Below are 72,089 nucleotides of genomic sequence, written 5' to 3'. Positions count from 1 at the left end.
CACAGAGGATTGGTAAAACCGGCACTTCTCGGGAGAAAGCTTGAGTCCCTCTTCGCTGAGTCTTCTCAACACCTTCTCCAAGCTGGCCTCATGTTCTTCCAAAGTCTTCCCGAAGACAATGACATCGTCCAAGTACACAAGGACTTCTACAAGGTTCATGTCTCCAATGGTCTTCTCCATGAGGCGTTGAAAGGTAGCAGGGGCTCCAGACAGGCCCTGAGGCATTCTGTTGAATTCAAAGAATCCCACTGGGGTTATGAAAGCTGTCTTCTCTCGGTCTTCCTGGTGCATGGGGATTTGGTAGTACCCACTCTTGAGGTCCATTACACTGAACCACTTGGCACCAGACAAACTCTGTAGGGCATCCTCTATTCTCGGTGTGGTATACTGGTCAGGGATGGTCCTCCTGTTGAGAGTCCTGTAGTCGATACAAAGCCTCAACGACCCATTCTTTTTCCTGACCACCACTATGGGGGAGGCATAGGGACTTCTAGATTCCCGAATCACACCAGTCTTCTTCAACTCCGCAAGCTGCTCCCTCAGATCCTCCAGATCAGCTAGAGGGACCCGCCTAACCCTTTCCCTGAAGGGTTTGTCTTCTTGAAGGGGGATTCGGTGGGTGGCACTCCTGGCACATCCCACATCAAACTTATCCTTTGAGAAAATCCTCTCCCATCTAGTCAGCTGGGCCTTGGCTCTCTCCTTCCAGGCTCCAGGTAGGTCCGGGTTCTCCATGGAAAGCTTTTCCCAAACATCTCCTCCTTCACCCGTTCCTTTTACTTCTGACCAGCTGACTGGGGCCGCAGGACTCACCTGCCCCAACAGCATCCTGGCAGGGATCTCTATGAGTCTCTCCGTAGGGTTTCTCACACTCACTGGGACTCTTCCTCGAGCCTTCTTCAGGGCCTTGATTGGAATCACTTCCGGTATCACTTCCAGGCCTGAGTGGTCCTCCCTTGGATCGGATTCCAGCATGACAAAGGGGCCAGGCTGCTCCCAGGTAAGCTTCACCGTGGCCCTGAGGCAGGCTACCTCTCCGGGCTGCAGCACCACTCCTTCTCTCCCAAGTCTCCACACCTTCCCTATCCCCTCTCCTGGGGTCTTCTGCTCTAGGACCAACCGTTGGTAGGCTGTCTTCAGCATGGGATGGATATTGGGATCTTGATGGTTTCTCGTCTTCACTAGAGGGGTCAGAAGTCTTCGCACCAGATCCGTATTGGTCCCTATGATGAGGGACATCTTGCTGGCCCTGGGCGGTCTAGGACACACAACTGCCAGGGTGTCAAACACCTCTGTTTTCCCCGCCACAGATGGATCGAAGGTCAGCTTTATGGGCAGGTAACCATCGTAGGGGAAACTCTGAGCTCCCAGGCCCCATATCTCCAGCTCTTCTATCTTCTGTATAGGCAAATGGCTCAAGTGGCTATCATAGAAGTCTCTGTACAACAAAGTCACTTGAGCTTCAGTGTCCAGGAGGGCCTTCGTGTAGACTCCTTCCACCTGGATGGAGACAGTGGGGGATGGGCCGACCAATTCTTCTGGGTAGGGCCGGGTTGAGGCCACCCTCTTCTGGGGACCCATCTTCATCCAGTTGGTTTTTGACTTTATTCTTTTTCGAGCCTGGTAAGCATTGACCCTCCCCACAGTAATGGGAGTACAAACCCGCTGAGGGATGTTATTGTTTCTTATTTGTAGACATTCCTTCTGAGGGGTCTGGTTTTCTCTCTTTCTCTTCCTTCTATTCAGTTTGGAGTTCACTGAAAGGCATGGGCACCCAGTTGACTCCCTCACCAGGGCCCTCTGGAGTTTCCCGCCGGCTGGCGGTTATCTATCTTCTTCTTCTTGGGACTGGAACATCTACTGGCGAAGTGGCCACTGCCCCCGCAGTTGTAGCATAGCATCTCTTCTCGGTCTCGAGTGGGGCTTGGTGTTGGTGTATCTGGAAACAACTCCTTCCTAGGACTTGGTTTCTCGGCTCCCCCTTGACCTTTCTCCATCATAGCAGTCAACATCTCCATCACCTGGGACATCTGTAACTTCAAAGTGTCCACCTCCTTATCTCTAGCGGGAGTCATGGCCGGTGTAACTATTGCTACCGGTTGTTTGACGGGCTCAGTGAGATGTTCTTCCCTTTTCTCTTCCAGTAGGGCCTCTTCCTCTCTGATCATTCGGATGAGGTCAGTGTACTCCAGATTCTTCCCATCCTGTCGGGCACGCAGTGTCCATGCAATAGGATCCATGGGTTGAGCTCCCCTCAGTACCTGTTGAGCACGGGCCTCATCTACTTTCCCTGGGCTGATCCCCTTCCTTAGGATCATCCTATGCAGGATTTTATCTAAACGTCCCATGTAGTCTGATAGTTTTTCACCTTTCTTCTGGTAGCAATGCTCTTACTGATAAGCAAGCTCAGAGATTTTCTCTGTCCCACCAAACACATTCTGTAATACATCTAGGTACTCCTGCGCATTACAGTCTGTCTTGCTCATCTTCAGGTTGCGTATGGCCTCTAGAGCAGGCCCCTTTAGACTTTCCACAATCCTCTGCTTCTTTCTGTGCTCTGGAACTTCCCATTCCTCTAGTGCCTGAGTTGCGCTATCTAACCACTCTTCAAATCCCTCCTCTTCCGAAGGTACAGGTTTCCTCCCTGAAAACATCCGGAGTTTTCTGTACCCCGACATCGGGTAATCTGTGGGATCCTTCTTGCACTGGGCCACAATCTCCCCCAGGACAGCACACAGTTCTGCGCTAAGGGTGGCCGGTGCTGATCTGAGACTCTCGGGTGAGGTACGGGCCGCAGCCTGCGGTGATCCCGTTGGCGATGGCTCCTCCTTTGTTGCGTGCGCCAACCTATAGGATCTGTTGTCTTGTGTCCGTACACAGTTGCGCTTGCAAGCCTCCGGCATCCCATCCCAGTATTCCACTAGCGCGTACTGATATGAGATGTCTGGGTCTGATTTTATCTCCATCACCCATGGTTCATGGTCTGGGGACACTGACTTCATTAACTCCTCTACGGTCTCAGTCGACCATTTCTCCCCTGGGAGGCTAATGACCACTGACTGACTTGGGTCGGCCTTAGCCGCTTCACACCACGCTCTGACTACCTGTGGGTCCATGCCGGTACCTCTGGCGTGTTCACCGCTGTCTCAGAAATCCCGGATTTACGAGCCCCCACGTATAGCGATACCCTCACTTAAGAGGGCCGCAAGTTTGGTTTGGGCCCTGAGCACAGCTCCGCCAACCCCCCCCGGCAATCTGCTCTACCCACTCTGGCACAGTTAGTATCTAGCAATACACATTAAATCGCTTATACTCTAAATATGTGTGTGTGCGTGGGTGGATAACTCAAGCTCATAGACAATCTTTGAAAGTATATAACTGACTTTACTTGTTGTTTTTATAAAAGGAATAACATGAATCGAACATTTGGTTTGCAACACATAAGCAGGTCCCTGCAGTAACCAGTAATAAAGATAAACAGAGTAATCAGCATAATAAAGTATTGCTATGCAACTCTAGCGCTGCCCTTTTTCAGCTACTTCCCCGCATGGGTAAACTAACACCCAGCACTATCTACCTATGCAGTCAGGCCTGACTGATCTAGATAGAAGTCCAGTGAAACAATATTCGCTAGCAATCTTTCGGTGGTGCACTTGAAGAACAACTTTGTAATCCAAACGAATAATAAAGATAAAGTATCCGTCTTTAAACAGCTCTCACCACCCGGACAAGTCCAAGTCCGTTTCCTCCGCCGATTCGTCTAGGAACAGGAATCCACCGACCTCCGAGTCTTCAATCCTTCTGGTGTACTGCAGCAAGGATGAGAAAATGTCTCTCAGGTGCAGCTAGGCTGGCAGAGGGCTCTTTGGAAAAGAGCACAAGGCCCAGGCTTCAGGCCTTGTGCCTCCAGCAGTTCAGCACAGACCTCCTCTTGCTAGAAGAGGGGGGGGTGTCCAAAGAGAGCGAACTAGGCCTCTCCCCCTCCTTATATGTCCTCCCCCATGAGTCTCTGGGGCATAACTCCAAACATCCTGGGAACCAGCGGGGTTCTGGGAACAGTAGTTTTATAGTCCTTAAAGAGACCCCGCTACACTTGGTTCACAGCGCGACTCACAGACGCGACCTGCACACGACTTCAGCGGCGACTTGCAAAACGACTTCTGTATAGAAGTCAATGCAAGTCGCCTGAAGTCGCCCCAAAAATAGTACAGGAACCTATTTTCTAAGTCGGAGCGACTTGAGTCGGTCCTATTAGAACGGTTCCATAGTACAGAACGGAGCGCGACTTGTCAGGCGGCTAAGTCGCCTGACAAGTCGCTCCTGTGTGAACCGGCACTTAGGGATATGATTCCCCCTAACATAGTGGAACAACCTCTCAAAATAAGAATATTACGGAATTTAAGGGATTTCTTCCCATGTAAAAAATTTAATGCTTGCAGGATCCCCCAAACTGTACATACTACATCCTTTATGTCTAGTGTTAAATCTAAGCAGTATACTATACAGGAATGTACAGTATGTGGCAGGATGACAATTCATGTAAACTACTGAGAGACAGAATGTTGGTACATTATGATTCCAGGTGCTTGAATTTGAACCTTCATGGCAGGATCATTAGCTGTTACTTTAATGAAAGCTGAACATTTAAAAGTATTGAAAATGACTTTTGAAATGACAAAACAAGCTTTTAGGAAGTTTTAGTGATTGGGTTTTGGTCTACTAATTCTGTAACACAGTCAAGGGTTTATTTAATTTATTATAAATGATCTGCTCATAATATAATAAGACATTAGAAAAATATTACAAGCCAAGAACCTCTACATAAGAATATTTCATTAAACAAGCAAAGGATATTCTCTACTTCTGTATCCTGACCAGAATAAGTTAGTGGGAAAAACACTTTTATTATCATGGACGGAGTGCCATCTAGTGTTAATACTAATAACTTCTATTCCAAGGAATGTGCAATATTTTACTTGGGGGAACATTTACTAAAATTACAGTTTCTGACAATTGTATCAGTTTAAACTTACACTTAAACTGCAAAGATATTATTATTATTATTTGTACTTAAGTACAGTAATCGCTTATACCATGTTGTTTATTCAGTGCAAATGTTTAAACACTTCGGCCCTGGAAGATTTGCCCCCTTAATGACCATGCCATTTTTAGCAATTCAGTACTGCGTAGGTTTAACTGACAATTGTGCAGGCATGCGATTTTGTACAAAAACAAAATTGATGTTCTTTTTTTCCTCAAAAATAGAGCTTTCTTTTGGTGGTAATTGATCACCTCTGCGATTTTTATTTTTTGCGCTATAAACAAAAACAGAGCAACAATTTTGAAAAAAATATATTTTTAGTACTTTTTGCTATAATTAATATCCCCCAAAAAATGTTAAAAAAAACAATTTCTGACTCAGTTTAGGCCAAGATGTATACTTCTACATATTTTTGGTAAAATAAGGGTATATTGATTGGTTATAGCGTCTACAAGATAGGGGCTATATTTATGGTATTTTTATTATATATATATATATTTTTTTTTTACTAGTAATGGCGGTGATCTGCGATTTTTATTGGGACTGCGACATTGTGGGGGACAGATCGGACACTTTTGACACTTTTTTGGGACCATTGACATTCATACAGTGATCAGTGCTATAAAAATGCACTGACTACTGTATAAATTACACTGGCAGGGAAGGGGTTAACAGTAGGGGGTGATCAAGGGGTTAACTGTGTGTCCTAGGGAGTGATTCTAATTGTGGGGGGATGCGACTGCCTGGGTGAGGAGACCGATCGTTGTTCATACAGATCAGTCTCCTCTCCCCTGACAGCACAGAGATCTGTCTGTTTACATTGACAGATCTCGGTTCTGTCCCTGTGTGGAGCGATCGCGGGTGCCCGGCAGTTGGCACGCGCATCGGCTCTGGTGACGATTGCACGCCATCTAGTGGTCTGAAAGAAAGCCGACATATAGCTATGATGGTTCGCCCAGGTGAGCCAACCTCCTGCAGTACAACTGCAGCAGCAAAATTACTATACAGGATTTATGATGTTACTATATAGGAGTTATATTTGTACAGGGCTTAACAATTAAATACAATTTCTTACTTGTGAGAGCTTACAATCTAAAAGGGAGGATCAGGTGATACAAAGGTAGTAACTGCAGGGCAATGTTGAAAGCCGAATGGTAGAAAGGTGGAGCTGGAGAGAGCTAGGTTTTGACCTACAGTGAACAGAAGGAACTTGTGGAAGACTTCTACAAGGGGCACATGCAAAAATGCATCTTTGGGTCTATGGAAACAACTAAGTCACCTGGCTGGACCCCCTTATGAATCAAGGACAATGTCTCTATCTTGAACTTCTCTTTTTTTGATGAAAATTGTTTTAGGTGCGTGAGGTCTCTGGAAGCCGTTCTTCTTCATGACCATAAAGAGGGGTAAGGAAATGCCCTGAAATCTTCCGCATTCTGGGACTGGCACAGCAGCACTTTGTGACACCAGAGACTTTACATAATAAAATAGTATATGCTTCTGAGATGAGCAGGACATCTGAAGGAGCATGTGTGTCCGGAAGCGACCACTTTGATGTTCCAATAGTCTGATGCCCAAAATCAGCTTCTCGGATAGCCGAGGTCAAGTTTTTTAGCAGATGTTTGAGGGGAAATCAGGCCTCTTCACCAGCTCTTCTTAAAATCCTGACTGGGTCTGTAAAGCCACGTGACCCTCGCATGCTCTTAACTTTGTCTTCTAGACTGTGTCGTCTTCTGGCCTAGCCAGTGTCGGTTATCAGGCAAAACCTCGACATGTCAAATGTGGCCAGGGTTATGGTGCTATTCAGCTTATTGCCAAAAGATGGCGCTCCCTCAAGGGGATTTTACACCACACCTGCTAGAGGCAGGATCAGCAAGCCAAGGTCATAGCCATAGCGCTCACTAAGCCGTAAATAACGAGAGCATAACTACTATTCAGATGATGTCAATTAAAGCCTCACCATGGAGACTGCCGCCAGCTCTGGCTCCTGAACTACTGAGTTTCTGGCTGCTTCATCTGAAAATGCTCTTGAAAACTGCGTCCACATTCTCCTTCCACATTTCATCTCTTTAAACGTGGATGGCCACAAGAGCCCAGGCTGACTTTTAGGTCATTTACTGCATCTTCCAAGGAAGAGCAACATGCTTACTTGCCTCATCAAGGCCTCAGCAATTAGAAAGGCAACCTTTAGATGCTTCACATCTCTATCTCTGAATGGATAGAGCTTGGCCATCTTGCTCAGAAGGGAGGTATATGTCCCACTCATCCAAAATGATGTCCCTCAGCTCCGTTAGGAATGGAAAATTAGAAGGCTCCCTCTAGAGGTGCTTATAGTGGAACTTCATTCATTTTTTTAACTATACATCTATTAAATCTTCTGCCCTTGTTGTTTTAACTTTGGATAGTAAAACATTTTTTTCTGCCAGTAAATACATTATACAGCCCACTTCCTGTTTCTTGTCTGGTAAAAAGCCTAGGCTTATGACATAATTCGCAGCTCTCTCTCTCACTCTCCTGAGGAGGGTGAGTCATAAGAGGGCCAATGAGAGCTGCAGAGCTGGAGGTGTGCCTCTGTGTGTCTGTGTAAATCCAGGAAGTGAACAAGCAGCAGCTTCAGCTGCCCACAGTTAAAATAGTTACAACCAGACTTAGTGGAGGGAGATTTCTGCAGCATATTTGGCAAGTACAGAATCAGTGCAGATAAAATAATAGTGGTTGGAGGGAAGCTTCAGAATGGCAAAGATGTTTTTATTACAAATTATGTGAGCAGACTGCAGTTCCTCTATAAGGAACTTTGTTTTGCTTTGCAAGAGACTCTACAGGTTCTACCCATGTAAATGCCCCCTTCATTGCCTTGACCAAAGGCATCACAAGGGCAAAGTGACTCTCATCTCCCTGTGCCTCACTGTCTTCATAGATGGATGGCTTGGTTGGGACAGTACCAGTTCTTCCTGGCTGTTCTAGTGGAAGAACATGCTGTAACATGGCTGTTGGACTTTGGGTGTAGCTTGTACCTCACTCTTTAAGGGATTCTTGTACCACGCGCCTCACCAGAGATTACATTTGCTGGAAATCACCATCCCCTTTTCCAACTGCCTGGGTTTAGCATGGCTCACACAGAGACGTGCTTGAGTCCTGCATCCCCAGCAGGCTCCTTCCTTCACATAGCGATGGGTGCAGTACCTAGAGGAGGATTAAGAGCTTCTGCTATGAAGGCTGGACCTTGACGGTGACCTATGAAGACTAAATTTGGAGGAAGAATATTGATGCTGTGATCTAATGTGGTCTTTATCATCTTGTGCCGTGTATTGTCAATCTAACCTAGAAGGACTCACAGAAAACAAAATAGGGTAGAAAGGAAATCCAAAAACAGTGCCCAGGCAAGCAAGGAAAGGAAAGGGTTAAACACACCCTCTCATACCTGCTACACAGGGGGGGGGGGGGGGGGGGGGCAGTGAAACATCAATATTGTGGAATTGTACAGACAACCAACCTGGTGATAGAACCATAGCCGGATCACACGCACACAGAGCATATACCTGTGGTGACTGCACATAGCATTTATGGAAACTGTTGCAAGCTTCCCACAGAGAAATCCCAAATTCAACAGTACTGACTGCTGATTACATTTTTCCACTGTAATGACGCCCACAGCACACATGTGGTGAGTCCCTGGGCAGGAGTAACCCAGGGGCACCTGGGCCAGAAGAGAGGACGGTGGCTTGGAATGCAAATGCGCTCCAGCCGCCATAGGCTAGAAGTGACTAGAGCCAGGGAAGGAAACAGACAAAAATGGCTTCCATGGAATATGCAATATAAAAGTATACATCACCATGCACGGCATCCCCCACGACCACGCCGGCATCCAGAAGACAATGCTGCACGGTTTACATGTATCAAGTTGGTGCAGCGCTTACTGTGACCCAGTAAAAATAAATAAAAATATTAAATAGAGAAAAGGTAAAAAAACTGCTAGCTCATTAAAGTGCCATCATATAGGTGCTATAATATAAACTTCCATATGCAAACCTCATACATGTGTAGTGGATGACATTTGGGATCAAATGTCACATGCCTGTAAATTTTGTTTTTGGCCTCAGAACAGTAACGGTTCTGAGGGTTAATTGTGTAGGTAGGCCTTAACACCAGGCTGGCCAGGCTGTGCTTGGAAGTTCTGCCTGGTCATGTGGACATTGAGGTGCACATGACAGGCTAGAACCACGTCTGGTTGGATGTTTGGGTATCGGCTTTCTCTGAGCAAATCAGTGGGAGTGCCGTGGCCCGCTGAGGAGTCTGGGAAGGGGTATTTAAATGGGTGTGGGTCATGTGTTCGGGGTTCCGGAGTTGTTCGAGAGACCTGTGTGGTCTGGTTCCAGGACGGGGGTAGCCCCGTGAGGGGTCCCGGTCACGGGGTGTTCGACACCCCGCAACATGTTCCTGTCAGTGGCCCCTGATAGACCTGCCTGGTCTGGGGTAGGGATCCATCCGTTCCAGAGTCTCGGAACCTGCTGGTCCCAGGCGCAGGGAGGATTCAAAGTGTCCGGGTGTGCTCTCGGCTTGAAGGGACACCATAGCTCATGGAAGTGACCGGGGAGGACTCTTCGGAGGAGGGCCGCCAAGTGGCATCCTGAGAAGTGCCTGGTTACTGAGTTGAGAAGGACATTGAAGAATTCACACTTTTCCAGTACAACCCTGGGAACCCCTAGAAGTGGAAGAGCAAGCCAAGAGAAGGTAACCGGTTAGCCCATTAAGTCAAGGCCGCCCTGCAACGGGTTATGGCCTCTACACATGAATACAATATATCTAATCCTCTGTGTAAACAAATAAATAAATCAAATGAGAATATAACTGTAGCCTACGGGCTCATTACAAAACATAAAGTGCAATCATATCGTGCCATCACACATAGATCAAAATATATTATTGTTATGTTATTATACATGATTTATATAGCTCCAGCAGTTTTCGGAGCTCTTTACAGCGTGAGGGCAGACAGTACAGCTACAATAAAAAAATCAATATAGGAGAAATCAGAGGGCCCTGCTCATTAGAGTGTAGAGCCCCCCCCCCCACCCCCTCCCGGGTCTACTGGGAGCGGGGAGGTACCTCCAGAGGCAGGGGGCAAGGTTACATTCACCCCAGGGGTGAGTCCATGGCTATAATGGGAAGTTAGAACAGAATTTATGCGCCAGTCACTTTAAGTATTTTTCAATGCTTTAATGAGAACTTGAGAAAAGTAGTAGGAGAGGGGTTTAGGGGAGGTTTCAGATACCCTTTTTGCAGATCACTTAAAGACTCCTTGAATCCAAGGGCAAAACCACTTTCTTTTGTAAGATCTTGGATACTTGGGATAAATCTCCCTCACAGACTTAGCAGCCAGGAGCTAGTTATCTTAATTAGATTGTAGAACAGCTTGACAGTACCAGAACCTCTAAGCCGACCCGGCGATACTGTAAGGGTAGTTTAGATATAGGTCACCAGGCCCTCCTGAGAGACCAGCCTTCATCCTAGCTCTCTCCAGCAAGGGCCCTCCCCTGGATCTCCTCAGGTTGGCTCGGCTTCTGTCATACAGGCAAGACAGCCTAAGGACAGTCTCAGAATTAGCAGGCCCCAGACAGGCTTCTGGGCCTACTTGCAGCAGCACATCCTTGGGCCAGGAGGACCCTGAGGTAACGAATGACTAAAAGCATATGGCCCCTGTCCAATAAATACCCCTTCCCAGAATGCACAGCGGCCAGGAACCTCCTACTGGCCTGTTTCCAGAAAAATAATATTCAATACAGCTCAACCTAGTTATAATTCTCCTTCTGTCCTGTGGTACTAGTGACACCTTCTGGCAACAGTGAGAAATGCACAACTCAGTCAAGTTTAGAACAGGACCAAATATACAATCAAATCTGAGCTGTTTACAGCTCAGCCAAAAACAAAATTTACACTATAGTCCCATTTTTAGGAACAGGGGGCTACAAGTACTTACAATCTAAAAGTATATACTGTAAACATCATTCGTAAAAGCTATATATTGAGTGAAAATACATGCAAAAGTCCTGATGTGAAAGTCACCATATACAATGTAGAAATCCACTTGTGCAAAATAAAGTGACTGGTGCTCAAACTTAAATTTCTTCAGTGTTCAATGTGTGCAACACACTCTGTGCTACCTACTTTTTCAGCACACTCACCAGCAAGGCTGGACTGGGACAAAAATCTGGCCCTGGACTTCATCCAGACCGGCCCACTTTAATTTTGAGTGTCTCCATCAGCACCCCCCTTACATCAGAGTGTCCCCATCAGCAGTCCCCTTACATCAGTGTTCCCATCAGCAGTCCCCTTACATCAGAGTGTCCCCATCAGCAGTCCCTTACATCAGAGTGTCCCCATCAGCAGTCCCCTTACATCAGAGTATCTCCATCAGCAGTCCCCTTACATCAGTGTCCCCATCAGCAGTCCCCTTACATCAGTGTCCCCATCAGCAGTCCCCTCTCATCAGATTGTCCCCATCAGCAGTCCCCTTACATCAGAGTGTCCCCATCAGCAGTCCTTTTACATCAGTGTCTTCATCAGCAGTCCCCTTAGATCAGTGTCTTTATCAGAAGTCCCCTTACATCAGTGTCCCCATCAGCAGTCCCCTTACATCAGTGTCCCCATCAGCAGTCCCCTTACATCAGTATCCCCATCAGCAGTCCCCTTACATCAGTGTCCCCATCAGCAGTCCCCTTACATCAGTGTCCCCATCAGCAGTCCCCTTACATCAGTGTTCCCATCAGCAGTCCCCTTACATCAGAGTGTCCCCATCAACAGTCCCTTACATCAGAGTGTCCCCATCAGCAGTCCCCTTACATCAGAGTGTCTCCATCAGCAGTCCCCTTACATCAGTGTCCCCATCAGCAGTCCCCTTACATCAGTGTCCCCATCAGCAGTCCCCTTACATCAGTATCCCCATCAGCAGTCCCCTTACATCAGTGTCCCCATCAGCAGTCCCCTTACATCAGTGTCCCCATCAGCAGTCCCCTTACATCAGTGTTCCCATCAGCAGTCCCCTTACATCAGAGTGTCCCCATCAACAGTCCCTTACATCAGAGTGTCCCCATCAGCAGTCCCCTTACATCAGAGTGTCTCCATCAGCAGTCCCCTTACATCAGTGTCCCCATCAGCAGTCCCCTTACATCAGATTGTCCCCCTCAGCAGTCCTCTTACATCAGTGTCTTCATCAGCAGTCCCCTTACATCAGTGTCTTCATCAGCAGTCCCCTTACATCAGTGTCTTCATCAGCAGTCCCCTTACATCCGTGTCTTCATCAGAAGTCCTCTTACATCAGTGTCTTCATCAGAAGTCCTCTTACATCAGTGTCCCCATCAGCAGTCCCCTTACATCAGTGTCTCCATCAGCAGTCCCCTTACATCAGTGTCTCCATCAGCAGTCCCCTTACATCAGTATCCCCATCAGCAGTCCCCTTACATCAGTGTTCCCATCAGCAGTCCCCTTACATCAGTGTCCCCATCAGCAGTCCCCTTACATCAGTGTCACCATCAGCAGTCCCCTTACATCAGTGTCCCCATCAGCAGTCCCCTTACATCAGTGTTCCCATCAGCAGTCCCCTTACATCAGAGTGTCCCCATCAGCAGTCCCTTACATCAGAGTGTCCCCATCAGCAGTCCCCTTACATCAGAGTGTCTCCATCAGCAGTCCCCTTACATCAGTGTCCCCATCAGCAGTCCCCTTACATCAGATTGTCCCCCTCAGCAGTCCCCTTACATGAGAGTGTCCCCATCAGCAGTCCTCTTACATCAGTGTCTTCATCAGCAGTCCCCTTACATCAGTGTCTTCATCAGCAGTCCCCTTACATCAGTGTCTTCATCAGCAGTCCCCTTACATCAGTGTCTTCATCAGCAGTCCCCTTACATCAGTGTCTTCATCAGAAGTCCTCTAACATCAGTGTCCCCATCAGCAGTCCCCTTACATCAGTGTCCCCATCAGCAGTCCCCTTACATTAGTATCCCCATCAGCAGTCCCCTTACATCAGTGTCCCCATCAGCAGTCCCCTTACATCAGTGTCCCCATCAGCAGTCCCCTTACATCAGAGTGTCTCCATCAGCAATCCCGTTACATCAGTGTCTCCATTAGCAGTCCGCTTACATCAGTGTCCCCATCAGCAGTCCCCTCCCACGTGTACTCACAGTTCTGAAGGTAGCTTCTCGTTCCTCTCTCTAGTCATGTGATAAGTGACAAGTGATAAGGGGAGAGAGGAAGGAAAGTCTGCCGGCTGTCTATCTCCCCCTGCAGTCTGGAGGGAGCAGAAAGCCTAATCCTCGCTCCAGCAGGTGTCTGCAGCTGCTCCTTCGTGACAGGAGTGAAATCGCGATCACTCACTGTCAGAGAGGAGCGGCTCCAGGACTGTACTTGACCGGCCCACTGAACCATCGGCCGACCGGGAAACTGATGGCCAGTACATGCCTGCTCACCAGAATATGGTGACCCCTTGTGGACCATAAGTGGGTCTCAAGCACTTTGGAATTAAGTATTGTCTCCTCCACATCCCAGTGTCCTCACTCTCTAATGCCGCGTACACACGATCAAACAATCGGGTGGAAAAGTCCGGCAAACTCAAGTCCGCCGGACAATCCCCCCGTGTGTAGCCTCCGGCAGACTTTTTTGACCCGAAAGTACAGCGGACTTAGAAAGTAGTTTTGCACTCCAATCTTCCCGCCGGACTTGCATTTCAGCGGACAATCCGGCCGTGCGTATGCCAGTCCGCCGTAGGACGAGCGAGCGCCCCCCCCCCTCCTGAGCCGCACCAGGCCGCGTGCCCTCAACATGGGGGGTGCCTTGGGGAAGGGGGGCCCGCGCAGTCCCCCCCACCCCAAAGCACCTTGTCCCCATGTTGATGAGGACAAGGGCCTCTTCCCGACAACCCTGGCCGTTGGTTGTCAGGGTCTGCGGGCGGGGGGCTTATCGGAATCCGGGGGCCCCCTTATTAACCGGCCCCCCACCCTATGTGAATGAGTATGGGGTACAATGTACCCCTACCCATTCACCTGTGAAAAAAAGTACAAAAAAAACACAACACAGGGTAAAAATCATTTATTGCACAGCTCCGGGGGTCTTCCGTCTTCGGGGGTCTTCTCGCCGGACTCCTCCGCTATCTTCTGCTAGCTCTTTTGCTAGCGGAGGAGCCCGGCTTTCTTCCTCGCCGCCGGCCTCTTCTTCCGACTTCGGGGGTCTTGTCCCCCTCTTCGGGAGTCTTGTCCCCCTCTTCGGTTCTTCTGCCGGGCCTTCTTATAGCTCTTTTACAGGCGGGGTGGCCCGGTCTTCTGTCGCCGTCGCCGCCTTCTGTTCTTTTCTTCTCTTCTTCTCTTCAGATGTTGACTCGTCGCTCCCTCCGCTCACAATGACGGGGACAGGACGCGCAGCGACTTATATAGGGACATCACCAGATGATGTCCCCGCCCATTATGGTGTCACAGTCCCAGAGGATGCTGGGACAAGACCCCCAAAGAGGGAGACAAGACCTCCGAAGTCGGAAGAAGAGGCCGGCGGCGAGGAAGAAACCCGGGCTCCTCCGCTAGCAAAAGAGCTAGCAAAAGATAGCGGAGGAGTCCGGCGAGAAGACCCCCGAAGACGGAAGACCCCCGGAGCTGTGCAATAAACGATTTTTACCCTGTGTTGTGTTTTTTTTGTACTTTTTTCACAGGTGAATGGGTAGGGGTACATTGTACCCCATACTCATTCACATAGGGTGGGGGGCCGGTATCCGGGGGCCCCCTTATTAAAGGGGGCTCCCGGATTCCGATAAGCCCCCCGCCCACAGACCCCGACAACCAACGGCCAGGGTTGTCGGGAAGAGGCCTTTGTCCTCATCAACATGGGGACAAGGTGCTTTGGGGTGGGGGGCCGCGCGGCCTCCCCTTCCCCAAGGCACCCCCCATGTTGAGGACACACGGGCAGATATGGCTCAGGAGGGGGGGGGGGCGCTCGCTCGTCCCCCCTTTCCTGGCCGGCTGGGTAGCATGCTCGGACAAGGGTCTGATGTGGACCTGGGGAGAACCCCCACGCCGATTTTTTCGGCGTTGGGGTTCCCCTTTAAGTCCATACCAGGTGGCGGGGCCAGCGACGTCTCCTTCGCCTACCTACCTGGAGACCCGCTCGAAATGAGCGGACTTTTCTCCGGGCGGGAAAAGTCAGTTCATTTCAAAAGTATGGACTGGCATACGCACGGCCTGATTGTCCGCCGAAATACGAGTCCGGCGGGAAGATTGGAGTGCAAAACTACTTTCTAAGTCCGCCGTACTTTCGGGTCAAAAAAGTCTTGCCGGAGGCTACACACGGGGGGAATGTCCGGTGGACTTGAGTTTGCCGGACTTTTCCACCCGATTGTTTGATCATGTGTACGCGGCATAAGTGGATTTTAATTGTTTTTTATGGTGAAAATAAAACTGAATTACACTAATGGAGGCTGCCTTGGCTCTTTTTATCTCCCCATACATGCACACTTACAATGCGCCGCAACTTGTTATGTATATTGATATTATCTCCTCATTGTAATTATTGTGCAGGCAGCTACATATACAGTATATCATTTTGCTATACCATAGAGTGGAGTCTACATTTCTATTTCTATTAGGGATTGGCTTTATGTTCAGGTCAAACATGTATTCGACTCGAACATTGGCTGTTTGCCCGTTCGCCGAATATCGAACAATTTGGGGTGTTCGAGGCAAATTCGAAAGTCGCCGAACCCTTTAAAAGTCAACGGGAGAAATCAAAAGTGCTAATTTTAAAGGCTTATATGCAAGTTATTGTCATAAAAAGTGTTTGGGGACCCAGGTCCTGCCACAGGGGACATGTATCAATGCAAAAAAAGTTTTAAAAACTAAAGTTTTTTCAGGAGCAGTGATTTTAATAATGCTTAAAGTGAAAAAATAAAGTGTAATATTCCTTTAAATTTCCTACCTGGGGGGTGTCTATAGTATGCCTGTAAAGGGGCGTATGTTTCCCGTGTTTAGAACAGTCCAAGTGCAAAATGACATTTCTAAAGGTAAAAAGTAATTTAAAAGTACTATCTCTAGGTCTGGCTATAATGAATTGTCGGTCACACAGGGCTTCATCCCCACAACCCTTGCCTGGTGGTTGTGGGGGTCTGCAGGCGGGGGGCTTATCGGAATCTGGAAGCCCCCTTTAATAAGGGGATCCCCAGATCCTGCCCCCCCCCCCGTGGGAATTGGTAATGGAGTACAAATGTACCCCTACCATTTCACAAAAGAAAAGTGTCAAAAGGGTTAAAAAAGACAAGAGACATTTTTTGACAAGTCCTTTATTGATTTCTTCTTCTTTCCCCGCTTCTTCCATCTTCTTCTGGTCTTCCTTCGGTGTTCTTCTTCTTATGCCATCTTCTTCTTCCCCCGCTTCTTACTCTGCTTCTTCCTTTGGTCTTTTCGTCCGGCATCTTCTGTTGAGGTGACAGTTCTTATATAATTGTTGATTCTGACCTTGTTGTCAGAGGGTGCGGGGTCACCCTGTTTACGTAAACGGGTGACCCCGCCCCCCTCTGACAACACAGGGAAAGCCATAGAGAAGTTCCCGTGTGTCAGAGTGGCCCTGCACTCCGTTATATAAGAACTGTCACCTCAACAGAAGCGTCACACAGCGGAAGACTCCCACTGAGGCGGATAATGTAGAGGACGAAGCGGAGAAGAAGTTGGAGGAAGATGCCGGACTAGAAGACCAAAGGAAGAAGCAGAGGAATTCATTATAGACGGCGCTAGCGAAAGTACTTTTAAATTATTAATTTTTTCCTTTAAAAGCGTCACTTTGCACTCGGACTGTTCTTACACGGGAAATATGCGCCATTTTATAGGCATACTATACCATGCATAAAAGTCTTTAAAATTAGCACTTTTGATTTTTCATGTTCGTGTCCCATAGACTTTAACGGAGTTCGCGTTCGAACATCGTTTTTGCCTGTTCGCATGTGCTTGGAGTTATGCTTGGCTTTGTATGGTATTTTTTGTATTTTGAATTTTATGTGTTGGAGAGTCGAAGCCAATAAATGGATTGGAAGAGAGCAATATCAGACAATGAGCAGTTAATATAAGGAGGATGAGTTCAGCCTTCATGATAGACTGAAGGGAGGATAGCCAACAAGGATAAGCTAACTATGAAACAAATTAGTATTTTTGTTGTGGTTAAGAAGGGATGTTTTTTGGAGATGCTACGGAGATTAATGCTGCAGCGTTTGAAAGTGAAAAAACAAAGTGCATGAGCAATGTGCACTTAAACTATTTCACGTTATATTTAGGGTTGCCACCTTTTCTTCAAGTCAAACCCGAACACTTTAGTGGCGCACAGCAATGTTTTTTATACTATAAACTATACATATATTTTGCTATTAAATAACATTTTTAATCATACGAAGTTAATAACAAGAGTCCCCCTTTACATCAGAGTCCACAGAGTTCCCCTTTTACATCTGAACTCGCAGAGTTCCCTTTCACTGCAAGGGGGGAATCTGCAGACTCTGATTTAAGGAGGAACTCTGGGGACTCTGACATAAGAAATGTTCTGGGAATCCTGATTTAAGGGGGAACACTGAGAACTCTGATGTACGGAGCAGACTGATGTAAGGGGGAACACTGTAGGCTTCTGTTGTAAAGGGGAACTCTGATGTAAGGGGTGCTCTGAGAACCCTGATTTACCTTACCTCACTCAGAGGCAGGAGAGAGACTTCAGTCACAGACAGGGATGGATGGTGAACTCACTCGCCCCTTGGCAGTCAGCACCTCTCAGCCAGATGTATCTGAGGCTGCTGGACTTCAAATTTCCAGCCCCAACTTTCCTTTTCTGAGGCACGGTGCCAGGGATTAGAGTGTGGGCAGACAGAGAGGGGTAGGGGTGGGGGGGAAGAGGTGCAGATTGAGCCCTTTCTCCTCTCCTGTCTGTGTGTTTGGGGGGGGGGGATTTCTTAGTGCTGGCTTTGGGCAGTGTGAAAGAGTGTAACAGACACTCTAAGTTTAGATAACTGCAGCCAGCAACCCTGCTTGGAAGCCATAGTCTAGTCTAAATAATGTGTCCGGGTTTCAGGTAGTCTGAAACCTGGACACATGATTCCAAACCCGAACTGTCCGGGTGAATCCTGGACAGGTGGCAACCCTAGTTATATTACTCATATGCTCCTGAAATTTTACCTGTCCAGGAATCTAGCATTGTCCACATCTAGGCCTGTTCTTTGCTGGTCTTTGAGTCCCTGGCAATTTTTAATGTGTGAAGCGACTGTGACTTCCTGCAGTTTCAATGCTGGATCCCCACTGCACATGCATGAGATGCTACAATTTGTGAATGGACCCGCAGCCTCTTGGGACATGTGATGTGTTCAAAGAGGTTGTGGGCAGGGAAGTGAAGGGGCAAACTTCCACTCAGCTCACTTAGGCTGAAGTGGGAGCATGTGCCTGCGAGAAAGGTGGGGGGGGGGGGGGGTGTAACTTCTAATTTCAGGCTAGTTAGGCCTAATATCGATGATTAAAACTGCCTTGCTGCTGGCAAATTTTACACTGCTGTATCATCTACAGTAAGGTGACCAGATTTTTAAAATTAAATCCGGGGACATACTTTTTTTTACTAGTAATGGCAGCAATCTGCGACTCATAGTGGGACTCCGATATTGTGGTGGACAAATTGGACACTAATGCCACGTACACACGACCGATTTTCCCGTCGGAATAAACTCCGAAGGTTTTTCCGACAGAGTTCTGATGGAGTTCCACTGAAACTGCCTTGCCTACACACGATCACACCAAAGTCCGACCATCTGGAACGTGGTGACGTACAACACATACGACGGGACTAGAAAAAGGAAGTTCAATAGCCAGTAGCCAATAGCTTCCGTCTCGTACTTGCTTCAGAGCATGCGTCGTTTTTGGTCCGTTGGAACAGCATACAGATGACTGGTTTTCCCAATAGGAATTGGTTCAGTCGGAAATATTTAGAAAATTTTGTATTTCTAGGTCCGTCAGAATTTTCGGAAAAAAAAAAAAAAGTCAGATGAGGCACACACATAATCAGAATATCCGATGAAAATATTCTGTCAGACTTTTTCTGTCTGACATTCAGCTTGTGTGTACGCGGCATTAGTGACACTTTATGGGAACCAGTGACACTAATACAGTGATCAGTGCTAAAAATATGTACTGTCACTGTACTAATGACACTGGCTGGGAAGAGGATAACATCTAGGGCAATCAATGGGTTAAATGTGTGCCTAACAAGTGTTTTCTCACTGTGGGGGAGGTGCTTTTACTAAGGGAAGACATGGATCCCTGTACCTGCTTTGCAGGAACACAGGATCAATGTCTTCCACACTGGCAGAATGGCGAACTGCCTTGTTTACATAGGCAGACCACTAGGCGAGTCTGCCGGATACCCAGAAATACAGGATCACGTATATATGTGATCCTGTGCAGCGCGATCCCCCTGTAGCAGTAAATCTGCTATCAGGTGATTGGCAACTGGTTAAGATCATCAGCATAATAACTCACAGGCAGCGGGCACTCTATCATGGCTCTGGCTGGCTCTGCCACAGTGTGTCATATGACATGGCTGCTGTGTGCTGATTTTGTTAACTTCTGACCAATAAGTGCCTGCTGCCTGTGAGTTCTGATACCATCGATTATGCCAGAGAGACAGACACCGTGAAATGTATTCACAGACACCCCCAAAGCACACCTGTGATGAAGCCTTGAAGGCACTGGCAGCCCCACAATTGGAGCCGCTTCCCCTCTATTCCTGCTGCTGGACATCGTCAGCTGAGCTCATCTGCCTCTCTCTGCCCCGTGCTGCTCTGCCTGCCTCACAGTCTCTCAGGTCTCACTCTCCGGGCCCCGGCTACTACTGGGTGGAGAGCGGAGGAAAATGACTCTGCCGGGGAAAGCAATGAGATAATCAGGCAGGCGGTTGGCCGGGATTTGAGCCAAGGCAGAAGAACATGTGAGCGGAGCTGTATGGGCATGTGCCGGAAACTGAAGAAATAGTCCATCCGCTCCGACCAGCACATCATCATCAGAAAGGGACACAGATAATGGAATAAAATACACCCCCCTAAGCTAGTAGGAGCGGTGGGGGGGGGGTGTAATTCAGATTTTTTTTTTTTATTCTGCACTGACTGTCTTTGAAAATTGCTGAGGACAGAATTGGTCCGGGGACAGTGTCCTCAGTCCCTGAAACCAGGGACACCTGGTCACCCTAATCTACAGCAGTGGCCATCAACCATGTCCTCAGGGCCCACAAACAGGCCAGGTTTGCAAGATAACTGAAATCCATCCCAGGTGATAGCATTTGCTGCTCAGTGATTGCAGTATTCTAGTCTGCATCTCCCCAAGGTAATACATAAAACCTGCCCTGCTAGTGGGCCCCGAGGACAGGGTTGATGACCACTGATCTACAGTATTCTAATTCTTGTATTAAAACACCTGCCTGTGCCTTTTGTTGTCACAACTGCATACTTTCCAACAGTACCGATTTTCCCAGGACAATCCCCGATTTTTGGACCCTTACCCCGATCGGAGCTTGTCCTGATTAAAATCCTGGGATTTTGCTTTTTGTCCCGGGAATCGGGACTGTTTTGGGCAAGTCACAGCGAACTACAAAAAGATGGCCGCCACCGCAAGGTCTCTTTCCTCATGTGTTCAGTGGAGAGGGGAGGGGCCTCCGATCCATGCAGCCAATCGTCTTCTTTCTACTACTGTACAAGTAGATAATTCTAGTAAATGAGGGCAGAGACATCAAAGCAGACATCACATCCCAATTGAATAGAAACAGGCAGTGGGGTATACAAACCCCGGGACTTTTAAGGTGTCAAAAAACAAAATAGATAGATATTTAATAAATATCCATAAAAAAAACTTTTTTATCACAAAAAAATACAATAAAAAAATGATCCACATGAATCCACAGCCCACCAGTACAATGTACCTGAACTCCTGAGGAAGCTCAAATGAGCGAAATATGTTGAGCGGTATATTTTGAGTGGTATTTTCGGTGTTAATCAATTGCTTTGTTCTGTACAAAAATTGATGTGGATCATTTTTATTGTATTGTATTTTTTTGTAATAAAAAACTTTTTTATGGACATATATTCAATATCAATCTATTTTGTTTTTTGACACCTTAAAAGTTCCAGGGTTTGTATACCCCAGTGCCCATTTTTGTGTATCTACTGAAGCTGATTGGCTGCACAGGTTGGAGGCCCCTCCTCTCCCCACTGAACACAGTCACACAGGGAAAGACGAGAAATCATGGAGCTGCCGCCAACCCTCCTCCTCGTGTGTCTGTCGTGTGGGGACACTGATGTAAGGAGGGGACACGAGATGTAAGGGCTCAGGCTCCACTGTTGGAGACACCAGATGTAAGGACTGGGGCTCTGTTGCCGGGGACACCAGATGTAAGGAGGGGCTCCGTTGCTGGAGACACCAGTGTAAGGAGGGGCTCCACTGCTGGGGACACCAGATGTAAGGAGAGGCTCTGCTGCCGGGGACACCAGATGTAAGGACTGGGGCTCCGCTGGAGACACCAGATGTAAGGAGGGGCTCTGCTGGGGACACTGATGTAAAGACTGGGGCTCCACTGGGGACACCAGATGTAAGGAGGGGCTCTACTGGGGACACCAGATGTAATAACTGGGGCTCCGCTGGGGATACCAGATGTAAGGACTGGGGCTCCGCTTGGGACACAGGATGTAAGCACTGGGGCTCCACTGGGGACCCCAGATGTAAGGAGGGGCTCCTCTGGAGACACCTGATGTAAGGAGGGGCTCAGCTGGAGACACCAGATAGTTACATAGTTAGTCAGGTTGAACCAAAAAAAAGAATACAATCCCATATACACAAGTCTACTCCCACAGTTGATCCCCAAAATCCATACCAGACCCTTATCTGAGCATGCAATCTGGCAGGCAGCAGGAAAAGTGGGGGGATGAGAGAGCGATCCCCCCTCCTGAACCGTACCAGGCCACATGCCCTCAACACGGGGAGGATGCTTTATCAAAAAAGAAAAAAAAAAGAGTCTCGCAATGTAACTGGGTGACCCCGCCCCCTTCTGATGTTATGTGAGCTATATAACAGCTGTCATCGCGAAGAGGCATTAGTCAGCGGACGCCTCCCATGGAGGTTTTTCCATTTTTTTTCCTTTTATTGGGTCATTGGACACTGTGATTGAAGATGAATGGATATCGCAGGACAGTTTTTTTTTTTTTTTTAAATAAAGGACTTGTCCCAAATTGTCTACTATCATTTTTAACATTTTGACATTTTTTTGGGTGAATGTGTAGGGGTACAATGTACCCAATACCCATTCACATAGGGATCTGTTAAAGGGGACTTCCAGATTCTGATAAGCCCCCCGCCCGCAGACCCCCACAGCCACCAGGCAAGGGTTGAGGGGATGAGGCCCTTGTCCTCAGCAATATGGGGTTAAGGTGTTTTGGGGGGGACCCAAAATATCCTCCCCATGTTGAGGACATGTGGCCTGGTACGATTCAGGAGGGGAGGGCAGGCATTCTCTCGTCGTCCCCCCTTTTCCTGAAAGCTGCCAGGTTGCGTGCTCGGATAAGGGTCTTATATAGATTTTGGGGGGGACTCCTATGCCATTTTTTTTTACATTTTGGCTCAGTGTTCCCCTTAAATCCATACCAGACCTGAAGGAGGGGCCCCAAATGGATTTTGGGGGGAGGGGGCTACGCCACTTAAAAAGTAAAAATGGTGCAGGGTTCCCCTTAATATCCATACCAGACCTGGAGGGCCTACACTTGCCACCATTTGCAGATTCTCACTTTTCACGTTCACCTGCCACCATTTGCAGATTGTCACTTGCCACCATTTGCAGATTTTCCCCTGGTTCTTTTTTTTTTTTTTTTTTTGCTACTTCAGCAAATTTTTTCAGCGAGGCCCAAATCAACTTAGCGTTCATTTAATGTTCCTCGTTTTCACATCATTGTAGCTTCCCTTTTTTTTTTTTTTTTTTTTTTTTTTATTAATATTACAAACAAAGGCCTTTATTCAGCATCTACAGGGCCAGTAAAGAATAAATATCAAGGAAAACACAGATTCACACTATAGCCTACTCTATAGTCAAGTAAATCAAAGCTATCGCTCTCCTTCTTTACATATTTTTCGCCCCCCCCTCTAAATCCTATGCGGGTAAAAAGAATCAAAACCGCCTCTCTTTCAGATCTTACATTCTAACGTGTTCTGCGTAACTCCACGTTTTTTTGAAGTTTTCCCATTTTTGCCAATTATCTACTGTCAACGAATCTTTGTCACCGTGGCTATCCCTACGCCTAACCATTCGGTAAGTTTCTTCTACTGCATCAATCCATTCCCAGATTGATGGGCTTTCTTCTTTTTGCCAATTCTTAGGTATCAATCTTTTTGCTGCATTTAAAAGATGTGGGACTAATGACTCTTGATACTTTTTTATTTCCCCTTTGGTTCCGTGAAATAATACTATCCAAGGATCTTCTAGGATTGAAATGTTGGTGATTTCTTTTACATAATTTAGGATCTTTTTCCAATAAATATTAATTTTTGGACAACTCCACCACAAGTGAGTCATCGTCCCTGCCACTTTACACCCTCGCCAACAATCCCCTGACTTACTCGGTTGGAATTTATGGATTTTATCTGGTGAAGCATACCATCTAGAGATACATTTGTAATTCATTTCAGCTGTAAAGCTATCCGCCGCCGATCTATGAGTTAGTTTGAAAATTTTTCCCTGTGTGCTTTTATCGCATTGTGTACCCAATTCCCTTTCCCATTTCTGTATAAAAGGCGGACTCTCCAGTCCCTTCCCCTCGGTCAGTAGCCCATACAGCCTCGATACAGTCCCCTTTGGGTTATCTATCAGACATATCTTCTCCAAAGGAGATAGCTCATTCTCCATTCTTAATGGCTGTGGAAGGCTCCCCACAAAGTGGGCCAACTGGAGATACCTCCACTCATCTATTTTCCCTATTTCTCCTTTGTGTTTTAATTCGTGTAGTGACATAATCTTCCTATTTTTTGTGATATCTTTAATCTGAACCTTTTCCTTTTTTAACCAACTCCCACCATTAACTTTTAACCCAGGAGGAGGATTTTCCCCTGGTTCTAGTAAATTCTACCCTCACCGCCCCTCCTGTCCCATTGTGATAAGGAGGCTGCACATGCTGCATCCTGGAGCAAGGGGAGCCACAGTTATCCAAATCAAAATTATCTGTAAAGTAATAGAGATTACAAGTACCATACACCTCACTTTTATGAAGCATTGGTCACATTGTACTTAAGGGGTCCATGTATAAAGCATTCACTGTCCAAATGTCACCATGCAAGCTGAATTAAATTTTCTCAAATTGTTTTATGTATTTATTCTTGTCATCCATTTTGTAAAAATAAAAAATGCGATATATAAAAGAAAACAAACAAAAAAAACAGTTTTAGCCACTAGATGGAGCTGATGATACAGGAATGAACCTATAAGAAAATAGTGATATTTTGGTCAGTTTGCACAAATGTTTCTGACATTCGCACAACAAATGTTTAATTACTAGACCTCTAAGACTTATGTGAGAGTCAAGACCAGATCAGGTCATTTGGACAAAGCGGTAATTTCATCTAAACAAAGTATAACATTTGCTTTGATTATACAGTTTTGACATGATGTTTTCGGTGACAACATGCAAACACAATGTCAGCTCATGTTGGGTAATAGACAGTCTGTTCATATCACAAACATCACATTGTACCAGGGACGTGCAGTCAGGGGAGGCAGGTGGTGAACTTTCCTGCCATGAACCTAAAAGAAAAACGATCAAGCTTCAAGGGTTGTAGCTCAGTGACCTGGGAGATGTGTAGCTAAAGTCCTACGCCACCACTGGTCAGAATGCGGGGCTCCTGCCACCTATAGTTCCGGAGATACGGGGGGCTTCTTGTGCAGCCTGTCAGAAGCTATATACAGAGTGGTCAGTTTAAATATAAGTGTAGCACCCGCTGCCATAGGTAGGTGCTAGAGTGAGGATTTTTGGTAGGTTCTGTCAGTACATGTAAATTTAACCACTTTCAGACCGGACCAATTTGCTGGTCAAAGACCAGACCACTTTTTGCGATTCGGCACTGCGTCGCTTTAACTGACAATTGCGCGGTCGTGCGACATGGCTCCCAAACAAAATTGACGTCCTTTTTCTTCCCACAAATAGAGCTTTCTTTTGGTGGTATTTGATCACCCCTGCGGTTTTTATTTTTTGCGCTATAAATAAAAATAGATCGACAATTTTGAAAAAAACGCATTATTTTTTACTTTTTGTTATAATAAATATCCCCCAAAAATATATAAAAAAACATTTTTTCCCTCAGTTTAGGCTGATACGTATTCTTCTACATATTTTTGGTAAAAAAAATCGCAATAAGCGATTATTGATTGGTTTGCGCAAAAGTTATAGCGTTTACAAAATAGGGATAGTTTTATAGCATTTTTATTAATAATTTTTTATTTTATTTTTTTTACTAGTAATGGCGGCGATCAGCGATTTATATTGTGACTGCGACATTGTGGGGGACCCATCGGACATTTTTGACACATTTTTGGGACCATTGTCATTTATACAGTAATCACTGCTATATAAATGCAGTGATTCCTGTGTAAATGACACTGGCAGTGAAGGGGTTAACCAGTGGGTGGCAGTGTAGGGGTTAAGTGTTCCTAGGGGTGTTTTACTAACTGTGGGGGGGTTGGGCTTTCATTTAGTGAACACTGATCTCTGCTCCAATCACATGAAGCAGAGATCAGCGTCACTAGTTGCTAGGCAGAATGAAGAAATGCTGTTTACAACGGCATTTCTTCATTTGGCCGCTCCGTGAGACAAACGCTGGGATGCCCGCGGCGATCGAGTCCGCGGGTTCCGCGACCGGACTCACGGAGGTCCCGATGGCAGGGTGGCAAATTTAAAGGGACGTACATGTACGCCCATTTGCCTGCCCGTGCGATTCTGTCTACGTACATCGTCGTGCGCTGGTCGGCAAGTGATTAAGCAGGCCTATGCTGCAAACTAGGCCTGTTTGTACTGTAGGCCTGTACTTTAGTTCTGAGGTGCCTCCCCTGCGTCCAGGGAGAATGTTCTGGAAGAGGGGCAGGGCCTAGAACCCGGAGTGGCAGGCAGCTCATATGAGGAGCCCTGACCAATCCCCAACTGGAATTGGCAGGGGCAGGCCTCCCATATAAGCTGAGGTAACAGGCCACTGGGTGGAGTTGTCGGCCAGGAGAAATGAAGAATGGAGTACTAGACAGCAGCAGAAAGGCACCCCCATCTGGGGGGGGTGTGCCGATCACTGGATGAGGCCCAGGAGAGCTGTGAGGGAACTTCACCCTTACACGGTCATGGGTGAAGTCTTCATCATTACACTGTCATCAATGATGAGTTCCTGGAGCAGAGGGGCAGGAGAAGATGTCAGAATGTACAGATTGGTTAAGTTCTTCACTATGGACACAGGGCAGAAGAAGGTCGGTGAGTGTACCACAGTGGAGTGCTGGATATGGAGACATGCCAGAAAGTTTGTGAGGGAACTTCATCCTTACACGGTCATGGATGAAGTCCTCATCATGACATGGTCATTGATGAGGAGTCCTGGATCAGAAGAGAGACTGTGGGGAATAGTGTTAAATCGATGCGGCCCAAGGGCGCAGGATTTGCAAGCTGGGCTAGCTAGGAACAGTAGTCCACCATTCAGCACATGCTATTAATCTGCTAGGCCTCCGGGGAGAGGTACTGCAGGCCTCTGGCCTAGTAGCAGCAACTAATCATAGTCAGCATTAAGAGACTATTCAGAGTGGGTTCTTTTGCATATAGAAATAGATGTGACAAGAAACATAATGTTCTAAAATATAAGACTGTGCAGGAGGGAAGGATTCCTGGGAGCAATAGTTTGCAGGAGTTACGCAAAGGAGGAACATTAATATGCATGGTGATGCAGGGAAGAGACTGTTGTATATGCTGTACTGTTGGAAGAGACATATTATATATGTGCAACATTTCCTCAAGGCTCAACCAACATTCTAATTTATAAATATAATGGCAAAGGAATTTGATCTATGGGCATCTCATATACCCTTTCCCCAACCAAGTTATATCCCTCCAATAAATAAAAGCAAAACAAGCAAATTACTGTTCATTGTCTCAGAAGTGATATATGAAGGTCTGGCAGCAGGGTGGCATGGTGGATGTTAGTAACTAGTGGCAACACACCGCTACACAAGCTGGCACACTCTGTTTGCAGCAGACTGAGGGGATGAGCTCACAGTGCCTCTCCTCACTTCTTGTCAGAGGCACTGAGCTTAATGGACAGCTTGGAGCCTTGGACCAATGGTAAATCACCATTGGAACAAACTGTCCAACAAAAATGCTGCAATGAAGGCTGTCCTCTCACTGCAGTGTCATAGAAGGGGCATGTGTCTAAAAGACAAACGCTCCCTTCGAGCCCAGCTCTCTTAACTAGAAGGAAAAAGCATGGGTTTATGGGTATAAGATTTACCCACTATTCCATGTTTTTTTCAAACATTTAATTAATTATTTATTTATTTACTTTGAAATTACTGGTTTGAAGTTAAAACTTCAAACTTCAGTAATTTGTCTGTTAAGCCACCTGCTTGAGTACAGATTTTGAAAATATAGTAAATTACCTTAAAAAACAATATATAATAAATATTTGTATATTACTCATACCTCCCAATATTTTGAGATGGGAAGGGACATCTACTTGAAAATGTATGTAGGCATAGGACATGACCCCTGACACACCCCCTTAACCACTTGCTTACTGGGCACTTAAACACCCTTCCTGCCCAGACCAATTTTCAGCTTTCGGTGCTCTCACACTTTGAATGACAATTACTCAGTCATGCAACACTGTACCCAAATGAATTTTTTGTCCTTTTTTTCCCACAAATAGAGCTTTCTTTTGGTGGTATTTGATCACCTCTGGGGTTTTTATTTTTTGCGCTATAAATGAAAAAAGACCGAAAATTTTGAAAAAAAACGCATATTTCTTTGTTTCTGTGACAGAATTATGCAAATTATTAATTTTTCTTCATAAATTTTGGCCACAATTTATACTGCTACATATCTTTGGTAAAAATAACCCAAATTAGTGGATATTATTTGGTCTTTGTGAAAGTTAGAGAGTCTACAAGCTGTGGTGCGAATCGCACAAAATTGATCACATCTGATGTACTGGTGGCCTATCTCGCTTCTTGTGACCCGAACAAATCAGGAAAGTACAAATACCCCCCAAATGACCCCTTTTTGGAAAGTAGACATTCCAAGGTATTTAGTAAGAGGCATAGTGAGCTTTTTGATGTTGTCATTTTTTTCCCACAATTCTTTGCAAAATTAAGATTTTTCATTTCTTTTTTTTCTCCACAAAATTGTCATTGTAATAGGTTATTTCTCTCACGTGGCATGTTTATACCACAAATGACACCCCCCAAAAAATTCTGCTACCCCTCCTGAGTATTACAATACCACATGTGTGGGACTTTTTCTCAGCCTAGCCACATAGAGAGGCCCAACATGCAGGTAGCGCCATCATGTGTTCTAGGAACATAAATTACACATCTAACTTGTTGACTATTTATTACACTTTTGAAGCACCAGGACAATGACACGTGACACTGATGACAGATGGCACTGATACGTGGCAATGATGACACTTATACGTGGCACTGATGACAGATGGCACTAATATGTGGCACTGATAACAGATGGCACTAATATGTGGCACTGATGACACGTGGCACTAATACGTGGCACTGAAGACACGTGGCACTAATACGTGGCACTGATGACAGATGGCACTAATACGTGGCACTAATACGTGCCACCGATGACAGATGGCACTAATACATGGCACCGATGACGCGTGACACTGATGACAGATGGCACTGATAAGTGGCATTGATGACACGTGACACTGACAACAGATGGCACGTGACACTGACAGGTGGCACTGATGACAAATGGCACTGATACGTGGCACTGATGACAGATGGCACTAATACGTGGCACTGATGACAGATGGCACTATGTGGCACTGATGACAGATGGCACTTATACGTGGCACTGATGACAGATGGCACTGGGGACAAATGGCACTGGGGGCAGGTGGCACTGGGGGCAGGTGGCACTGGGGGCAGGTAGCACTGGGGGCAGGTAGTACTGGGGGCAGGTAGCACTGGGGTGGATGGCACTGGGGGCAGGTAGCACTGGGGTGGATGGCACTGGGGGCAGGTAGCACTGGGGTGGATGGCACTGGGGGCAGGTAGCACTGGGGTGGATGGCACTGGGGCGGTTGGCACTGGGGCAGATGGCACTGCTGGGGGAGGATGGCACTGCTGGGGGAGGAATGACAATTACTCAGTCAAGCAACACTGTACCCAAATTAATTTTTTGTCCTTTTTTTCCCACAAATAGAGCTTTCTTTTGGTGGTATTTGATCACCTCTGGGGTTTTTATTTTTTGCGCTATAAATGAAAAAAAGACCGAAAATTTTGAAAAAAAACACATATTTCTTTGTTTCTGTGACAGAATTATGCAAATTATTAATTTTTCTTCATAAATTTTGGTCACAATTTATACTGCTACATATCTTTGGTAAAAATAATCCAAATTAGTGGATATTATTTGGTCTTTGTGAAAGTTAGAGAGTCTACAAGCTGTGGTGCGAATCGCACAAAATTGATCACATCTGATGTACTGGTGGCCTATCTCGCTTCTTGTGACCCGAACAAATCAGGAAAGTACAAATACCCCCCAAATGACCCCTTTTTGGAAAGTAGACATTCCAAGGTATTTAGTAAGAGGCATAGTGAGCTTTTTGATGTTGTCATTTTTTTCCCACAATTCTTTGCAAAATTAAGATTTTTCATTTCTTTTTTTTCTCCACAAAATTGTCATTGTAATAGGTTATTTCTCTCACGTGGCATGTTTATACCACAAATGACACCCCCCAAAAAATTCTGCTACTCCTCCTGAGTATTACAATACCACATGTGTGGGACTATTTCTCAGCCTGGCCACATAGAGAGGCCCAACATGCAGGTAGCGCCATCATGTGTTCTAGGAACATAAATTACACATCTAAATTGTTGACTATTTATTACACTTTTGAAGCACCAGGACAATGACACGTGACACTGATGACAGATGGCACTGATGCGTGGCAATGATGACACTCATACGTGGCACTGATGACACGTGGCACTGATGACAGATGGCACTAATATGTGGCACTGATAACAGATGGCACTAATATGTGGCACTGATGACACGTGGCACTTATACGTGGCACTGATGACACGTGGCACTAATACGTGGCACTGAAGACACGTGGCACTAATACGTGGCACTGATGACAGATGGCACTAATACGTGGCACTAATACGTGCCACCGATGACAGATGGCACTAATACATGGCACCGATGACGCGTGACACTGATGACAGATGGCACTGATAAGTGGCATTGATGACACGTGACACTGACAACAGATGGCACGTGACACTGACAGGTGGCACTGATGACAAATGGCACTGATACGTGGCACTGATGACAGATGGCACTAATACGTGGCACTGATGACAGATGGCACTGGGGACAAATGGCACTGGGGGCAGGTGGCACTGGGGGCAGGTAGCACTGGGGGCAGGTAGTACTGGGGGCAGGTAGCACTGGGGTGGATGGCACTGGGGGCAGGTAGCACTGGGGTGGATGGCACTGGGGGCAGGTAGCACTGGGGTGGATGGCACTGGGGGCAGGTAGCACTGGGGTGGATGGCACTGGGGCGGTTGGCACTGGGGCAGATGGCACTGCTGGGGGAGGATGGCACTGCTGGGGGAGGATGGCACTGCTGGGGGAGGAATAACAATTACTCAGTCATGCAACACTGTACCCAAATTAATTTTTCGTCCTTTTTTTCCCCACAAATAGAGCTTTCTTTTGGTGGTATTTGATCACCTCTGGGGTTTTTATTTTTTGCGCTATAAATGAAAAAAGACCGACATTTTTGAAAAAAAAACGCATATTTCTTTGTTTCTGTGACAGAATTATGCAAATTATTAATTTTTCTTTATAAATTTTGGTCACAATTTATACTGCTACATATCTTTGGTAAAAATAATCCAAATTAGTGGATATTATTTGGTCTTTGTGAAAGTTAGAGAGTCTACAAGCTGTGGTGCGAATCGCACAAAATTGATCACATCTGATGTACTGGTGGCCTATCTCGCTTCTTGTTACCCGAACAAATCAGAAAAGTACAAATACCCCCCAAATGACCCCTTTTTGGAAAGTAGACATTCCAAGGTATTTAGTAAGAGGCATAGTGAGCTTTTTGATGTTGTCATTTTTTTCCCACAATTCTTTGCAAAATTAAGATTTTTCATTTCTTTTTTTTCTCCACAAAATTGTCATTGTAATAGGTTATTTCTCTCACGTAGCATGTTTATACCACAAATGACACTCCCCAAAAAATTCTGCTACTCCTCCTGAGTATTACAAGACCACATGTGTGGGACTTTTTCTCAGCCTGGCCACATAGAGAGGCCCAACATGCAGGTAGCGCCATCATGTGTTCTAGGAACATAAATTACACATCTAACTTGTTGACTATTTATTACACTTTTGAAGCACCAGGACAATGACACGTGACACTGATGACAGATGGCACTGATACGTGGCAATGATGACACTTATACGTGGCACTGATGACACGTGGCACTGATGACAGATGGCACTAATATGTGGCACTGATAATAGATGGCACTAATATGTGGCACTGATGACACGTGGCACTTATACGTGGCACTGAAGACACGTGGCACTAATACGTGGCACTGATGACAGATGGCACTAATACGTGGCACTATACGTGCCACCGATGACAGATGGCACTAATACATGGCACCGATGACGCGTGACACTGATGACAGATGGCACTGATAAGTGGCATTGATGACACGTGACACTGACAGCAGATGGCACGTGACACTGACAGGTGGCACTGATGACAAATGGCACTTATACGTGGCACTGATGACAGTTGGCACTAATACGTGGCACTGATGACAGATGGCACTATGTGGCACTGATGACACGTGGCACTGATGACAGATGGCACTTATACGTGGCACTGATGACAGATGGCACTGGGGACAAATGGCACTGGGGGCAGGTGGCACTGGGGGCAGGTAGCACTGGGGTGGATGGCACTGGGGGCAGGTAGCACTGGGGTGGATGGCACTGGGGCGGTTGGCACTGGGGCAGATGGCACTGCTGGGGGAGGATGGCACTGCTGGGGGAGGATGGCACTGCTGGGGGAGGAATGACAATTACTCAGTCATGCAACACTGTACCCAAATGAATTTTTTGTCCTTTTTTTCCCACAAATAGAGCTTTCTTTTGGTGGTATTTGATCACCTCTGGGGTTTTTATTTTTTGCGCTATAAATGAAAAAAGACCGAAAATTTTGAAAAAAAAACACATATTTCTTTGTTTCTGTGACAGAATTATGCAAATTATTAATTTTTCTTCATAAATTTTGGTCACAATTTATACTGCTACATATCTTTGGTAAAAATAACCCAAATTAGTGGATATTATTTGGTCTTTGTGAAAGTTAGAGAGTCTACAAGCTGTGGTGCGAATCGCACAAAATTGATCGCATCTGATGTACTGGTGGCCTGTCTCGCTTCTTGTTACCCGAACAAATCAGGAAAGTACAAATACCCCCCAAATGACCCCTTTTTGGAAAGTAGACATTCCAAGGTATTTAGTAAGAGGCATAGTGAGCTTTTTGATGTTGTCATTTTTTTCCCACAATTCTTTGCAAAATTAAGATTTTTCATTTCTTTTTTTTCTCCACAAAATTGTCATTGTAATAGGTTATTTCTCTCACGTGGCATGTTTATACCACAAATGACACCCCCCAAAAAATTCTGCTACTCCTCCTGAGTATTACAATACCACATGTGTGGGACTTTTTCTCAGCCTGGCCACATAGAGAGGCCCAACATGCAGGTAGCGCCATCATGTGTTCTAGGAACATAAATTACACATCTAACTTGTTGACTATTTATTACACTTTTGAAGCACCAGGACAATGACACGTGACACTGATGACAGATGGCACTGATACGTGGCAATGATGACACTTATACGTGGCACTGATGACACGTGGCACTGATGACAGATGGCACTAATATGTGGCACTGATAACAGATGGCACTAATATGTGGCACTGATGACACGTGGCACTTATACGTGGCACTGATGACACGTGGCACTAATACGTGGCACTGAAGACACGTGGCACTAATACGTGGCACTGATGACAGATGGCACTAATACGTGGCACTAATACGTGCCACCGATGACAGATGGCACTAATACATGGCACCGATGACGCGTGACACTGATGACAGATGGCACTGATAAGTGGCATTGATGACACGTGACACTGACAGGTGGCACTGATGACAAATGGCACTGATACGTGGCACTGATGACAGATGGCACTAATGCGTGGCACTGATGACAGATGGCACTATGTGGCACTGGGGGCAGGTGGCACTGGGGGCAGGTAGCACTGGGGTGGATGGCACTGGGGGCAGGTAGCACTGGGGTGGATGGCACTGGGGCGGTTGGCACTGGGGCAGATGGCACTGCTGGGGGAGGATGGCACTTTTTTTTTTTTTTACTTTTTTTTTTTTTTAACTCGAGGCAGAACGGCTGCCGCTGCAGCCGTTCATCTCTCCCCTCTCACACTGTCTGTGTGAGGAGGGAGAGCGGCGCTGAGAGATGATCTCATATGTTTACATATGAGATCATCTCCCATTGGACACGCCGATGACGCTGTAAACGGCCGCTGTGATTGGCCGTTTACAGCGATCTGTGTTTGCCTGTCCCCGGGGTCCAGGTGGCCGTCCCTGGACGTCCTAATGTTTACTTCCGCAATGCGCGCCGCCGCGGAAGTAAACATTAGGACGTCCAGGGACGGCCACCTGGACGAACGCGCCTGCTCTACGGCCGTCATTCGGCTATAGGGCGGGCGCGAGGTGGTTAAAGGAGAATTAACCCAAAAAAAAGGTTAATTAAATACACAAGGACTTTTTTTTGCCACTCCTATTCCTTTAAATTGGCTTTTAACATTTACAAATGCAGCAATTTAGAATTTAAATGAAAGGTTCAGCACTGGGAAACACTTTTTGAAAGATAAAATGTGCATTTTATATACCACTTTATAGATCAGAGCAAAATGAGGGACAAATGAGAGGGAAAGAGGGACAGAGGGAAATTGCTCCAAATCAGGGACAGTCCCTCGAAATCAGGGACATTTGGGAGCTATGTATTACTTATGGTAATTAACCCCCTGCCATTTCTGACACTTCTTTCCTACATATTAAAAATCATATTTTTTTTTGCTAGAAAATTACTCAGAACCCCCTCAGAACATTATATATATTTTTTTAGCAGACATCTAGGGAATAAAATTGGGGATCGTTGCAACTTTGTATGTTACACTGTAGTTGTGCAGCAATTTTTCAAACAAATTTTTTTTTTTTTTAGCTTTCATGAATATATATATATATATATATATATATATATATATATATATCCCCCCCCCCCCCCCGGGAGATTTGGTGGATATGGATAGCGGGATGGAGAAAGTCCGGGTTTGCCTTCAATGGATTTGGATGTTTTTATGAGAGTCTCTGGTTTACATATTCGTATCTCACGGAAAGGGTAAATATATAGAGATGTCTGTATAAGTGCCCATTCAACGATATTGTTTTTAATGCTAACTATCCACTTATTATGTTGGTAGAAATAAAGAAACCCCCTGAAGAAGACTGCGACCAGTCCCAAGTCGAAATGCATTGGGGTATTTCCTTATACTAAGTGGTTTCTCTATAATATGCAAAAACAAAAATTTGGGAACCCATAAGTAGATCTTTGATCAAACGGAGATATGTATTATCTGTGAATAATTGTTGAATTGTATAATACTGTATAGAGATTTGCAGATTTGTATTGTTACACCAGAGCTCAGATTTTTTATCCAATTTACTGTGATATATCTATCACCTAGTATTCAATATTAATAAAATATTTTTGGAATTTTTTATTGATGTCTCTCATTTGCTGCTAAAAAATCCCATGGGGAGTGTCTCTATATTTTTTTCTAATATATATATATATATATATATATATATATATATATATATATATATATAAAGTTAGCCCGATTTTTTTTTGTATATAATGAAAGATGATGTTACACCGAGTAAATAGATATCTAACAGGTCTTGCGTTAAAATTACGCACACTTGTGTAATAGTGCCAAACTTCAGTACTTAGAAATTTCCATAGTAGAGGCTTTAAACATTTTTACAGGTTACCAGTTAAGAGTTACAGAGGAGGTCTAGTACTAGAATTATTGCTCTCGCTCTAATGATTGCGGCGTATGTAACCTGTGCGTATCTGGCTCTGATACTAGCCTCACCAGCCACTGACCTCACCGCACCTCCCTGAATTGTACAGTATGTGTCATTATTGTAAATGCCTTGTGTGCATATACATACCTCCCAACTTTTTGAGATGGCAATGAGGGACACCTATTAACAAAAGTATGTAGGCATAGGACACACCCCCTGCCACGCCCCCTTAAAGGAGGACAAAAAATTATTGATTAAACCCTTCCCGACCAGCTGCAGCAGGTTGGTCCCCCCGGGCGAATGACGTAACCGTACTTCGGTTGACCTTTTGACCACTAGGGGCCACACCGTAGCCGATGCGAGTGCCCGGCAAGCGCGATGACCACCGGGCACCAGCAATCGCTCATGACAGAGCGAGTACCGGGATCTGTGTGCGTAAACACACAGATCCTGGTTCTCTCAGGGGAGAGGAGAAAGATTGTGTGCTCATACTAAGTATGAACACCAATCTCGCTCCTCCCCTAGTCAGTCCCAGCCCCCCCATTAGAACACACACTAGGGAACACAGTTAACCCCTTGATCGCCCCTAGTGTTAACCCCTTCCCTGCCAGTGACATTTATACAGTAATCAGTGGATTTTTATAGCATTGATCACTGTATAATTGTAAATGGTCCAAAAAATTTGTCAAAAGTGTCTAAATTGTCCACCGCAATATCGCAGTCCCGATAAAAATCACTGCCATTGCTAGTAAAAAAAATAACACAATAATAAAAATGCCGTAAATCTATTCCCTATGCAGCACTACCCCCGAAGGAGCTTCCGGTTTGATTGGGCTTACCGTTACCTTCTGTTCCACTCGCTTCACGTCTAGGGGTGTCCCGTGGTAGATGGCCCAGTAACTCGAGAGACTGACAACAGATCCACTTCAATGGATTTTATTTGCAAAACATAGACAATGAACAGCCTCTTAAATTGGGATCACAGGGTTGGAAAGGAAGTTCAGGTACTCTTAGCCCTTGTACACACGGTCGGAGATTCTGATGGAATGTGTCCGATCGGACCATTTTGTCGGATATTCCGACTGTGTGTGGTCTACATCGGACTGTTTCCGTTGGAGTATCCGACGGACCAAGTTTTCCAGCTTGTTGGTAAAATTTTCTGACAAAATGCTCCAATCGGACATACTCCGATCATGTGTAGAGAATTCCAATCGGACAAAGTGCCACGCATGCTCAGTTCAAATTCCTACACCAAAGCTATTGGCTACTAGCGTGAACATAGTCCCGTCGTAACGAAATAACGTAATCACGTCGGATTTTCCGACAACTTTGTCCGACCTTGTGTATGCAACAGTTTCGGACAAAATCCGTTGGACAAAATCCGATGGATTTGGTTGTCGGAATCTCCGACCGTGTGTACAAGGGCTAAATGTCAAAGTCAAAATGTTGAAGAATTGCGTACTTTGACTGCATCCACAGAATAGCCATTCGCAACTGGATGTTCACTCAAATTGGACAGTCCCTCTCTCACAAGGCCTAGCAGCCAAGAAGGTGCTCAACACAGGAACAAGTCTCTGCCACAGATGTTGTTGTAGAACATACAAGATAATGTCTCTGCCACAGACATTGTTGTAGAACACGCATGGAAACTAAACTTGAAGAATACTTGCATTTGCATCCAGAATTACTGACTCTTTTTTAGCCAGCTTGGCGATATCCACGAGACCGGATTCTCTTGGGTACTTCAGCCCTTCCAGGCTCTTACTAAGAAACCAACCCGTATGTGGTCTTCTTCTGAAGAGTCCTCCCCTGGAATGCTTGAAGTCACTGGGTCTCTCCCAAACTGGAGACGGCACCCAAACACCTCAGAATCTTCCTTTAGTTTCCTTGCCTCGGGCTAGCCAGCCCCGAGACATCAAGATCAGGTGGATCTGCACCCCAGGCCATAGCCTTCCTGGGGGCTGGTCAGGAGGACCAGGACCATGAAGTCAGTTACATCATTCTGGACCGGAACCCTGAACTACGTGACGTCCGCATCTTAAATACCTTCTCCCAGAAGGCACAGCAAGAGCGCCACTCCCACTGGGCGGGCTCCGAGAGAGAGTAACTTAAGCACCTAACCAGACCATAGTTCCATGCCTGCCAGAAGAGACAGTGCCCCCTGTGGCCAGGCTGAACATTTCACAGTCCAGTCAGACTGATGCTGAAGTCCAAATTTAGATAATTATACCCAAACCAAACTGCAGTTCAGGCATAACTTTAACTTTGAAAAACGCATAGCGCGTGCTCTTCAGGAGCCACCGCTACACCTATTTTGTAGACACTATAACTTTTGCGCAAACCAATCAATATATGCTTATTGCAAAAAATGTTTACTAAAAATATGTAGAAGAATACATATCGGCCTAAACTGAGGAAAACATTTTGTTGTTTTTTTTATTATTATTATTATTTGGGATATTTATTATACCAAAAAAAGTAAAAGATATTGTGGTTTTTTTTTCAAAATTCTCGCTCTTCTTTTGTTTATAGCGCAAAAAAATAATTTTCTACAGTACCCTTTTTTTATCTTCTCATGTTGTCTAGTTCCTGTATCTTGTGATAGCGGATATGGGCGGGGTTAGTGCGGATATTTTGTAATATCCTCTATTCGCACTGTCTCCTGGGAGCTTGTGTGATTGTTTCCAGGAGTCAGTGCGGCGGCCTGGCTCAGCTCCGTTGCCATCACACGTGACGATGCCGCCCGTTGGGATGGCAACTTGAGCTGTTGACGTGCTCCTAATTAAAGTTACTGCGCATGCGCAAGATTGGGGATACAACGCGCAGTGCATGCTGGTCGATCAGCGGCACTGTATCCCGGATGAGGATGCCTGTGGGCTTCACATGCCCACAGGCAAGATGAGAACCGGCTCTAAGAACATTTAAAAGTTGATTTTACAAGAGAAAACTAACATCTTTAAAACGGAAAACCTGGAACAAGTGAGTTAAAAGTTTACAGAATATAATCTTTTTGATTGTACCAAAAAAAAAAACATTTTGGGCAGTGGAACCCCGCTTTAAATCCGCAAGTGCATTTTTACTACTATTACTTTATATTGACTTTTGGAGTTTACAAATGCAGCAATTTAGAAATTGGATGAAAGGTTTAGCACTGGCAAACACTTTTTGATAAACGAGTAGTGCATTTTATATACAACTATAGAGATCAGACCAAAATGAGGGACAAACGAGAAGGAAAGGGGGACAGAGGGACTTTGTTGTAAACAAAATCAAAGTCAGAGACAGTTCGAAGCTATGGATAATATATTTTATAATCCAAACACAAGAATAATGTCCTAGGAATTCAATCATAGAAGGTGGTTTCTACCCCATTCACTGACAACTGTTATAAGTTCTGCAGAAGCCGACGTTGTATGTCAAAACGGAACACTAGATGGCGCGGTAGCACCTCACAGCTGGCTACAGAGCGCAGAGATCACTCTGTCCCACGGTGCAGCAAAACATCCGGTGTTTCGTAAGCAGGCTTTTTAAATCACATCACATGACCTGCTAGTGGCTCATGCGTTCCATATCAGAACGAGGCGTGACTAATACACATCCTAAACACGTGCTAGCCACTTCCGCCTACCTGGGCTTTTGTTTTGATTGGTTTTGGAGGAGAAGGCGGCTATATAAAAGGAGTGACCCGTTGTTGTGGGGGGAAAGTGAGGTCTATAGAGAGGCGAGGGTAATGTATGGTGCAGGGCTATAGTGTTCCGATAGCATGTGTGAGGGCGACCAGTGAGTTTTCATGCATGGATTTTTAATTTATTGTAAAATATGGTTTACATGTGGAGGGTTATAGCTAGAGCTGAAGTGGGTGGCAACACTACTTAAAACTATTAGATGTGGTGGCTGTATTCGTTTTTCTTCTTTTTAGGCTTTTTTCTGTTTTATTCTAGTGATCCAGGCAGTAAGTCTGCTGTTTTTCTACAGCAGTGTAAATGTATCATTTAGAGCAGGGGTCTCCAAACTTTCTAAACAAAGGCGTAGCTTGCAGCTGTCCCTGATTTGGAGCAAAGTTCCTCTGTCCTTCATTCCTCATTTGTCCCTCTTTTTGATCTGATGTATATAAAATGCACTTTTTAACTATCAAAACTGAACTGTTGCTGTAACTGCCTGTGTAAAGCCCCTTTCACACTGTTGTGTTGTGGTTTGGCTGCAGTGTGGGTGCACCTGTGGTTTGTGTGGACTACCTGTGGTTTGTCAGACTTCTATTATATTGCATGTTTTTTGGTGTGTTTTCTGTGCACCAAAGATGCAGCATGCAGGACTTTTGGTGCACTTCCAGAAAATGTGGGACCTAATAGAAGTCTATGGATAACCAGAGTACACAGGCTGTGGCCAACCTGCTTTGTGGCGACTGGTGGCTTTTTTTTTTTTATAGGTGGCAAACATCGGCCCTGGACGCAGGCAATGTCTGTCCAGGGACTTTTAGTGCATAAGCAATTATCTCAATGTGGTTGTGAGTGAGCAGTCTCCCATTGCTTTCGATGAAGCTGCTAATTGTGGCAACCCCATCTGGGGCTCACATCTAATCTGCAGATGTGAATGTACCTTAAATGTACAAGTGATGGAAACCCTGCAGTTGAAAATTGTCTTTAAATTTATGGTTTCTGGATCTCCAAATCATGCATAACAGTTGAAACCAAAGGTGGCTTATTGGGAAGACTAAAAAAATGCCTCTGAGACCATCTTTATGTTGTCTGATGAATACTGATAAAATGTTTGAAGGGATCATAGCATGCTATCACCTGCTATTGAATAGTATTTGCCCAGGATTTGGGTGAGTTGACCGCTATGACGCTGGAACATTTAATGTCTCATGTCATAGTCCATTTTTTTTTTTTTTTTTTCCTGTTGCAGTGATGCATTCTACTAGAGCGACAAAAAGGACTCTCGCAGCTTGAATGGTCTGGGCTATGGCTCTAGGTTGGTGTATCTGGTGCCTTTGCCATGACCAAGAGTAATCACCAGGTATGACCCTTAGCTGGGCCAGCCTGAGCAGTAACAGGTGTGGACATCTAACAGCATCTTGATGCCCATGTATAATACTGCACACAGTTCTATGTACTTGTGTAGGCTCTGGGAATGATTGATGCAGACTGGAGCGAGGGAAACCATCAGTGCCTGAAGTGATTGCTTTTTATTGTATGGATGCAGCTTACATGTCGTTCGTTCTGTTGCAGCTGTTTACTTCTATTGTCACACCTGCATGACATGATGTGGCCCCTTTGCCTGATGGTGAGATCACACTATTCTAGGTAAGAAAGGCTTAAAGTTGTATTCAGCACAAAAACACAAATGTTATATATTGCAGCTTACAATCCTTAAATGTGGTGGCTTCATTTGTTTTTCCTTTTCCTGGTTATGTGGCCCAATAACCCTTGTCTTGGCAGGTTTGATCTAAAGTAAATTGTACAAGTAGTGAGTTTTAGCCCTTGTTCACATTAAATGTGGCTTTGAAATCTCGCAACTTCATATGACGTCACTTGATTAAAAAGCTGCATGTCAATGCGACTTGGAAGACCTCTTTGCTGTTTCATGCACAGATCTCTATGCAAGTTTCTCCTGAAATCACTAAGTAGTGCAGGGACTACTTTTTTAAATTGATATGGCACTGCCCTGATTTGAACAGTGCTATTGCTGACAATAAGGTGCAACTTGACCTGTCGTATAGCATGACACGTCTCTCCTGTGTGAACAGGGGCTCAGGATGATTTTTTTTTTTTTTTCTTCTCTGTAAACACAAGTGTATAAAAGCGGCCATCCGCTTTCAACCAAGCAAAATACATTGCCCTGTTTGATTTGTTCTCTAGATTAAAGTGATTGTAAAGCTTTGGATTTTTTTTTTTCCTGAAAATTAAAATAACTAACCTGTTATACTTCCTCCATCAGGTCCTCCCCAGTGCCCCCGTAGCAAGGAATTTCCTACAGTGGCACATGTGTGCTTGCTTCTGAGCCTTGCTTGGCTCCACCCCCTGCTCCTTCACTGGCTGTGATCTGACAGCTAGTGGCTCCCGCTGCTGTGTCTGAGCCAGTGCTGCTAGCAGAAGGCTTTTGTCTTAATGCAGAAATTGCATTATGGTAAAAACCTGCCTCAACTGCTTTAAGGGTACATTCACACTTACAAATGAACCCTGCCTCCGGTTAAACGCAAGAGCCCCAGTGGAGGTTCTTGTGATTAGCTGCAAAATGCAGCCCCATTGAAAGTGATGGGCCTGCTGACTCTTGGTAAATCACAGCCACTTGCATGTAATCTCTCATGCAGTGATCGGCCCTGGCTGGAGGCAGTCTGTCAAGGACTTTTCAGTGTGTAGGCAATTATGTGGAAGTGGTTGAGAGCGAGCAGTCTCCCATTGCTTTCAATGAAGCTGCCCCTTGCAGCTAATCGTGGCAACCCCCTCTGGGGCTCACATCTCATCTGCAGGTGTGAATGCACCCTAAAAGTGCAGTTGAAAGTGAGCTTTAAATTTATTATGGTTTCTAGATCCATGTTTCTCAACTCCAGTCCTCAAGGCGCCCCAACAGGTTATATTTTGAGCATTTCTCTCAGATGAAATGGCTGTGGTAAATACCTAGGCAGTGAAACTGATCAAATCACCTGTACAAAATAATGGAAGGCCTGAAAACATGACTTGTTCAGGTGGCTTGAGGACTGGAGTTGAGAAACACTGTTCTAGATCACCAAATATGGCTTATTGAGAACTAAAACATTACCTGAGACCAGCTTTATGCTTGCCCTACATTGGTTTGTTGGCCATACTGATGAAAATGTTTTGGAGGGATCATGGCATGCTATCGCCTGCTATTGCATAGTATATGACCAGGATTTGGGTGAGTTGACCGCTTTGACACTGGAACTTTTAGTTTCTCAAGTCACCGCCCACTTTTTCTGTTGCAGTGATGCATTCTACTATGGCACCTAAATGGGCTCTCGTAGCTTGAATGGTCTGGGCTATGGCTCTAGGTTGGTGTATCTGGTGCCTTTGCCATGACCAAGAGTAATAACCAGGTATGACCCTTAGCTGGGCCAGCCTGAGCAGTAACAGGTGTGGGCATCTAACAGCATCTTGATGCCCATGTATAATACTGCACACAGTTCTATAAGTTCTGGGAATGATTTGTGCAGGCTAGAGCAAAATCAGTGCCTGAAGTGTGATTGTTTGTTTTATTGTGCAGCTGACACGTTTTTCTTTCAGTTTTAGCTGTTTACTTCTATTGTCACCTACATGATGTGGCCCCTTTACCTGATGGTGAGATCAATCTATCCTAGGTAAGAAAGGCTTAAAGTGGTATTAAATAGGGATGCACCGAATGGGATTTTTTGGTGCCGAAACAGATACCGAAAATAAAAAATACACTAGGCTGAAAACCGAAACCGCACCGATACCGAAAATGACTGTTTTAAAAAAATATTTTTATACAGGAGGTGGTCAGACTGGGGACATGGTACAGGAGGTGGTCAGAGCCTGGGGACATGGTACAGGAGGTGGTCAGAGACTGGGGACATGGTACAAGATAAGTGCAGCCAGTGTTGCCCCCAGCGATGCCCCCCCAGTGATTCAGCCAGCGATGCCCCTCTGCAGTGAAGAGAGCCGTCTGGTTGAATAGAGCGCTGGGAACATCATAGCTTTAATTTCAATAGCTGTGTGTTCCCCGTCGCGCGCCGTCACACACAGCCCCTCCCCCCTTGTCCGGGCAACTTTGATAGACAGATCACCTATCCAGATTGGACGGGTGATCTGTCTATCAAAGTTGCCCGGACAAGGGGGGAGGGGCTGTGTGTGACGGCGCACTACGGGAAACACACAGCTATTAAAATTAAAGCTATGATGTTCCCGGCGCTCTATTCAACCAGACGGCTCTCTTCACTGCAGAGGGGCATCGCTGGCTGAATCAGTCCTGCGCTATTCACCCCCATCATGGGCGGCACCGGTGGCGGAGTTCCGTCCCCAGGCCCCGCCCCATTTTCGGCTCAATTATCGGCTGTTTTTTCCTTTCGGCAAATTGCCAAAAAGGGCATTTTCGGCCGATATGTTTCGGCGGCCGAAATTTCAGTGCATCCCTAGTATTAAACACACACATAATATATTGCAGCTTACCAATATTTAGACGGTGGCTGCATTAGTTTTCTTTAGGTGCTTTTCTTTTCCTAGTTATCTGGCCAGTAACAATTGCCTTGGTGTCTCCTCTCCTCTGGAAACGGGTTTGCTTGATCCAAAGGAAATTGTACAAGTAGTGAGTTTTAGCCCTTGTTCACATTGAATGCAGCTTTGAAATCCTGCGACTTCATCTGACACTGCATGATTTAAAAGTCGCATGTCAATGCAACTTCAGGTGTGACTTGGGAGACATCTGTGTGGCTTCATACATAGATGTCAATGCATGTTGCAACTGAAATCAGCAAAAGTAGTGCAGGCACTACCTTTTTCAAATTGCTGTGGCACTGCAAAGTCGGTGTCAGCAATGGCACTGTTCAAATCGGTGCAACAAGGTGTGACTTGTCATGCCATTTGACAGGTAAAATTGCATGACAACAAGTCGCTCCAGTGTAAACAGAGGCTCAGGGTGATTATTCCCCCCCCCCCCCCCTTGTGTCAAGAGTAGAAGCTATAAAAGCTGCCATCAGCTTTCAACCATGTAAAATACATTGCCCTGTTTTGATTTGTTTTCTAGCTTACAGTAATTGTAAAGCTTTGGATCTTTTTAATTTAAAACAAGTATTCTACTTCTCAAATCCCCTTCTAGTGCCCATGGCTCCTTCCCATGCTTAGTGCCCCCATAGCAAACCACTGGCCATGGGGGGGGGGGGGGGGGGGGCACTTGTGCATGCTCACTCCTGAGCCCTGCTTGGCAACCACCCCTGCTCCCTCGCTGGCTATTATTTACAGTGGCAGGAGCCAATAACCCTGCAGTTGAAAGTGATCTTTACATTTATTGTTTCATGATCACCAAATCATGTACAGTTGAAACCAAAGATGGCTTATTGAGAACTAAATTGCCTCTGAGACCAGCTTTATTATATACATACAAAAAATGTCTGAAGGGATCATGGCATGCTATTGCATAGTATATGACCAGGATTTGGCTGAAGTGACCACTAGGACACTGAAACTTTAGTTTCTCAAGCCAGTCTTTTTTTTTTTTTTTTTTTCTCTCTTTTCCTCTTCCCTTCCCTCTGTTGCAGTGATGCATTCTACTATGGTGACGAAAAGGACTCTCGCAGCTTGAATGGTCTGGGCTATGGCTCTAGGTTGGTGTATCTGGTGCCTTTGCCATGACCAAGAGTAATCACCAGGTATGACCCTTAGCTGGGCCAGCCTGTGCAGTAACAGGTGTGGGCATCTAACAGCATCTTGATGCTCATGTATAATACTGCACACAGTTCTATGTAGGCTCTGGGAATGATTTATTCAGGCTGAAGCAAGGGGGAAAAAAATCAGTGCCCAAAGTGTGATTGCTTATTTTATTGTATGGTGGATGCAGCTTACTTGGTTTTTCTTTCAGTTGCAGCTGTTTACTTCTATTGTCCCACCTACGTGACCTGATTTGATGTGGCCCCTTTAGCTGATGGTGAGTTCATACTGTCCTAGGTAAGAAAGGCTTAAAGTTGGATGTAAACCCTCACATATATCCAGTGAAGTGAACAGCCTCAGATGATAGATGATGCACAGGGACAAAACAAATCTCTCTACATTTCTTTTATGTGTGTCTATCTATATCTCTCTTCTTCCTGGTTACCACTGGGAGCTGTATAATTGGCATACAGCTGATTGCCCATGAGAGGCCAATTTCCGCCGAAGGAAGAAAGGAATGTGCAGAGCTCTGCTCTTGGACAGCAAGCTGACTGCTAATCTGTTTATAGGAACCTCTCCAACATGCACTTCTATCTGTCTCAGAACTTGTGAGATGTTATCAGACTGATAACAGCTACTGAGTAAGAGACCGCTACAGGACATAGTGCTTTGGAGAGAGAAACTCTACAGATGTGCACCCAGCTAAAATTTCATGATTTGGGTTTACATCCACTTTAAAGTGGTATTAAATACAAATGTAATATATTACACTTTACTGATCCTTAAATGTTGTGGCTGCATTTGTTTTACATATAGTTAGTCAGGTTGAAAAAAGGCTCAAGTCCAACCAAAAAAATACAATCCCACATACATTTTTGTATTTGGAGATGAGGGTTATTTCTTTTATTTTATTTTTTTCTCCTTTAGATGTAAAGATAGAGTGCCTCCTTGTCTGTGGTGACCTTAAAGTGAATAACTGAACACAATTCACAATATGGACCACTTATATATTTGTACATTTTGCTCATATCCCCACTTAATCTCCTTCTCCAGTGTCTAGATTCAGTTCCTCTAATCTTTCCTCATAGCTGAGCTCCTCCATACCACTTATTAATTTGGTTTCCTTTCTCTGCACTTTTTCAATTTCCCCCAATATCCTTGAACTGGGGCCCAAAACTGAACTGCATATTCCTGTTGAAGCCTTATTAAGGTTTTTTTTTAGGGATAAAATGATTTTCTTTAGGCGCTCTTTCATTTCCTGGTTATCTGGCCAGTAACACTTGTCTTGGTGTCTCCTCTCCCCCAGAGGAGTGATTGGAAATGGTTTGGTTGATCTGAAAGAAATGGTGTGTAGTGAGTTTTTAATCCTTACACTCATTGAATGCGGCTTTGAAATCGCGTAACTTCATATAAAATCACAATGGAGATATTTGCTAGCACACCATAGATCAATAAGGTAGTCCAAACTTTTTTTTATTGCAAGATCACATCACAGCAGTGTAACATTTCGGAGTCATGGAGGACCCCTTTGTCCTCGCATGCCTGAAGGGGTCCTGCGTTGCACAAACAAACCACTGCTGTGATCATGCAATAAAAATCAGTTTGGATGCTACCTTGTTGATCCATGGTGTGCTAGCAAACATCCCCATTGTGACTTTTGGAACCTGTCTCGGCTGGTTGTTGTAGCACCCAAATCCTTGAGAGCGTATCCAGGAATGTGTGCAATGCGAATATGGAGTATTTAAACTGTAATTACACTTTAAAAAAAAAAAATGCAACATCAGGTAAGACTTAAGACATCTGTGTGGCTTCATGCACTGATGTCTATGAAAGTTGCACCTGAAATTGACAAAATTAAAGCCGGAACTACTTTTTACAATTGATGCAGCAGTGCCATTGCCCACTAGGTGCAATGTGTCATGCAATTTTAATCGCATGACAAGTCACTCCGGTGCAAACAGGCTCAGGATGATTTTCCTTCTCTGTAAACGCAACAGAAGCCATCAAAGCTGTCATTGGCTTTCAACCGCACAATACATTGCCCTGTTTGATTTGTTCTCTTAAAGTGATTGTAAAGCAAAAGGTCTCTTGTTAAATTAAACTGTTCTACATCCTCTTTTCAGGTCCTCTGCCAGTGCTTCTGGCTCTTCCCCACACCCTATCGCATGGCACTAGCTAAAGGGGCAGGTATACTGCTTGCTTCTGAGCCCTGCTCATCTCCACCGATCTGCTCCCTCCTCCTGACTGACAGTGGGTAGGAGCCAATGGCTTTTGCTGCTGTGGGAGCCAATGCTCTCCTGTAGGAATAAAACTAGTCGACATAATCTATGAAAATTGTTGGCAACTATTTTAATAAACAGATTCCCAACTGGCTCAGGCTGATATACTGCTGCAGAATGCCTCCCCGGGTGAAATCCTGTAAGGGTATGTCCTAGTTTTTGGCCACCAGTTGGCGTGCTGCCACTGCATGGCAGGGAATCCGATGCACGTGGCCAGCAGGCATAATCTCCACCGGCTACACACGATCACATGCAAAAGCGCCAGCATGGGGATTTGTGTGCCTCCCTGTGCTGTCAGAGGAGCCATATAATTTGTGCCTACTAAGGAGGAAAAATATGTCTCCTTTCCTAGTTGCTCTCTTCCCCATACAGTTGGGACAGTTAACCCCTTGATTGCCTCCTAGTGTTAACCCTTTCCCTGCCAGTGACATTGGCACAGTAATCGTGCATTTTTATAGAGCTTATCGCTATATAATTGTCAAGTGTCTGCCATAATGTCGCAGTCCCTATTAAAAAAATCGCTGATCACTGCCATTACTAGTAAAAAAAGCCATAAATCTTTCCCACAGTTCGTAGACACTGGTTTGTGCAAAAGTTAATCAATATACACTTGCAATATTTTTGGTAAAAGTAGAAGCGCATATATGTATATATTGGCCTAAACTGAAGGTTTTTTTTTTTTTGGGGTACAGAATTGCATGACTGCAATTGTCAGTTAAAGCAATGCAGTGCCAAATTTTAAAGTGCTCTGGTCAGGAAAGTGGTAAAATCTTCTGGGCCTGAAGTGGATAATCAATTAGTTGGCCTGCATACAGAATGCATTATTTACATAACTTGACATACAGTAACACACAGCTCAGTACACCATCCATACATGTCAGGAAGTGCCTATAATTGTGTATGGAGCAATGCATCATGGGACATGTAGTCCTGAGCAGGAGAAGAAAGGAAGCAATTCTAGAGGAAGTTTTTATTTATTTTAACCTTTGCTACAGGGGTACTCTGAAGGCAGGAGCCGCCAGAAGTGCATTCAGTGGATCCCAGAAGAGAATTGGGGATGCTTTGTGCAAGACCCTTACAGAGCAGGCAAGAATGACAAGTTTGCTTAAATAAAGGCCAATGTTTTCCATCAGTTTAAGGGCTCTGTGCATGGAAGATCAGCATCTGAACCCAGAGAAGCTGTTGGACTGGAGGCCATAAAGTTACATTTAAAGGTTTTAGTATTGTCTTCTATATAAAACTATTTTATCTATGCAAAAAAGTCTCGGCCTTTAGTGCTACTTTATTATAAGATTTATATCTTTCCACCCTTCATATAGCCTCATGTCTGACTCTGTTTTAAATACCTTGTCAGGTGTTTTATTTTATTTTTTTATGCTGGCCAAACATAGGTTTTGGGCTATACTCACCGTACAAGACTGCCCCTCTACCACCCCTTCTGAGGCAACACCATTTAAAAAAAATGAATTCTTATTCTTCCTGCCTTTGGCATCTTTCATGTAGTGGCCTACTACTCAAATAAGAGCCATTCAAGTATTTAGGAATGAGACTGTGTGTGTATATTATATTTTGCAGTAATCTTCATTGCCTGAGTTCACCAACTACCAAAATGTGGGCATACTTTAACATCTGTTGGAATAACATGGATTATTGTGGCAAGATAAGTCTTTAATTGACTGGCCACAATGTATGGGGAGAATTATTAAATGAGATGCCCCAATACTATGAGCCCTCAAATATCTTATTTAGAGTTGGGACTCCCCAGCATTGTCCTAGCCAATTCCTCAATCAACTCTGTTCTCCATGACACCCACCACATAGTTGACCAGTGCCACTGGATGTAGCTTTGGCTATATACAGTATACACTGCTGAGCCAATTCTGGCGAGCGATATATTAGAATAAAGCCTGCTCGCATTGGCAGAGGCTGTAACATCAGCCTGCGCCTCTTTGATTCTCAAAGCCAATCTGAGGAGGCTACTGTATGTAGGCAGATTGTTGCTCCAATCTGAGCGGGCTCTGTATTCATCAATCGAATACATCGCTTGCTAAAATTGGGTGTTTAACCACTTGCCGACCGCCGCACGACGATGTACGTCGACAGAATGGCACGGGCAGGCATATGGGCGTACCTGTACGTCCCTGCCTTCCCGTGGGTGGGGGGCCCGATCGGGGCCCCCCCCCCCCCCCCCCGGTGCCTGCGGCGGTTAGTATTCGTTCGGGAGTGATCCGGGATGAGGGGGCGGCCATTCATTCATGGCCACCCCCTCGCGATCGCTCCCGACGAATGAAAATGCTCCGTGACATCACTTCCTCTCCTGTAATGTAAACACAGGAGAGGAAGTGATGTAATCTCTCCTCCGTGTCGGTATTTTTCGTTCCGACACCGAGGAGAGGATCGGTGAGTTGCACCAACACGACACTACACAGTAGAACATGCCAGGCACACTCACACCCCCCCGATCACCCCCCCCCCCCCCCCCCAATTACCCCTGCCCCCCAGTCACAGTGACACCAATGTCATTTTTTTTTTTTTTTTGCATTGGTGTCATTTGTGACTGTAATAACTGTTAGGGCAGTTAGGGTTAGCCCCCTTTAGTTCTAAGGTACCCCCCTAACCCCCCCCAATAAAGGTTTAACCCCATGATCACCCCCCGTCGCCAGTGTCACTAAGGCTGGGTTCACATTGCAGCGGTTTATGAGAACGAATGTGATTTGCACTGCAGTGCAAATCACATCCGATCTCTGTGCAATTCGAGTTCAGCCATACAGATAGTATGGCTGAATTCGCGCCGCAAATTCGCACGGGACCCTTTTTTTGGTCCGCAGCAGAATCGGATCGCATGGGTGTTCACACCATGCGATCCGAGTTTGCAGATCGCACTGCGATATGCGAACTGATCTGGGGGTGTCATTAACACTTCACTGACACTCCCAGCAGTTCGCATAGGGCAGTGTGAACTGCCACCGGGAGGCATGTGATGCGGGAACCCGCCGCGGATTCGTGGCGTTCCCGCATCGCTCCAGTGTGAACCCAGCCTAATAAGCGATCGTTTTTCTGATCGCTGTATTAGTGTCACAGGTGACGCTAGTTAGGCAGGTAGGTATTTAGGTTCGCAGCTTTTTATAGCGCCAGGGACCCCCATATACTACCGCATAAAGCCCCCTGATTGCCCCCTAGTTAACCCTTTCACCAGTGATCACCATATAACTGTTACAGGTGACGCTGGTTGGTTAGTTATTTTTTTTTAGTTTCAGGGCACCCGCCATTTATTACCTAGTCTCACTAGTGTACCCCTAAATTTAGGGGTGTCTACTTTCCAAAATGGGGCCATTTGGGGGGGGGGGGTTTGTGCCATCTTGGCATTTTATGGCCTTCAAAACTGTAACGCCCTTAGAAAGCCTGAAGGCGGTGCTTGGTTTTCGGGGCCCCGTACGTGGCTAGGCTCCCAAAAAGTCCCACATATGTGGTATCCCCGTACTCAGGAGAAGCAGCAGAATTTATTTTGGGGTGTCATTTCACATATGCCCATAGCATGTGTGAGCAATATATCATTTAGTGACAACTTTGTGTAAAAAAAAAAAAAAAAAAAAAAAAAAAAAATTATTCAATCGCTTGAGACAAAAAATAAAATATTCAATGGGCTCAACATGCCACTTATCAATTTCCTTAGGGGGTCTACTTTCCAAAATGGGGTCATTTGGGGGGGTTTTGTACTGCCCTGCCATTTTAGCACCTCAAGAAATGAGATAGGCAGTCATAAACTAAAAGCTGCGTAAATTCCAGAAAACGTACCTTAGTTTGTAGATGTGACAACTTTTGCGCAAACCAATAAATATACAGTTATTGACTTTTTTTTACCAAAGACATGTGGCTGAATACATTTTGGCCTAAATGTATGACTAAAATTTAGTTTATTGGATTTTTCTAATAACAAAATAGAAAATATCATTTTTTTTTCAAAATTTGCGGTCTTTTTCCATTTATATCGCAAAAAATAAAAATCGCAGAGGCAATCAAATACCATCAAAAGAAAGCTCTTTGTGGGAAGAAAAGGACGCAAATTTTGTTTGGGTACAACATTGCATGACCGCGCAATTACCAGTTAAAGCAGCGCGGTGCCAAATTGTAAAAAGACCTCTGGTCATTGACCAGCAAAATGGTCCGGTCTGAAAGTTTAAGTGTAAAAGGTCATCTTGTATGCTGGAAAATACAGTTCTTGCTTTTTGGGTGAGAATATTTGTATGAATATGCATAAAGTCTTTGTACATTCCATGACTGTTTGAAAATGTCATTGCTTGTAACATTCAATTTTGAAATGAATGTCCCTTCAGAACAAAAACCGCATACCCTGTCCAAAAATCAGTTTGGTAGAGAGACGTTTCCTTTCTACTCCCTTCAAATGTTTGTCACTGTGCTTAAAAACAAACCATTTACCGCACTATTGGAAAATCAAATGTGGTTTTTATTTTATTTCTTTTAAAACTAACAAAGGGAAAAATTTGTGGTCAGCAGTTGCCTGCCTGATGAGGGATTCTGTCATTCACAATATTACAATCCTGACTAAAAAGCAAAACTTTTTTTTTTTGCGTTTAATTGACAATTGAGCAGTCATGTGACTCTGTAACCCGGTGTGTATTTTTGTGAAACTTTCTTTTGATGCTATCTGGTCACCTCTGCAGTTATTTTTGTCTGTTATAAATGCGTGACAATTTTGAGAAACTAGATTTTACATTAATAGCCGAAAGTAAAAAATAATTTCTTCAATTTAGGCCGATTATGTATTTGGCTACATATTTTTGGTAGAATCCCAATAAGCGTATACTAATTGGTTTGTGCAAAAGTTATCACATCTACAAACATGTGTATCAGACACCTGACTGACACTATACTATTGACACTGGCAGGGAAGGGGGTTAACATACAAGGGGATAAGTGTGCTCTTAGCTGGTGCTTGCTAATGGAAAACAATAGGGGGGGGGGGGGGGGGGCTGCCGGCTCTTACAGCTAATCGCAGCCACTTGCATGTAATCTTTCATGCAGCGATCAGGGCCTTTCAGTGCGTAAACAATTATATTTAAGTGGGCGTGAGCGAGCAGCCTTGCATTGCTTTCAATGAAGCTGCCTCTTGCAGCTAATCCCTGCAACCCCCCTCTGGGGCTCACATCTAACCTGTAGGTGTGAATGTACAAGTGGTGGAATCCCTGCAGTTGAAAGTGGTCTTTACATTTTTTTTATCTTTTTTTTTTTTTTTTATTCTGGATCCCTAAAGCATGAAAACCGTTAATGCCAAAAGTGGCTTATTGAGAACCAAAAAAATTGGTCAGACCAGCTGTATGCTGGCCATACATTGGTTTGGCCATGCTGAATGATGAAGAAAAGTCTGAAGAGATCATAGCATGCTATTGCATAGTATGACCAGGATTTGAGTTGACCAATATGACACTGGTACTTTTTAGTTTCTCAAGTCAGTCCACTTTGTTGCAGTGATGCATTCTACTATGGTGGTAAAGGGCTCTCGCAGCTTGAATGGTCTGGGCTATGGCTCTAGGTTGTATCTGGGGCCTTTGCCATGACCAAGAGTAATCACCAGGTATGACCCTTAGCTGGGCCAGCCTGAGCAGTAACAGGTGTGGGCATCTAACAGCATCTTGAGGCCCATGTATAATACTGCACACAGTGCTATGTAGGCTCTGGGAATGATTTATTCAGGCTGGAGCAAGGTAAAAATCAGTGCCTGAAGTGATTACTTATTTGATCATATGGTGGATGCAGCTTACATGTTCTTTCAATTGCAGCTGTTTACTTCCATTGTCGCACCTGCATGACATGATGTGGCCCCTTTTCCTGATGGTGAGATCATTCTATCTTGGGTAAGAGGCTGAAAAAGTATTAAACACAAATGTAATATAGTGCAGCATGCCAATCCTTAAATGTAGTGGCTGCATTTGTTTTCTTTTGGTGCTTTTCTTTTCCTGGTTATCTGGCCAGTAACGCTCACTTATCTTGGGGCCTCTCCACTAGAGGAACAATGGCGACATGTGGTTCTGAAGGAAATTGTAGTGAATTTTGGCCCACATTGACTGTGGCTTTGAAATCATGTGACTTCATCTGAAATGGCACGATTTAAAAGCCAAACGTCAATGCAACTTCTGGTTTGTCTTGGAAGACATCTGATGTCTATGCATGTTGCACCTGAAATTTCAAAGTAGTACAGGAACTACTCTTTCCAATTGCTGCGGCACCGATTTGACCCATGCCATTGCTGACTAGGTGCTATTTTGACCGGCAAAATCACACCGGTGTGAACATGGGAGGGAAGAGTGAACCAGAGTGGTATACGAGAAGGGAGAGAAAGAAAGAGGACTCCGATGGGTTCCCACAGCCGGACCCTTCCCTCTGTACACGTGCCAGAGCCTACAGATAGGATCTGTATGCGTCGGAAAACCTGAACAGGCTCCAAGGCAACCAACGAGCAGTGTGTTCCTCCTCCGTCGCCCAACGCCGATGTGAGCTGTTCCATACGGTAGATGTCGCAAACTCTTGCAAACCAGTGGGACACCATTGGAGCAGCCTGCTGCTTCCACATGCTAGGTATACATGCCCTGGCCGCACTTAGAAGATGTTTTAAGAGATTTATGGTACTTCTTGCTCGAGAGTGGGGTCAGATTGAGGAAGACCGCCGCTGGGTTGTTCTGGAGATCGATAGCTGTGAGGTCATAAATTATATTGAGAACCTGTCTCCAGAAATGGGTCAGTTGAGGGCATTCCCAGAAGATATGTAGTAACGTGCCGGCTTGTTCACCGCATCTCCAGCACAAAGGGCTGTGACCGGGAAACATGGCCGCCAGGACAGTGGGGTTCCGGTACCATCGGGTCAAAATTTTATAAGCTATTTCCTGGTATTTACTACATATGGATGACTTGTGCGCAAAAAGAAGCGCGCGGTTCTTCTGGTCTGGCGAGAGCCGGACATGCAGGTCTCGCTCCCATTTTTCCAAGAACACCAGATTACCCTGGGAGAGTTGGTCCAGTAGGATGCGATATGACAGGGAAAGAGCCCCTCGGGTCGGTCCCTCCCCTGAGCATACCTCCTCAAACGATGTTGGGGTCTGTGGAATTTGCCACTGTTTGGCAAAGATTTCAAGAAGTGGGAGAGTTGGGCAAGCTTCCACTGTCCCAGGGTCGTGGTTGCTAACACCTCGTACATAGTGGAGACCACTGTCCACGTCCTAGGGCCAAGAAAAGAGGCCCGCACAAGGTCAGGGTCTAGGCGGAAAGACTTTTCCGTCATGTCGGGTTCAAAGCGTGGGTGTCCAATAGGAGTCATGGGTGAAGGGAAACTGGGCACGCTCCTCAGTGTACAATATCTGTCTAGCTCTTGTAACGTTGGCTCAATGAGTGGGTGTGCCCGCGTTGCTCCCGACAAGCCCTGTCCACTCCAGGGCAAACCCTCAAGTGGAAATGGTACAGATTCACGTTCCAGACGAACCCACAGCTTATCCTTCAGGTGTCTGCACCAGTCAACTACTCTGTTCATGTGTACCGCCGTATAGTACCATGCCGGGTCCGGGAGGCCAATCCCTCCTTTGTCTTTTGGTCTGAGCAGTAATGTTCGGCTGAGTCTTGGAGGCCTGCCCTGCCATACGTATCAAATAAAGATGGAGCGCATGGCTTTAAAAAATGATCGGGGGATTTTTATCGGTAAGGCTTGTAATAGGTACAAGAGTCTGGGCATTACATTCATTTTGAGCACATTGCATCTCCCAAACCAAGAGGTCGCAAACTTTGACCACCTCTCTAGGTCTACGGCAAATTTTTTTAGAAGCGGCTGGAAATTCAATTGGTAAATCAGATGTGGGTCCGGGGGAACCTTGGTACCCAGATATTGTATAGCCCCAGTAGCCCAACAAAAGGGAAAATTAGTGCTTGGACTCGTCTGGGCGTTGGTAGACAGGGAGACGTTGAGTGCCTCCGATTTCTGTAAGTTAATTTTGAAATTCAACAGGGTGCCATATCGTCTTATTTCCGCTAAGAGATTCGGCAATGTAATGTGAGGCTCCGAGACATACAACAAGAGGTCATCTGCAAAGGCTGCGACCTTATGGTGGTGTGAGGGGGTGTCCAGTCCCTTGATGTCTATGTTCTGCCTGATGTGGTGCAGCAAGGGTTCAAGCGATAGGACAAATAAAAGGGGGGACAACGGGCATCCCTGCCTCGTTCCATTGCCAATAGTGAAACGCAACGAGGCAAACCCATTGACCCTAACCATCGCCGTCGGTGACGAGTAAAGAGCTCTAACCCATGAAAGCATGGGGGGGGGGTACACCCAGGCTTCGCAGGGTGGCTAGCAAAAAAGACCAGCTCATCCTGTCAAATGCTTTTTCTGCGTCCACAGAGGGCAACATAATCGGTAGTTTAAGGCGTCTGGCGCGTTCTATAACATTGATTGTCCTTGTAGTGTTGTCTCGGGCTTCCCTGTTAAGAATAAACCCCACCTGATCCATAGGTATCAGGCGTTGGAGAATGGGCGCCAACTGCTCCGCCAGTATCTTAGTGAAGAGCTTAAGGTCGCAGTTTAATAAGGAGATGGGCCTGTAGTTCGCACAGAGAAGCGGATCCTTCTCCGGCTTGGGTATGACCGAGATGCTTGCCTGCAACAGCTCTGGCAGGAAGGTCTGGCCTTCCAATAGGGCGTTAAAAGCTGACACAAACGGCGTGGACAACAGGGAGAGTAAGGCCTTATAGTAAGGGTCGTAAACCCATCTGGGCCTGGTGCCTTGCCCTTGGGTGAGTCTCTTAACGCTGCCGACAATTCCTCCGGGGAGATTGGTTGCGAGAGAAGCTCTATCTCTTCCTGTGTCAGCGACGGGAGGTTTGCCGATGCTAGGTACTCGTCAATGGCCACTGTGCCGGCCTGGAGGGCGTCTCCTGAGTCCCGGGGGTGCAAGTTATAAAGGGCTTCATAGAAAGATCGGAAACACTCCGCTATCTCCCTTGAATCATGTAGCTTGGCACCCGAAGGGGAGGTTATGGTTGGAATGAAGGGCGCGTTGCATTGGGTACGCAGGGAGTTCGCTAGGGACCTACTACACTTGTCTCCATATTCATAATACGTCCTGCGGACCCACATGAGTCTGGTTCTAGCCTGAAAGAGAGAAATCTCTGACTTGTTCTCTAAGATCTCTCACCTCCACCTCCAGCGCAGCAGTCGGCTGGGATTTGTGTTGTTGTTCACACGCATGCAACTTGGCAAGAAGTTTGGAGAGAGCCTCAGTTTTGGCCACTTTGAGTCTATGACCATGTTTAATAAGAATGCCCCTAATGTAGCATTTATGAGCTGCCCATAACATGAGGGGGTTGGAAACAGAATCACGGTTATGATCAAAGTAACTTTCTAATTCCCTAAGCAGGTCTGCTTGGAGACTGAACGAGTCTCTCCTGAAGGACCCTGAGACCCACCAGGACTGACCACGTGACTCCTGTTGTAGCTTCAGCATCAAAGAAATCAGGGCATGGTCAGACAGGGCTATGTGGCCTATCTGAGCGTCTGTAACCGCCAGGATAGCATTGTGGGCGACTAAAAACATATCAATACGTGAGTAAGAACCATGAGCGGTGGAAAAGAACGTATAGTCCCTATCCTGTGGGTGAAGCGTACGCCACACATCGATCAGTCGGTGGGAGTGTAGCAGGTTCGCAATCTATTCTTGACAGCAGGAGATAATAGCTCCTACTGTCTGAGTCAGTGGGGAAGAGACGAAAGCCATTGCTCTTATTGCTGAATTGAGATCGGGCTTGGGTAAGTAAGATGGGAGAGGCTGGGGAAGGGGATAGCTGGTAGCAGGTTTTTTTGGCTTGGAGCCATTTCACTCTGCCAGCGCCCAGGTGTTGGTGCTTTACTGTCATTTATTTGGCTGCTAGTGGGGTTAAACATGCCCCAAAAAAGGGTTAAATGTGCCACTGCCAAGATTCTTTGCAGGCGCATCAGTGGTGCTGCTCATTGATGTCAAAAGCTGCATGCAGGAAATGCAGTGCCCCAGTGTGAAAGCCCAACTTTCACACTGGGATTGCACATGGGGCTTTTTACAGGTGAAATTTTTTTTATTTTTTTGTGCTAAAGCCCCTGAAACTCTTCCCAGTGTGAAAGGGATCTTGATGTAGAGATTGCCTTAAGGTAATAAAACCACTGGCCTGTAATCTCTTATGCAGCGGTTGGCCCTGGACACAGGCAGTTGTTTAAGTAGGGGTGAGAGCAAGCAGCCTATCAATACTTTTAATTAAGCTGCCTCCTGCAGTTAATCGTGGCAACCCCCTCTGGGGCTCTCGCATCTAATCTGCAGGTGTCAATGTACCCTGAATGTACAAGTCATGGAAATTGTTGTAGATTTTGGTGGAAACCCTGCACTTAAAAGTGGTCTTAATTTTAGTGTTTCTGGATCACCAAAGAGGGCTTATTGAGAACTAAAAAATTGCCTTCAAGACCAGCTTTATATGCTTGTCATACATTGGTTTGTTGGCCATACTGACTGGTTATGTGTATGTATGTCCCCAAATCATGAAAACAGTTGATGCCAAAAGTGACTTATCGAACTAAAAAATTTGTCTGAGAGCAGCTTTATGCTGGCCATATATTGGTTTGACCATGCTGAATGACTAAGAAAAGTCTGAAGGGATCATAGCATGCTATTGCATAGTATATGACCAGGATTTGAGTTGACCAATATGACACTAGTACTTTTTAGTTTCTCAAGTTAGTCCACTTTATTGCAGTGATGCATTCTACTATGGTGGTAAAGGGCTCTCACAGCTTGAATGGTCTGGGCTATGGCTCTAGGTTGGTGTATCTGGGGCCTTTGCCATGACCAAGAGTAATCACCAGGTATGACCCTTAGCTGGGCCAGCCTGAGCAGTAACAGGTGTGGGCATCTAACAGCATCTTGATGCTCATGTATAATACTGCACACAGTTCTATGTAGTCTCTGGGAATGACTTTACTCGGGCTGGAGCAAGGTAAAAATCTGTGCCCAAAGTGCTTATTTTATTGTATGGTGGATGCAGCTTACATGGTTTCTCAAATCGCCTCTTCAGGAAAGCCTTTGAGTGTAACTCTGCTCATTTTCCAAGAAACACATGTAGACTTAAACTCTCCCCCCCTTCCACCATGGCCTCAGTTATTGTTTCCTCTGCCATGGTGGAAGCACTACAGGAACCAGGGGGAGCTGCATTCTCCAAGGTGGAGGGGTTTTAGGCTCACCTCAAGGCCTTTTTATTTATTTATTTTTCCTCCCTCCTCCAGTCCCTGCTGCGCTCTCTGCAAGATGGATGAGACCCGCAGCCTTGGTGGAAGCGGGTGCCCCAAGCACCCTCAGGCCCAGATAAGAGGGGTACAGTGGGGCCTCTATCTTCTCCTTATGGGCCTATGTTTTTCTGTTTGTGTACCTCCCCTGAGGGGAGCCTGAGGTTACTCTGCTTGGATGGGGCTGGCTATTTGTAAGGGTCTGGCACATTTTGGGACACAGGTTTCCTTTTGTTGTGGTGGACTGTCTCACTAAGGAGATGGTGGTATACTGCTACAGTGAGGACGCTTGGGTGATTCTGGTTTGTCTTTTTAGGTCAAAGCGTTAGCAAAATCTAAAACTCATCCACAAGCTCAGGAAATATGTCTTGCAAGAATCCTCAGATTCATGGCAAAAACTGTGCAGAACCTGTATAACAGAGCTTGTTGACGTGTAGACCTCCCAACAATGCAAGGATCTGTTTTCCTCTGCGAGAACTGACTAATTCCAGAGGAAGTTGGCTTGTACCTGAATGCCTGGCTATTGCTAGAGGAGGTAATTTATCTTTAAAAGCAATCTACACGACTCTAGAGATCCAGGAATAAGTAGTGCAATTGTCGGTGTATGACAAAATATGCTAGGGCTTGGATGAAACCAAACACGGGGTGTTTCTAGTCTAGCAATTAAGAGGAAGAACTCAGGACTTTTTCCAAGACATTCAGGAGAAGATTCCACTTTGAAGAAAAGGAGATCGAGGTCTGAAACGGAAACCAGATTGGACGCAGCATTCTCACAGGTATCTCGTTGCATCGACCTTGTTTGTAGATATGGGGGTACTAAAGGATGCAACAGACAAGAGGGCACATTCCCTCCTGAAAAAAGCATGGGATTCCACCTCATCTAGTCTGAAGCCTGCAGTGGCTTCCACAGTAATAGCCAGGAGCCTGGAATGCTGGATTGAAAAACTCAAAGGTCAAGTGGAGATGGGTACATCATGAAAGGAACTGCTGAAATCCTTCCCACTGATGCTTAAGGCTGTACAATGCATGGCTGATGTGTCAGCAGAATCGGTGAAGATGTCGGTGAGCTCTAAAGCTCTAGTCAACTCTGCTAGACATCTGGCTGAAAACTGGGACTTTAGATACGGCATCCAAAATAAAGTTGTGTGGGTTACCTTTCTCAGGTGACTTTTTGGTCTAGACCTTGAGACCAGCTGACAAGAAGGTGTTTCCTTCCAAAAAGAAACGACTCGGTGTTCTGTTCAACAGCCCCACAAAAGTAGGGATCAGGGCCAGAAGAATCGTTGGTCCTCCCAAAGAGGTGGGAGTAAAGTTCTCTTCAGACCCCCCTCTCAGTTATCCTTTCCAAGGCTATTCTGAAAGGCGATTCAAGAAAAACGTAGTTACTTGCCAGTGGTGATATTTCAAAGAGCCTTTCAGGACAGCCGCTGCTACGCTCCCTGTTTAAGAAATGTTTTAAGCATCAGGCATGGTTGTGTTGGCTGTTTTCTGTGCTTTGTTTTCCAGCATGTCGCACCACAATAACTAAGGCCATGGTGGAAGAGGGATTTTTAAAGCTGCATGTGTTTCCTGGAAAATGGGCAGAGCTATAATCTCTCCTAGGCTGTCCTGAAAGGCTCTTGGAAATGCCATCACCAGTAAGTCTTAAAAAAAAGCAGTTTACGTCTTGTCATATCTACATGACATGTGGCCCCTCTGCCTGATGGTGAGTTCCTACTGTCCTAGGTAAGAGGCTTAAATCGGATGTAAAACCTCACATATATTCAGTGAAGTGAACAGCCTCAGATGATGCACAGGGATGAGAATCTCCCTAAGTGAGTTTTACATGTATATCTGCAGCTCTATATCCTTTAGCAAGTACTTTGATACATTTTATTTTACCTGGTTACCACTGGATCATTGGCATACAGCCAAGACAACTGATTGGAGGAAAGGTGTGTGTGTATCCCCTCTCATGGGCAAAGGAATGTGCAGATCTCTGCTCTTAGACAGAAAGCTGACTGCTAATCTGTTTATAGTAGCCTCCCCAACACTTCTCTCCATCTCTGAATGAGGTTATCGGGCTGATAACAGAGCTACAGGACATAATCATTTGGAGAAATGAACTTTAAAGACATGTGCCCAGCTCAAATTTCATGAATTGGGTTTACATCCACTTTAACCTCTTCAGGCCCGGAAGATTTTACCCACTTCCTGACCAGAGCACTTTTTGCAATTCGGCACTGCGTCACTAACTGACAATTGTGTGATCCTCGACGTTGCACCCAAACAAAATTGACTTCCTTTTTTTTCCCCCCCCCACAGAGCTTTCTTTTGATGGTATTTGATCACCTCTGCATTATCTTTTGCACTATAAACAAAGCGTCAATCTTGAAAAATGCATTTTTTGCTTTAATATCCCAAAAATGTTTGCCTCAGTTTAGGCCTGTATGTATTCTACATATTTTTGGTAAAAAAAAAAAAAAAATGCAATAAGCGTATATTGATTGGTTTCTGCAAAAGAGCATCTACAAAATGGGGGTTAGTTTTGTGGCTTTATTTTTACTAGTAATGGTGGTGGTCTGCAATTTTTATTGGGACTGCAACATCATGGTGGACACATCGGACAATTTTGGGACCATTGGCATTAATACAGCAGTCAATGCTATAAAAAAAGTTTTAAATGTCACTGACAGTGAAGAGTTAACACTAGGGGCCATCAAAGTGTTAATGTCTTCTGGGGGGGGAGAGCGAAACTGCAGGGGAGAGGACGGATCGCTGTTCATACTCTAAATCAGTGATGGCGAACCTTGGCACCCCAGATGTTTTGGAACTACATTTCCCATGAGTGCAAGAGCATTATGGCAAATGTAGTTCCAAAACATCTGGGGTGCCAAGGTTTGCCATCACTGCTCTATATGAACAGACTGTCTGTTCTCCCCTCAGAACCGGAAACTGTTTACACACAGATCCTGGTTCTGTGTGGCAGTGGCGATTGCAGGAGTCCAGCGGTGATCGTGACTGCCAGGCACTTGCATCAGCTCAGGAGCGTATATTCCCTTAGTGGCCACAGGGTGAAGCGACGTTGCAAGTGGTTAAAGTGATATTAACCCCTTGCCGCCGAGCGTACAGATGTGCATACTCGGCTTTTGGGGGGCTATACCAGAATGATGCCTGCAGCTGCAGGCATCATCCCAGTACTGTCTTTTTTTATTTTTTTAAGCTGGAGATGATCGGCTTTCCAGCAATAACCAATGTGGCTAAAAGCTGCTCGGCTGTTGTACCGGAGGAGTGGAGGATGCCCCCCTACCGTTCTTACCAGGGCTCCTCGTGGAATGGGAGCCCCGATCAACAATTTGCTGCTTCTGGCGGCTAGGGACAGACTTACAGACCACTTTGACCTACAGGTAAGCCTAGATTAAGGCTTACCTGTAGGTGCAAGAAATATCTCCTTCATGGTTAAGGAGATATTTTCAAGAAAGACAGCACTGATGTCTATGGTGCATGCGCACTGAGTGTGCTGTTTTATGAATGGGATCATGCCGTCACTGACGGCTCCCGCGCGCATTTGCAGGAGTGACAACATTGTGGCTCTGGCCAGTCAGTGCTGGATCTGCAATACATGGAAGTCACTCCGGGTATCATGGTGACAGAGGACCGCTGTGGGGGCTTCGCTCTCGGGTGATGAAATGGTATGCCATGCATACTAGCTCATTGTGTGTGTGTGTTTTTGAAAAAGTCAGTAGCTTTGCAGTGAGTTTTTCAATGTTTTTGCAATGGCATTTTTCCACATAAGCATTTTTAGCTTTTTTTTTTTTTTTTCCCTCACATAGCTATCCTGTGTCTTCTATTATGATGTGATGAAGAAAAAAAAATGCTGCTAACATTTTATGCTGGCCATACAAGTAGTCAAATTTTGGATGAATATTTGTACGAATATGCATAAAGTCTTCGTACATTATACGAATGTTTGAAAATGGCTTGTAACATTCAATTTTGAAATGACTGTAATTAATGAAAACCATACCCTGTCTGAAAATGTGTTTGGGCAGGAAATGTTTTCTATTCTGCTCCTTTCAAGTGTTTCACTGTAGTTGAAAACCAACAATTTAACCCACTACTAGAAAATCAAATGAGTGTTTTTTTATTTTAATTTTTTTTGTATGGTCAACAGGTGCAGGTAGCCTGTATCAAGTTACCTGCCTGAGGGATTCTGTCAGTCACAACATTCTATTACAATCCTGACAATCAGCAAAACAACATTTTTAAGTCTTTAAAAATGAAAAAAATATTCTTTAACCACTTCAGCCCTGGAAGGTTTCACCCCCTTTAATGAAGGGCCATTTTTTTGTTATGGCGCTGCTTTACTTTAACTGACAATTGTGCAGTCGTGTGACGCTGTGCCAAATGTATTTACGGTATTTATTTTTTTTCTCAGATGGCTTTCTTTTCTTGACTGTTGTGGATGGACCTGTCGACCCTTGTTTTGACTTCAGGAGAGGTTTTTTCCCTGGCTTCAATTACCAGCTGGAATTTCGAATTTCTTTCATGGCCTGACGAACTGCTGCTTGACCAATTTGGACACATTCATTTTAGATCATTTTATTCATTCACATGGTTCAACATCCACGAAAACCACTGGGTGACTCTGGCATCACCTGTGTTGACATGGAATGCTGTCTGTCTCCACCATTTGCTACTTGGGTGTCAGTATTAAGATGGATGCTTGGGATATAGCCCTGAGGAAGCAGTGACTACAACTGTGAAACGTGTCGGCTATATAATTACCCTAGCATCATTTGTTCTGCTTTTATTAATTTGGGTCACTTTGTACCATAAATGTGTTTAATCTATGAAGTATTTTTGTAATAAAAACGTCTTTCTAAACTGTGATATGCTTACCTCTTGACAGACTATTTCATCTTGTAAAGTCCCAATTAGCCATTAGGGACAGGTCTTTGAAATGTGTGGGATTTTTTTATATAATTTATTTATTTTTCTTGTCTTTCTTTTGGTGGTATTTGCTCACCTGCAGTTTTTTGCCCTATAAACAAGGGCGACAATTTTGAAAACATTTTTTACTTTCTGCTGTCATTTAAAAAAAAAAAATCTAATTTCTTATTCATTAATTTAAGCCAATATGTTTACAGCTGAATATTTTTTGGGTAGAATCCAATAAGCGTATATTGATTTTGGCCGAAAGTTATCGCATCTACAAGCGTGCTTGCGTCAAAGCAGACTCCTGACACTTTTGAGCACAGTGATAAAAATATGCGCTGTTGCTGTACTAATGACACTGGCAGGGAAGGGGGTTAACGTAAAAGGGGTTAAGTGTGCTCCTAGCTGGTGCTTGCTAACTGGGGGATGGTCTGACTGGATGAAGACAGATGGCTGTTCTTGCTTAGCAAGATCTCCATCCCTGTCAGAACAGCAATCTGCCTTGTTTACATCTGCCTCTCTGGGGAACAATCACAAGTGGCTGGTGGACATCAGGTCCACCGGACCCACAACTGACATCCAAATTAGCACACACTACCCGATGGCTATTGCACAAAATGATGTACAGGTTCATGATTTCATGTAATAGAGCTGACCTACCACAGGAAATATGCAGTAGGCGGTCGACAAATGGTAAAATGAGATTTTTCCCTAGCCAGATAGGTGGTTATCTTGCATTTACCACTGGATAGATATTTACAAATTTTGTCATTTTTAAACTTTACAAATATTTAAATTATATACCAGTGTTTTTGAGGCTTATACCCGATTATTTGACAATTCTCAACTAATCTATTTTGAAAATGTTAGCTGATGCCCTGCACTCGTGCACATCATTGGCTTGAGATTGGGCTCTGGTAAGAGCTGTTAGCTGACTGCTGCACAGATATACGTCAGCAGAATGGTGCAGTCAAATGGTGTACAGGTACATCCCTTTAAATTTGCCACCTATTGGGCACGCAGCAGGAGCCTGCTAGTGGGTACTGTTCTTCGGCGGGCTACGATTGCAATGTGCTAAGGTAGAACAGGGAGATGCCTATGTAAACAAGGCATTCCCCCTTCTGCCTAGTGACATGATAGGGATCTAGTGATTGCTGTCATGTCCTAGGTAGCCCATCTCTCCCTAGGACAAGCTTAACCCCTTGCTCACCCCCTAGTATTTAACCCCTTCCCTGCCAATGTCATTTACACAGTAATCTGTATTTTTATGCCACTGATCACTGTATAAATGGTCCCAAAATAGTGTCAAATGTTCACCATAATATCAGTCACAATAAAGATTGCCACCATTACTATAAAAATGGCTATAACTATTTTGTAGACGCTATAGCTTTTGTGCAATCCAATCAACATGCAATTATATTCATCGACCGACACAGCTCCTCTGTAACAAATGGGTTGTTGGCCTTATCAGTAGGAGAATACTAGGCATAGTTGTAACACAACACTCGGAACGCTTAGTTCTGCCCAGGGGCACAGTCCCTCAGGCTACACCACCCCCCCCCCCCCCAACCCTGCAAAGCAGCATCAGTTTTACTTTGCCTAGTAAAGAAGGACCTAGGAACCCTCTCTCTGTGTGTGGGTTTTTTTTTTTTTTTTTTCCTTAACGCATAAGCTTGAATTTTTGCGCAAGATGAATGATCCTGTGATCGACTATCAACAGCCGGCTGGGTGACAGGCTGGATACCCTTATCCTTGTAGTCTTTCCAGTCTGGCCATCAAGCGTGTGCAGGCTGCAGCTACGGCTCGGCAGGCCACAACATACCTCAGCTCCAGAGGTGGTTGGTGAGCTTTTATGCTCCGGGGCATACATATGACCAGGCTACTGATATCTGCGTCACAGTATGCCGAGGCCAGTAGCTACCCTGTACTGATCAGGTATAGATCTACAATGGAATGTCTCCCAGCTTCAGGACTGGTAACTACAGCTCTCCCTGCCTTGGTGGGGTTGAGCAGCTGGGCATTCCCTGGGAGGTAAATTTGGGGGTCTTTCACCTCCCTCTCTTCTCTCCCCCTGTCCCTATCCCCCCTCACGGGGGGGATGCTGCATGTGGTACTGAGCTGTGTAAGATTCCCTGAGGGCTCCCACCTGGGATAGCAAACTGGCTGGTGGTGCTTGGCTCCTGGGAGGTGCCTGTGGGGGTCTGGTTGTGTCTTCAGTGCAGTGCTGTCTCTGCCATGTTTCTGTCTCTCATGGAAGCTGGCCTTGCCATTTTAGGTGTGGGCAAGGGCAGCAGATCTTCTGGGTTTCAAGCGGCCATTTTCCTAGTGCTTCCCTATTCAGGACACACAGCCATCTTCTAGAAGCCTGAGCACGTTTCAGTGTTCTGCAAGCAGCTACATGTTTCAGCTTCCTGTCTGTTTTACTGGATGCTGGGCAGCCATTTTATGTAGTCTGAGCACGTTTTTCAGATCGTTTTACGATTGTTCTGACAGACTGCCACCGACAGTTTGGATTCCTCTGCACCTGGGAGCACTAGGGGTCTACAGGCACTGACTCTGGTCCTGCTGAGGCTGGTGACCCCTGCTCTGTCTTGTAGGACGCTAACCAGGACCATTCGGATAGTGAGGATGAGTCCCTGACGACAAAGCGCTTGTTGGAGCACTTATCGCAGCTGTGCATGATACCCTGAAGATTCAGGAGCCAGCGGTTCCCTCTACTGATGTACCAGTCCCTTTTGGGTCCCGCAAGCCAGCACGTCACTTGAGGTGTTACCGTATCTGACTGACTTATTTTGACAAGTTAATTTACAAGGAATGGGGTTGCCCGCAATGGACCTTTTCGGTCCCCAAATGCATGCCGGTGCGTTGCCCCTTTGAGGAAAGCATCTCAAAGTGGTCGGCTCCTCTGGTTGTGAACCCCCCCCCAGTATGCAGGTTAAAGTAACCACGATCCCGTTTGAGTGGACTCCTGCATTCAAGGATCCCACAGACAGCAAGGCTGAGGCGGTGGCTTGTTCCATGTTTACAGTTGTGGGGTCAGCCGTGCGACCTGTACTGGCATCCGCACTTGTGTCGCAAAACTTGTGCACTGTGAATTGGGAGAGCAAAAGGCCTCCCCGTCTGCGTGGAACTAGCTGACCAACTAGTGCAAGGCCTGAAGTACATCTGCGACGCAGCCCTCTTATTCAGGGCTTCAGTGTCAGCTGTGGTGCTGAGGCACCTGATTTGGCTAAAATGCTGGTCTGCTGACCAGGCATCCAAAATGCCCTGACAGATCTTCCCTTCCTTGGCGACCGGCTCTTTGGAGGACATTATTAAAAATGCCACCAGTGGTAAGAGTACCCTATTCCCACAGGCCAGGAAGGCTAAGGAGCCACGCCATAGGCAAGGGTCCTCCCCTTTTTTATTTTTTTATTTTTTTTCTTCTCTCTACTCACAAATGCTGACCAGGCATCCAAATAAGCCCTACCACATGAAGGTTTGCCCCCACCCATGTGGGGGGGGGGGGGGGGGGAGGTCACCTTCGTGAGTTTGTAGCCCGATGGTCCTCCTGATTATCTGACCAATGGGTCTGTGATCTGATTTCCACAGGCTACAAGATAGTTTCTCTCTTGGCCGCCAAACAGATTCTTCCTCGCCAGCATACCCGTATCCCCTGGTTCCCTGGGAGGCCCTGTTAGGGGTGGTAATGGATTTGCTGAATCGTGGGGTGATTGTACCGGTTCCGGACTCGGAACAATCCCAGGGATTCTACTCAAATCTGTGGTTCCCAAGAAGGAAGGGGTATGTCCGATCTTGGACCTAAAAGCCCTCAATCTCTTTGTGAAAGTGCAGAGGTTTAGAATGGAATCGGTTCGCTCAGTAGTCGCTGCACTCCATCAAGGGGACTCCCTGGCGTCCTTATACATCCAGGATGCGTACCTGCACATACCCATATGCCTTCAGCATCAAAAGTTTCTGTGATTTGCAGTCGGAAGCCCACTACCAGTTTGTCTCTTCCTTTTTTGGTCTGACATCAGCCAACCCCCCCCCCCCCCCCCCCCCCCCGAGTCTTTACCAAGGTATTTGCTCCAGTTTTGGTGTTGCTGCGACAATGTGGGATCGCGATCGTGGGATACCTCCTGAGGGAATCTTCTGCCTCAGAATTAGAGAAGGAAGTGGTGATCACCATGCAGACCCTGCAAGAATTTGGGTGGCTGTTGAACCTCAGTCGGTGATTGTGCTGACCCAGCGTCTGGAGTACCTAGGCTTGCTGCTGGACTCCAGGGAAGCGAGAGTTTCTCCCTTCAGACAAATTGCACTCTCAGATCCGTGGTAAAACTGCTGATGAACTGCAGGTGGTCGTCGCTCTGCTTTTGCATGTGAGTACTGGGGCTCATGGTAGGCCACTTCGAGGCAGTACCTTATGCCCAGTTCCACACCTGCAGAAGGAGATTTTGACAACATGGGACAAATCTCATTTGTCCCTGGATTGACAGATCCAGGTGAGCCAGTCAGACTCGCTGATTTGGTGGTTGAGATCCCCGGTGATTCAGTCCAGAAAATTGTTCCTTCCTCTGAAATGGACAGTGATCACGACAGACGCCAGTCTATCTGGCTGAGGTGGAGTGATGGGGGGGTTCAGTCGGCTCAGGGCCTCTGGTTGATGGAAGAATCAGAGTTGCCGATCAATCTGCTCGAATTGAGAGCGATCAGGCTGTGCCTATACATGTGGTCGATGAGACTTCAAGGGCGTCCGATCAGGATAGTCAGACAACGCCACGGCTGTGGCATACGTCAATCACAAAGGGGGAACAAGAAGCTCAGCCGCTGCACAGGAGGTCGCTCACATACTTTGGTGGGCAGAGCGACACGTACTGGCCCTGTCGGCCATTTACATCCCAGGAGTGGAGAACTGGCAGGTGGACTATCTGAGTCGACAGATGCTGGACCCAGAAGAATGGGCATCGCATCCGGAGATATTCAGGTTGCTGTGCCTGAAGTGGGGCACACCAGACGTGGATCTACTGACCTCCCGTCTCAATCGGAAGGTGCCAAGATTCGTGTCCAGGACGAGATCCATGGGCCGACGCGTCAGATGCGCTGATGGCTCCGTGGAAATCAGTACCAGCTGATCTATGCCTTTCCTCCACTGCAGCGGTTGCCAAATCTGCTTTCGCAGAGTGGAAGCTGAGGGGATTCCAGTGATACTGGTTGCCCCAGATTGGCTTCAGCGTCCTTGGTACACAGACCTGGTGCGTCTGATGGCAGATGCTCCCTGGCGATTGCTGTTCCGAGAGAACCTTCTGTCTCAAGGTCCGATTCTCCATACTGCTTTACCATCGCTGGCTTTAACGGCATGGCTATTGAGATCTAGGTGTTGAGGAACCGGGGTCTGTCTGACTCAGTGATTCCAACTATGTTGAGAGCACAGAAATCTTCTCGGAAGATATACCATCGTACCTGGAAGGCCTACATCTCCATGTGTGAGGAGAAAGGATGGCATCCGTGCTCTTTTTCCATATCTAGGATCCTGCTGTTTCTTCAGCAAGGAGTAGACCAGAGATTGGCATTGAGCACCATCAAAGGGCAAATTTCAGCCTTCGTTGTCTTATTATTTAAATTTTTTATTTATTTTTTTCTTCGAAAGTGGTCTCAGCTTATATCAATGAGGACATTGTATTACCATCTGTGTCCTAAGCCGAAACACCTTTTTTAAGGAGGTTGCCCTTCACGCTCTTGATGTGGTTAGGGCTCTGAAGGTGTATTTGTCTGCCACGGCTCCTCTTTGGAAGTCTCTCACTGTTTGTTTCGGTTTCCAAAGAAAAGCATGGTTGTCTCGTTGGCTACCATTTCCAGGTGGATCAGACAGATCCTGTTTTTTTTTTTTTTCTCCCCTCCCTCCCTGGTTTTTCGATTAAAAACACAGTACTGTTATGTTAATGCACTGTTGCATTACTTCCGCAGTTTGGTCTTAAGTGATCACTCCTGTTGAGGATACCCTGGTGGTTTTTTTTTTATTTATTTTTTTGTGGTGGTTTTCCACGCCCTAGTGTGGTGGGGGGTATAGTTTCACTAGTTCACACTTGCCATGGTGGATGAAGTTTTTATGCTTTTTCCCCACCCCTTCTTTTGGCACTGCTTGGGGACATCCCATTTGTTACAGAGAGGAGCTGTGTCGGTCGGTGAATATAAGAGAAAATAGTATTTTATTTTTTTGTACCCACTGTAAAATCCCTTTCTCTGTAATTCACTGACTGACACAGCACCCGCCCCTCCTTTTTATCTTTACGTTCTACTGCTTGTTGATGTACTGATGCTGCTTTTGTGGGGGGGGGGGTTGTAGCCCGATGAGACCTTGGCTACTCCCCTTCCTAGGAAACGCTGCGCTAGCCCATAAATGTGCCGCCCCCCCCCCCCCCCCAGACTTCAGTTATTTTCTCCGGGTTGGCAGATACCCGGCAAGACAGGGAGACTGTTTCTTGTAAAGCCCTGCAAGAGAGGCCAGTGCGCTCCCAGGGATGTGTTGAGGTACATACACAACCACACTGTTTGCCACCCCATCTTCACTGACTGTGGGCGGAAGATCTGGGGGCCCACCATCGCATTCACAGGGATGCAGCAGGGAGACAACTCTGCTCTCCCTGTACATGGGTCCAGCCCAGGAACCAGGTGGGCCGGCTGATGTAATTTCCAGTGGAGGGCTGATATTTCCCTTTGACCCACAACTTCCGAGTCGCAGTGCTGATAGTAGACCAGGTGCGGTCTGGAGAAGTCAAACGTGGCACAGGCAGTGTGAGGCTCCACAGCAGCAACCACCAGCGTGGCCATGTCTGAAGCTGATGCCCAGAATGCGCACAGTGATGCTAGGTCCATGGGGGGGGAGTGGTTGGCAGCTTCAATTAAGGAACTTTCCTCCACCTTTCAGTCTTTTTTTTTTTAAATCTTTGTTTTGAAGGGTTTCAGCTTCCTACTAATCCCATACCTGCACCCCAAATTACAACCCCTCCACAAGGGCAGGGTTCTGCACCTTCCCAACCAGCTGCCATGGCAGAGGGAACTACTGTGGCCTCCAGAGAGGAGGAGTCTAGGGAAGAGTTGGATAGTGCAGCCTCTGGTTCCCAGGAGGAGTCGGACCGGGACGAGGAGTCGAGTAAACCCTCAAGATATAAGCATTCCCTGTAAGTGGTAGAGGACCTCTTGGCGGCAATTTACACAACTCTTGGAATTCAGGTGGACAAGAAACCCCTGACACGCCACCACCAGATTTACAGGGGCATGGGGGAACAAAAAGTTTTTTTTTCCCCAGCCCATGATGTCCTTGTAGAGGAGATAAAGGAGTACAGTAAAGGAGTGGTAGGATCCTGAACGGATGCATTTGATTCCTGTGATCTACAAGCAACAGCCGGGTTGGGTGACAGGCTGGATAATATAGATCCTGGTAGTCTTCCCAGCCTGGCCATTGAGCATGAGCAGACCTTGGCTATGTGCTGGGTCGGCCAGGACATGCCCCGTCTGATCCAGGGGCTGCTGGTGAGCTATATGCTCTGGGGCACACATGACCGGACTACTGCTGTCCGTATTACAGTGTGCCATGGCCAACAGCCATCCTGTACTGCTTGGGTGATGGGTCTGTCCGTGGAGTGCGTCCACTAGTCCCTGCAGGAGGGGTAAGTATGGTTCCACCTGTCTCAGCAGGTTGGAGCAGCTGGGCATACTCTGGGAGGTCGATTAGGGGGTCTCTCACTCCCTTTCCATCCTCTCCATGCTATGGGCCGCTGTGTGACTGGGCATATGGGGGTGTAGTGCACGTACCTGGCCGGGGGTGCTCAGAGTCCTGGCAAGGGGCTGTGTTGGGGGTCTGCTCATCCTCTTCCCTGTTTCTGGGCCATGGTGGGGTGCTTTGGTGTGTATGCCATGTGGAGAGGCTGCAGCGCAGTTTGTTCCATTTCTGACATTTTCTGGAAGTCCGGTAGCCATTTTCCTGGAGCCCGCAGACGTTTTTGCTGAGGCGGCCATTTTCTAGTAGCCTCAGCTTGTTTTGCCTCTAGCGCTGGTTCTTGAACAGCGCACTTTTACACAGAGCACCTCGTGGATGACACAAGGGAGAGAGCGCAGCGCATTACCTGGGTCCGAGTGGTAAGTCCTGCGGGGGGGGGGCATTTTGTGACTTGCCTTGAGTCCCTAAGTGGTGACATTCGAGTGTGGGTCAGCATGGCTTCAGAAGCTGGCGCTTCTTCCCCAGACATCCCTGTTATGGCAACCGGTTTCCCTGCACCTGTGATGCCTATGGACGCTCTGGAGGCTTTTTTTCCCAGGGTGGAAGCATCATGCACCGTCGTCTGGGGAAAGCTCTGATTCACACTCGGGTCCCACTGTGGCAGGCGGCCCCTTTTCTGACATTTCAGAGGATGTGCACCAGAATCGTTAGGACAGTGAGAACGACTCTGGGTCAGCACAGGAAAAAGCGATTGTAGGAGGACTTATTACAGCGGTGCAGGATACCCTAAAGATAGAAAATACGGCGGGGGCAACTACAGAGGTCTCGGTCCCTTTTGGATCCCACAAGCCAGCCCGCACGGCTAAGGTGTTTCCTTATCTAACTTATTTTGATAAGTTTATTTACAAGCAGTGGGGAAGACCGTAGCGGGCCTTCTCAGTCCCGAGACGCATGGTGGTGCGTTACCCCTTTTAAGGAGCGTTTCCTGAAGAAATGCACATCTCCGATTGTT

The 72,089-nt window shown here is 45.9% G+C and overlaps 1 long non-coding RNA gene and 5 other non-coding genes across 10 annotated transcripts; all 6 read left to right on the top strand.

The window, feature by feature from the left end:
- Nucleotides 1–39,131: 39,131 nt before the first annotated feature.
- LOC143935419 (uncharacterized) lies at nt 39,132–63,330 on the top strand. 5 transcript variants are annotated; one of them, XR_013263512.1, is made up of 7 exons: nt 39,132–39,269; nt 40,771–40,845; nt 42,784–42,857; nt 45,092–45,157; nt 48,155–48,373; nt 52,958–53,032; nt 62,876–63,330. It is a non-coding gene; the product is annotated as an uncharacterized LOC143935419 (long non-coding RNA). The 5 variants fall into 5 exon arrangements; XR_013263514.1 differs by having other exon boundaries at nt 39,132–39,322; XR_013263513.1 differs by having other exon boundaries at nt 39,132–40,845; nt 48,155–48,245.
- On the top strand, nt 40,492–40,647 carry LOC143937621 (small Cajal body-specific RNA 16). The gene has a single exon (XR_013263712.1).
- On the top strand, nt 42,530–42,685 carry LOC143937622 (small Cajal body-specific RNA 16). The gene has a single exon (XR_013263713.1).
- Nucleotides 44,816–44,971, top strand: LOC143937620 (small Cajal body-specific RNA 16). The gene has a single exon (XR_013263711.1).
- LOC143937625 (small Cajal body-specific RNA 16) lies at nt 52,689–52,841 on the top strand. Its single transcript, XR_013263715.1, has one exon.
- LOC143937624 (small Cajal body-specific RNA 16) lies at nt 57,975–58,130 on the top strand. Its single transcript, XR_013263714.1, has one exon.
- Nucleotides 63,331–72,089: the final 8,759 nt, after the last annotated feature.

The sequence above is a fragment of the Lithobates pipiens genome, unplaced genomic scaffold (assembly GCF_037356315.1).
Source record: "Lithobates pipiens isolate NorthernLeopardFrog02 unplaced genomic scaffold, aLitPip1_a1.2 Scaffold_28, whole genome shotgun sequence".
NCBI classification, from domain to species: Eukaryota; Metazoa; Chordata; class Amphibia; order Anura; family Ranidae; genus Lithobates; species Lithobates pipiens.
The sequence above is the reverse complement of the archived record's forward strand: the minus strand, read 5'-3'. Positions and strand labels throughout refer to the sequence as shown.